Source organism: Cibotium barometz, chromosome 39 (assembly GCF_041138505.1).
Source record: "Cibotium barometz isolate CiBa-2024 chromosome 39, ASM4113850v1, whole genome shotgun sequence".
Lineage (NCBI taxonomy): Eukaryota > Viridiplantae > Streptophyta > Polypodiopsida > Cyatheales > Cibotiaceae > Cibotium > Cibotium barometz.
Genome location: NC_141084.1, coordinates 36,807,894 through 36,879,982, shown reverse-complemented (window position 1 = coordinate 36,879,982; position 72,089 = coordinate 36,807,894). Strand labels below are relative to the sequence as shown.

The 72,089-nt window shown below is 45.9% G+C and overlaps 1 protein-coding gene across 1 annotated transcript; it reads right to left on the bottom strand.

The window, feature by feature from the left end:
- Window positions 1–22,709: 22,709 nt before the first annotated feature.
- On the bottom strand, window positions 22,710–68,511 carry LOC147616039 (squalene epoxidase 3-like). Its single transcript, XM_086778688.1, has 8 exons — window positions 67,710–68,511; window positions 67,082–67,193; window positions 39,608–39,782; window positions 39,280–39,448; window positions 38,915–39,133; window positions 23,664–23,939; window positions 23,238–23,516; window positions 22,710–23,104 (listed from the first exon to the last, which is right to left on the bottom strand). Exons 1-8 carry the CDS (start codon window positions 67,965–67,967, stop codon window positions 22,994–22,996), a joined length of 1,599 nt encoding a protein of 532 aa, XP_086634814.1. The 5' UTR covers window positions 67,968–68,511; the 3' UTR covers window positions 22,710–22,993.
- Window positions 68,512–72,089: the final 3,578 nt, after the last annotated feature.

The following is a 72,089-nucleotide window of genomic DNA, read 5'->3' as shown; positions in this document are numbered from 1 at the left end:
ACCTCCACCCACACAGGGCAAGACTCAAACAAACTTCTATTAACATCAAAGAAGAGATCAAAAGGAATCACATGCATCAGCCTGTGGTCCATGAAAAGGGGAGCTCTCATCGTCTCAAACAGTTTCAAAACTACTTGCGCTTTGATAAACAAAATGTTAAAGAACCCTTTGCCTAAATAAAAAACCTACTCTACCATGAAAAACGTCATCCTACAGCCATCTCGCTACATCATCTTTGGACAGGATTGTTGAGATATCGAGCTCGTCTAGTGAGGCGATGGACACTGATGACCCGCGTGGGGGATAGGCCCCACACTTACACCACTGGCATGGTTGGTGAGATCTTGGGTGATATGCGGCCAGTGGGATGACAGGCTGTGTGACAGCCATTCTAGAGACTGGCATAGTTATAGCGCCAGTTCATTTAGTTGGGTTCACACTATAGAGAACCTTTGTATGTATTGGTTGAGTACCTTTTATATTATGAGTACTCTTATCTTTGTATATGGTGTGTTGAGTGTTGAGTGAAGAAGAAGATTTTCAGCCTCTCACCTTGTGTGTTCTCTATTAGGGTTTTGTGAGTGTGTGTGTGCTTGCTAGAGCTCAAGCTCTCTTCTCTCCTGCATCTTTTCATGGTATCAGAGCCTGGTTCGTGCTAAGGGCTAAGCTGCAAGTAAGAGAACCACAAGAAGCGGTACGAGGGTAAGAGCTTCAACTACTCTTCCCTATTTGTGTTGGTGACTACACCTTGTCGGGAGCTCTACGGGAGGCACCGACAAACAATCTCTGATTGAGGAGCTTTCTTCGCGGAAGTAAAGCTATAGGGCAACTATACTATCCTATCAGATATCATACAACATTTTTTGGGCCGAAAACGCATTTCGGGCGCGTCTGGACCTCCGTTTTTCAGAAAGCAGGTGATTTTGAGCGCTGCAGGTAAGTCATCGATTCTCTGCAGAACTCTGTTTTAAGAACTGCAGGAAGACAGATTGGCTGTGCAAACACTGTGGGTGCTGCAAAGAGGTCAACAGTTGCCATTGAGTGTATATATGCATATTGAAGTCACTGGTTGTGACATTTGAGAGTACTATAGTACCGCTACAGAAAATACAGCAGTTTGTGCAGGACAAACCAGAGTGTTGTTTCAAGTAAAATTGTGTGTCTGGCAAGATGTCAAATGATGGGATAACCCAGATTGTGGCTGAGAAGCTTGATAAGAACAACTTCCATGCTTGGAGGTTCAGGTTGACGAATTTCCTGATGGGAAAGGGCTATTGGGACTACATAGAAGGTGAGCATCAAGAGGCACCGGAGATACCGGACATAAATCTGACTGCTGCAGATGTGAAAGAGTTTAAAGACTAGAACCAAGGAGCCAGGAAAGTTATGTATTGGCTCTCCATTAGTATACAAGACACCATGATTGGGCACATTCAAGATGCCAAGTTCCCCAAGGAGGCGTGGGACACCTTGGTAAAACTCTATGAAACAAATACCAAGGCACGTAAGATACAATTGAAGAATGAACTTCATACTGTGGAGAAAAAGAGCATGTCTATGAATGACTATGCATTGAAGATAAAGGGTATTGTGGAATCCCTTGCATCTATTGGTGTGTCAGTAGATGATGATGATAAGGTGGAAGTCTGTCTACGTGGTCTCGGGCCACAATACAAGGCGTTCAAGACGTCTATTCAGACTCGAAAAAACATTCCCAACTTTACAGATTTGGTGTCTATGCTGATTATAGAAGAGAAGAGCTTGGGTGAAGACCAACAGTCTTCACAAAACAAAAACAGTTCAGAGCAACAGGCCTTCTACACAAGTTCAGGAAGAGGATGAGGTAGAGGAGGCCGTGGACGCGGTCAAGGAGGTGGCCGAACAGGTAATCAGAATTATGGCCAGCAACAACAACAATTGTCCCAGAATACACAACAACAACATCAACAACTGTGTGAGCAATGAGTTAGCGCTTGATGCCATTCTCCTTACAGTAGCTATCAAATTCTGAAAGGAATTCTCCTCCTCGATCTGTACGAAACTTCTTCACCTTCTTTCCTATCTCATTTTCCACAAGCTTATGCCACTGTTTGAACTTGCCAAAAGCTTCAGCCTTATCCCAAAGGAAATAAACCCACATCTTCTTACTATAATCATCGACTAACAACATAAAGTAAGAAGATCCCCCTAATGCAGTAGTAGACATTTTACCACAAAGATCAGCATGTACCAGCTCTAGAGGAGTTTTTCCCGATTGCTACTTTCCTATGGAAATGCCTTGCGTTGTTGCTTGCCCGTCATACAACATTCACATGTAGGCAAATTAGCTACCATACCCTTTTTTTACATCTCCTTTAGCACAACAAATCCAATGTGACCAAATCACTCGTGCCAAAGCTTGCTTGTGCTCTTCTCTACAGACACTGTAAGGGCATCAGGTCGTAGAGATTGTTGCGCCTTACTCCTTTGCCGACTACCTTGCCAACAGCATCTAGAATTTATGCTTCAGTTTTCTTGAAGCGTACTTCAAGTCCACGATCTTCTCTTTATTTGGGGTACATAGAGCACATTTGACAGCTTCTTCTCTTCACCTACTATAGCTACCACAAAATACATGGTTCGAGACCCTTTAGCTGGACATTTAGCATTATTCCCAACAACAACATTGATGGGTTCCTATAGAGGCTTCCAGGAACTATACCAGCCCTTCTTACTGGTCATGTGTCGGGATGCTCCACTATCTAAAATCCATAAATCATCAACTGGAGCCTGAGCAGATGAACGTACCTCTTCAATGGCGACCCAAAGTTCAAGCTTGGTCTCAACATTGTTGACTGACTCCTTTCCCTTCCATGAATTCAAGGTGCCATTCTTCTCGTCAGCCTGCTTCTTTCTACTGTCTTTGACAATGTGACCCTTTTTGTCACAGTAATAACAGCTCCCTTGAAACTTCTTCTTCTTTGGCTTCTTCTTCTTCTCATCAAAAGATGTCACGTCTTTGCCTTTAGCATTGGCCGAAAATGCAGCATCACTACTATCGCGGGCGTGGGTCTTCAGCCGTGCATCTCCTCCTCAAGTAGTATAGCACTAAATTCTTTAAATGATAAAGATGGTACTCTCACCTGAGTGTTAATAAGTGATGGTACTCTCACCTCCTGAGTGTTAATAAGTGATGTAGCCAAGCCATCATACTTCTATGGAAGTATGATGTAACCAAGCCATCATACTTCTTTAAATGATAAAGATGGTACTCTCACCTGAGTGTTAATAAGTGACGTAGCCAAGCCATCATACTTCTATGGAAGAATTTGGATGCACCTCCGGGGGCTAACTCCTCACTAGTGGCAGTAATCCCTATAGCAGCCATTTGATCTCGCAGATTTTTGATCCGCAAGATAAATGCTTCAGCAGCTTCTCCTTCAGCAAACTTTTTAGTAGTAAGCTGATTCTCCAGGTTCAAAATCCTGATCTGATTACGAGTCTCATACTGATTTCTCAGTGATCACTGTAGTAGCCTTGGTAGTATGTTAAATTAGAGTGAGAATAGAATCACTTGCACTGGTGACGATGGCACAAAGTGCATCAGCATTGCGCCTTCTCTATGCCCGAAGAAGTGTAGCATCTTGCGGACGCATGTTTGCAGGGTTGTTGGGGTCAGGACTTCCCACCACCATTGGTTCTACATCCATTCCCAAAAAAGTTTCTAGGAGCTTATAAGAGTCTAGAATGGCATTGATTTTAAATTTCCAAAGAGTATAGTTTGTCCCATCAAGCTTGCCTTCCGTGAAGGCAAGTGGACAAATGCGCAAGAATGGTGCAGCAGTAGAGCTAGAAGCCATCACTCCTAGGGTTCTATGCAAAGAAAGACTAAACTTTATGCACTATTCCTACTAAGAGCACCTAAGCTCTAATACCATATAAGAATATGGCACAACAGAAATAGATAGCAAGACAAAACACAATAGACAGTGCAATAGATGCACAATGGAGAGAATTTAAAATTTTGATTATACCAAAGAGGTACAAGTGATGGTGCTGTCCACCCGTGTGGTCTCAAGTAGAGCTTAGATGGTGATCTAGACAGACTCTGAATGGAGTATGTACGAAGTGTAGAAGGGGGTGGATACTCACAAGCATTGGATACCTTAGCTCATGGGGCAACCATGTCCATGTAGGCAGTGTGGTAGACGCGTATATAATGAGGGTAATTACACTGCATAGACATGGTCACCGCTTACCTGCATACCAAGAACGCGCCCATCGACCACCACCCACTAATGATGGACCTGGTATTCAAGGAAATATTCTAGGGAATATTCCTCATACCTTGCGAGGGGGCTGCTAGCCCCCCTGGGATGCCCCAGCGCCGCCAGGGCGATGCCCCGGACCCCAGCTAACACTCGTACCCCACCCCTGACCATCTCCTAACCATCATCAATGGTCCCAATAATGACCCCATCAGCGTCTAAGCCAGGGTTTCCACTAAATACATATGCACCATGACTACTCCTCTCATAATGGGGCTAACAAATGTGCATTATACATCAAAGTGAGATACATGCTGAGAGGCGAGCATTGAGTGTATACTAACAACTCATGCTGATTTTGGACACACTAACTTCATTCCACTTTCGTGAACATTATGTTTTGGGTGTAAACACACTATACTTTGAGATGAAAGATTTGTGCATTTGGCTGCTTACACTAGTTCAATACCCATTGCTACAAGTTGCTACTTTCATGGAGCGCACTCATATTCATGAATTTCTTTTGTTTGCGAGCTCCCCATGCACAAGGATGCATGTACTAAATTTCTCACATCCACCATGGATACACATGGTGTCATCCATCACCTTGGATGAATGCAGTTTAGGAGAAGCATTGCACTTTCCTCAAGGGGGCGGTGGCATTATTATGCATCAATCCCTTTTACTAATTTGGCTATGATAAAGATTCTTCGCCTTAACGTAAAGATAACCACAACAGTTATCAAATCTAGTGGCATCCAAATCCAGGACATACGTTATCCCATATTAAGGGAGCTTTTCTCTTTTCTTCACCATAGGTTCATGATCGGAGACCAAGCCACCTATATCTCAAAGGAATTATTTAATGCATCATTGCATGTTCGTGATGGAAAAGTGTTCAATTGGACTTCTTTCTAATAATTTAAGAAGTTGAGAATGGGGACATCTTCTCATTTTTATTATGTCACATGTCTTAACTGAAGCAGTTCCTAAATCTGTCTAACCCATTCCAATTGATGGACATGAAGAGATGCAAGCTGTATATCTCATCCCTCACCCCATCACGATCCACCCCCTCCCCCAATTGGATGGACATGAAGAGATTCAGGTTGATATATCTCATCCCTCACCATCATGATCCACCCCTACCCCAATTCATGGACATGAAGAGATGCAGGCTAATATATCTCATCCACCACCATCACGATCCATCCACCCCTCATTGAATGCTATAGTGATTGATTTAGATATTTCTCTAGAGGTATTAAGTCCAATTCGTACTTCCTTTACACCAAAGGCCTCCTTAGACACAAAGATCCACTTCCTCTTTGGGCAAGATGATCATGATATTACTTCCCAATCTATGGTCCCTGCATCTGCTGCTCTAATGCCACCTCCAATAGCTCATGTTAACTTCTTCAACAAATGAATAAGCGATACCCTCGGGACATCTTTCAGAGGTGCATGAGTTTATAAGAATTTTTTTAATTTTAAACCTTTGCAACCAATATTCCACTCATCTACAACAATTGGTGTCCATCGTTCTGCTGCTACAAGCTTATGATATTTTCATGCTTAACACACTAAAGGGCGGGATGCTTATTTTAAAGCTCTTCAATAGGATCATTTTACTTTGCAAGAATATTCTCAATAACAAACCCAAGAACTCTCAAGTTTACTTGCTTTAAAAGAGACATGGGTACTTCACATCAAAGCACAAGTTTCTAGTCAACGACGACGGGAGCAAATTAATCAATTGATGGCCCAAATTTCCAACGTGGAGAATGCACATTCCTTGGCTTCAATGAAATATCATGTGGCGGTCACAAAGTTAAAAGAGAAAGTGGAGGAAGGATTTACTTGGAAGCATTATTTGGATGCCAAAAAACATGAGTTGCTCTCTTTAGTTACAAACTTCTCATGCAACTACCATGATCGAACTTTTGGATTTGCAAAACCAAATTTTTGACCTCCACCAGGCCACTGCTAAATTGGAGAATATAGTAGCTACTTTAAGGGCACCTGCAATAGAAACAAATAAATTAGCATGTAAATTATTAGAGGATCTATTTGGCACTTATACTTTACATGGTGCTAAAAGCTCATAGAGTACTCATGTCTCTAATCCCAAGGCTCGATTCAGTTCTTTAATTCATCAAGTTGCTTTGGGGGACTCTTTATTGACAAAGGCAAATGCATTTGAGGCTAAAGTTCTAGACTTCATCTCCACATTTAATAATTTTGTGGATCTCTCACCACCAGATTCTTATTTGGTCCTCCCATACCAAAGAGACAGATTAGCCTTTATCATTCAATTATATGCTTCAAAGATACCTCTTTCATCATCTGGGAATTGGTATGCTCAACGCTCTCATTGGAAGATTTATCCAAGGTTTATTACACCTTTTTGTCACCTCTTTGTTTTGAATCACAATTATCAGGTTACATGTACCTTTGTGGTGATCTTATCATTGCAAATTGAGGTAGTTTTTTCTTGGTTTATTGGAGATCCTATGGTTCGAGCTTTTCTTTATTTTGGATCACTTGAGGCCAACATTCAAAGTGGAATCTCCAATTTTGCTACACATATTGGTTCTTTGCATGGAGACACTTGGCATGATCAGATCTCCCCCATGAGAGTGTTGACCTTCATCAAACTATGAGCCAAGAATATTCTATTTGCAAATCCTATGCTTCAAAGTGTCTATTTTTTATCCAAGAGGATTCCTTCATAGAAACCTTGTTTCAAAACTTCACTTAGAGAAAGTCCCATTACCCTTGGAGACAGTAGAAAACCTTGCCTATTACACACAATACATTCATCACTTTTTCATCTATTTTGCCAAGCTCAAAACTAAACCTCATTATATTCCACTACTAATGTTTACTCATGTGATGAAGATGTGTGTGTTCTAGTTTTTAATTTATCTCCTCTCATTCCAAATCCCACTTCCATTTTATCTCCGTTCATCTCATATTCCTAGTTCATTTCCTTTACTCTCGTCCACAGTACCATTTTATGAATTTTCCTTACCTTCTTACCAGTGATATTGAGTTGAATGCTTTTAGTGATTCCGACTGGGCAAAATGTTATGACACACATACATCCGGCGTCCTCGATGGTGGAAAAACTTTGCAAGCGGAGGGATAGCAACCCCATGGACTTTCTTGCAAAGTTTCACCCACATAGGACACCGTATGATAATGATGCCCCACCCAAACCTATTATTTTTTGCATAGGGGATCCCTTGGGCACTATGCAAAAAATAGCGGGTGTGGCAGCACATCGTCCCGCCCATCCCGACATCCGATGGTGGTGAAACTTTGCGAGAGTGGAGGGGTAGCAGCCCCATGGACCCGCTCGTAAAGTTTCACCCGCATCGGACGTCGGATGTCCCACTCACTTGCAAAGTTTCACCCCAAACCATTAATAGAGAGATACAAAATATATGGACACAACTGAAAAGCCAAATCATAATATATATGGGTAGAAGATATAAACTGAGAGAAACATACAAAATGAAGGGTAGTAGATACAACAAATTATATGGACACAACTGAAAAGCCAAATCATAATATATATGGGTAGAAGATACAAAATGAGAGAAATATACAAAATGAAGGGTAGTAGATACAACAAATAAGAGGGATGAGGCTACAATATCAATCCGCAAACTCTCTAGCTCTAAGGATCTCCAAGATGCTCACATGCTCGTGCTGGGCTAAGGTCCACCATGGGGGGCCTCCCTTCTTGTTTTTACTCGCCAAAACGTGAGTTTCACAACAAGAACTAATGATCGCCTCCTTGCTCCACTCATACTACTACACAAACTCAATGCTACCCTTGCGCGTCTAACCCTGCACATAGTAGTGACATGCAACTATCATGTTGTGGGCATCAAATGAGAATCCATAATGATCAATCATATCACACTCAAGGGTACACTTGGGCCTAGTGTACCTCATAATGTAATAGTCGACCTCCTCCTCATTTCCCTTCTAGGCAATGACTGCAAAAACATCACCCACTGTCAAAATATTTATCAAAGAATCATGATCTGTCCCCTCAGGTAGTGTGAGAGAATCAAAAGTGGTGGGGAGTAATACTCTTTGCTCTAGCCTCAACACCTACAATCAAGGATCAACCCACTCTCTCATCTCGCATATAGTGAGTAGTCACCATCAATGCATGGCCCACAAAAGCATAAACAGCACTATGTGAAGATGGTGGGATCATCATAGGATGTTCTCCTAATGGAGTGTAGCCTAAGTATGCCATCCAATGTCGCACAATCTAAAGAAGCACCATCGAGGACACTATTGTCAACACACCAAAAGAACCTCCTAACAATCTCGGCATCTCCGCCGAGGGAAGAAGAGGTAACACTAGTTGTCAAATGCACATTGCACCAATCCACTACATGTCGTGCATCTCAAAAGCGCTCACAGTTGGTGGAGCTGGTGAGACACGTACTCGCACCATCATGCTCCCCCTTTCCATGCCCTATCTTGAAGAAGCTTTAAATCACCTGATAGCCTGTCATGCGATGCCAAGAATATAGCCGCCCAACATCCATCAGACCATATCCACCACCCTGTCCATGTGACTCCATCCTCTCTCAAAAAGTCATTCATGATGATGACGATGGAAGCAATGCTACACAAACTGGGCGTTGTGAGAGCAATCATCACTAATGTAAAAGTGATACTCTCTAATTATGACTCGCTCCTCTGGGGTGCTCGCTATGCCATCTACTACTGCCGCTTCTGCATGCCGATAACTAATATACACCATGATGGCCACCTAGATGGAAATTGTTAGATTCATAGACAACATCAATATAAAATATCTTACAGACCTTAAATTGAAAATACTCAAAAAAACGGTACTGTGCTTGGATCTCTTGTTATGGTGCGAATGTGTAATTCTTTGTAAAGTCAACCACAAAGACAACTGCACCAATGGGAAACAATTTGCAGGCCAGCACAAAACTAACGGTCCTGCCACTTGGCACCGTGAGCATGATGTATGTAGGCATTGACGGAATTTGTAAATGTGCTCATAAACTCACCATGTGCCGAATGGTGCTCCACTAGCTGTAATCTCCTCGACTACCCATGTGTCACATACTCATACTGTCCATGTGTCACATAATCCACTAGTTGTAACGTCCTCGACTACCCACATGTCACATACTCATATTGTCGCCATGTCACCACCTCAGCCCACCGAGGAAACCTCCTCACACAAGTGAAGCATGGCCAAGCTGCCACACGAGGTGCAAGTCCCCATGACACAAGCCATCCAACGGTAGACGGCATCCTCCGCCCGTCCTCCGCAAGCATAATAGCGAGTGAATAAAATCCCTCAGGCTATAAGGCACCACCCCCCGATGGCCAAACAAGCCACGAAAGACATCATACAAAAGCTTAAATCCAACGTGGTACCTATAAAGACATGAGTCACGCTCCCTCAAGTAGCGCATAAACCAAGGCTTGCAAGCCTCAAATGATCGTTGGTTAATGGTGGTGATTCTAGGGTGTGCAGACCTAAACTCAATGTACACCTCTGTCTGTGTCAACTCAAGAAAACAAGCCCCATGCACTATGTACTCCCCACGACGAACCCTATGTCGCAATGCCTTCTTGTACTCTGGTGATGCACGACAATGCTCCTCCCAAAACCTCTCTATCATTGCCCTCATCTCAGGGTCCAATAAATGATTGCATCTAGGTGCATGACCACTACTAGCCCATAGAGCACACTCAATCTCACTGTCCTCAAAAACCCTACATGAAGTGCTCAATGTGACGAATCTCAAGTATGCAAGAAGTGGCGCGATGTGTACCTGTTTGCTGATAGGATACTAGTGAAAGCAAACATTGTAAGGGCACATCTTGCAGCCAATCCATCTGGATGTATCTTACGCTTGACTATGTTGTAGGACTACCAATAGACCGGCCCTCCTCAAATGTGGGATGCAAATTACAGAAGCGGCGGTACACTGTGCCATGCGTGAGTGCCGTATATAGCAGTGCACCTAGCGCACTAGACTATGATGCCACATCAAGGTCAACAAAGTACTTGTTGAAGATAGCATTGGCACAGTTTCGTGCACCAGACCTGGAAAGGGATTTCCCATGAGAAGATGCCTCTCATGAGCAACACTGGAGGGTGGAGTGGCAAGCACATGGTCAATAGTGTCATCGGCATCGCCGAATTGAGGAGTGTCATCGGCATCGCCGAATTGAGGAGTGTCAAACAGGCGGCGCGAATGGCATGTGCACCACATCGAGGAGTGGCATCAAGGTCATGGGCCGCACTAGATGGAGGAGTGCCAAGCTCATAGGTGTCACCCAAGAGAGGTGAGGCAAACTCGTGGGCCGTGCTTGAGGCTGGGTAGTGTCATCGGCATCGCCGAATTGAGGAGTGTCGACAGGCGGCACTCCTCAGTTTGGAGGGTGGAGTGTCAAGCACATGGTCAATAGTGTCATTGGCATCTCCAAATTGAGGAGTGTCGACAGGCAGCACTCCTCAATTTGGAGGGTGCAATGGCGAGCACATGGTCAATAGTGTCATCGACATCGCCGAATTGAGGAGTGTGACAGGCGGGCATGAAGAGCATGTACAACACTGGAGGGTGGAGTGGTAAGCACATGGTCAATAGTGTCATGGGCATCGCCGAATTGAGGAGTGTCGACGACGACGACAGGCGGCACGAAGGGCATGTGCACCACATCAAGGAGTGCCATCAAGGTCATGGGCTGCACTAGATGGAGGAGTACCAAGTTCATAGGTGTCACCTAAGAGAGGTGAGGCAAACTCGTGGGCCGTTCCTACAGGTAGAGGAGTGGCAAGCTCATGGGAGGCACCCGACAAAGGAGTGGCAAGCTCGGATGGTGCACCCAAAGATGGAGAGGCTCCCAATGGAGGAGTGGCTAGCTCATGGTGGGCAACACCCAAGAGAGAAGTGCCAAACTTGGAGGGCATACCAAAAGGTGGAGAGGCACCAAAGATAGGAGTGTCCACGTCATGAACGGCGTCTGAGGGTGGACCGCATGGGCAAGGTGTAAGGGAGGAGTGGCAAAGGGCTCAAAATAGTGTGGAGACACAATTGTGAGAGAATGAGGAGGAGGAGGTGGAGTGGGGTCATGGAGGAGAATGGGTGGGGGGAGGAGATGATGCCTCATCAATCGAACCCGTCGTGCATTGCAATACTCGAGCCCTGCACTTAGGATCTCTTCTTCTACTATCTTCCATGTGAACCCTTGCTTGCTCCTTACATGAATAAGGTGGATCGGGGGATCCTGTTGCCTTTTTTTTTGCACTCTACGACTTTGTTAACCCATGCTAAGAAGTAGGAAAAAAGAGATTAAGCAGAAAATTAAAGTAATACTAGAACAAGATTAACATATGCTTGGAATGGAGCTATCTCTAAAGCTCTAAGAATGAGGGAGACTCCAAAAATTGGACTAAGCTAGTGAGCATTTCATTGGTTAAATTAGATTATGGATAAAATCTAGATTTTTACAGATAATGATACTTTTTTGTAAAATACTAAAAAATATTAAAAGATAATTATAATTTTTAGAAATGATTAATAAATGAATTCTTTTAAGTAATGAATATTATTTTTTATTTATTTAATAAATAAAATTTATTTATATAATACATAAAATTTATTTGATTAATAAATAATATTAAAATTTATTTAGACATTTCAAGTTTTCTCCCAAAAACATATTTTAAAAAAATATAAATTTTTAAATAGTAAGAATTTAATTAATTATATCATAATATTCACTTGATTGAAAAATAAAAAATATATTTTTAATAATATATTTTGTTCAATAAATAATATTTATTTGATAAAAATGTATATCATTTTTTTCTTTTTTTGGAGGAGAGCCTTAAAATTATATTACATAATTTTATTTCGAAAATTTTATCAAAAAATTTATTTTAAAAATGATTTTTTTTTTAATTTTTCCTTATTAATCAAATCACGAAATATAATGGGATGTGACTAGCATTTTGCCATGTGGTAAAATTTTGCTGACATGGAACCCCCACGTGGGCATTCCTCATGCTCAAGTGTGAGGTGGCAATGCCATGCGTGTATATGTGATGTGTCATGCCATGTAAGTACAGAAAGTCAACCAAGTTGGTTGTGCTAAGGTGGCAAGATGACATGGACGTTCTTGATTACGTGGAAATGCCATATATGCATTTGATGTGGCATGCCATGTAGGCTTTACAGAGTCAACCTTGTTGACTAAGTTGAAGTGGCATGATGAGATGGCAAGATGCTTATGTGGAGTCTCCTCCATATATGATGTGGACTAAGCCTACGTTACCATACCTCATTTACTTGACAAATGGCATAATATCTAGGTTTGGTGAAGCACCAAGCCTAATAGGCATCCTTTGTTTTAGACTTTGGGCAAACAACCAGTGAAAATTTGATTAAGATGAGTGAAAAATGGGCTTTCCTTACTCAAATTCACTCCAATTTTTTTGTTAAATTCATTCATGACAAGTACTTTAATCCACAAGAGATTGAAATGCAATGAGGGTCGTATAAAATTTATATAATTAAATTATTAAACTTTTGCGGACCCTCTTAGAGACTAAGTGAATTTTCTACAGAAGATCGGAAGAAATTCAACCATTAAAATTGCAATTTGACAATATGACCACATTCTATACATATTTGTCTAACTTCTCACAGTTGGCTCTTCAATGATGAGCTTCGCATTTGCCAAGATCTTGAATAGAAAATCACATGTTGCTGTACAATATAAAGCAGCAAAAAAATATTTATAAAAAATAGTTGAATGCCGAAAAAAAAAATCAATAAATCAAGTGAAGCTCTCTGCAATGTGTTACATTCATGAATGAATTGGCATGATCATTGGACTTGGGATGCAGAAGTACTAAGCATTATATGTGTGACATATACTGCAGTAAGGAAAGTTAGAAAATGCAAATGCCAAAACTTCCGTGTAATGAAATAATCACTAAAATAAATTGGATTTCCGATCAGGGAGTGCCCACTATATGTATAATGTGTCCCAAACACGATGCCACTAAATTCCAAACATAACTACGAGAGATTGGACCTTTGAGTTACGAATATGCCTATTTTCAAGCTACCTTCAGGGCACCCAACTGTCAAAAGTGGTGCCCCTTATCTTGCAACCACCCGTGTCCACACTAGTAGCTTTTTTCTTTCATCTTTGTGATTCGCGTATATCATGGCCCAATAAGAAGCATCTCTGACGGTGGCCACTTCGAGCTATGAAGCTGAGTGCATGTTATCTTTCATAGCGACTCTGGAGTGTGTATAGCTTAGATGCCTTTTGGCAAACCTTGGTTTTAGGAATAGAAGTCCCCCATCTCCATCTTCACTAACAACCATTGGTCATTTGCGAGGAACCCAGTGTCTCATGCTTACACAAAGCACATTAAGGTGCATTATCATTATGTCAGGGATCTACACACAACAATGTGGCAGATATGTTCACGAAGGCTCTCTCATGTGAGAAGTTCAAAGCTTTAAGCTAATTTTTATTTGGGGATTGATCAGCCACATGATCCCTATTCATGTTCACATCACTAAGTGGGAGATTTTATATGGTAGTGATATAAGGATGTAAGCTAGTAATGGACCGTGGCACTTTTTCCCTCCTTATGAGTATTTTTACCCCAAGCATATATACAATCTTACACACACTCTTATGAGTGATTGTGTGAGTGACGTTATCATGTCACTTCACTACTAGTACTTCACTTATTCTCATCAATCTATTTTAAGTGTTGTGCTTCTCTCTATCTCTACTTGTTTGATGCATCTCTGTGTGTGGTGTCACTACCTTTGTCTCCGCTCTAACAGAAGTAAAGCATACACATAAATGTCAAAGAAAGCGGAGTGGTAGCCAAAAGGATCTTCTATGTGGGTGCATCTTCAACAGTAGCCCATGTCCCATGCACGACATCTGTAAATATATACACACAAGCTCTGCATTTACTGGACACGTCTAGTAGGAATAGGCATCGCCCACCTCATACACTACATGTGAGTGATGTAGGGTTCGTGCTCTTGTGCAAAGCAATTTCTTGTGGTGCTTCACCTTTTATGGAAAAGATTCTTATGCACTTGCTTGTTGTAGAGACACATGATAAATGTGGGTGGTGGCATGTTCTCAAGTGGTTCAACCTATGTTTTCACTCGCACGTGCCACAAGTAGGTTCTTGTGGCTTCCACATTCTATCCCATCCACTCACCTCTTAGTTGCCTTACTTTATATTGCACCCTAGTTTTTATTAGCACACAATCTCTTATGTCAATATCCTCTCGTAAGAGCACATAGAGGGGGGCTTAGCCATTCACTTTGTTACATCAGTAACATATCGTTGTTTTCTATCTCTATTATTATTCAACTTGAGTTTCATTTTTGTGTTGTGAAGCATTCTACTTCTTGTAAATATTCCCTACATACATCAAATGTTGTATCCTTTTATAGAAAGATAATGAGTGAACAAAAAGTCCTATTTCACAACAACATAGTAGAGCCCCCAAGAACCAACAACTCAAGAACTTTTAGAGGAGACTTATCATTCAATCCCACCATACGATAATCATCATAGTGGACGACAATCTCAACCCTAGCATCACGAATAAGGAGACCATAAGAATTCACACACTTCAATTTAAGTTTAGACCACCCAAGACCACAATCATTTATTTAATCATAGGATTAATAAACAATTTGAGGAAAACCTCACATCATCAGGATTATCATTAAAACAACAAAATCCTAATCTCAAAGTTATGTTAAGTTACACAAATCATTGAAATGCCTGAATAACATGATGAGACTAAAAGATTTCATTAGCTGCAAAATTGGACAATAACCCAAGCGTAAACACTTACAATGCAACTATTGAACTCGCAAGCTTGGGTCAGAAAAAAGTTTCTAATAAAGCGTGTTCTTCAAGGTATTACACACATATCCTTAGAAAAGTTTGTAACATGCCCAACGCATGATTTCAGACTGTTATGTGCATTCTTTAAAAAAAGGATTGGTCATATATATATATATATATATATGAGAGAGAGACAGAGAGTGCAGGGAGCGACTCTTGAAAAGGCATAGCTGCACGCGAGAAGGAACAACCAATCACCAGTCCTTTCTTTCAAGAGCTTGATTTATATAGATTGAAATGTAACCAACCCATAGACATTACACTATAGAGCTTGGATTGAGGCCTATACTCAAGGGTTTTGCCTAGTCTCATCTCAAATTCTTGCAACCTCCTACATGAAGCCACATCAGTCCTAAGGTGAAGTCATGGACACACAAAGGGTTCACCATCTAGGCCCTAGAAAGATTGTTAGTCCTGGGAGAGGAGTATAAAGCTCTCATTGACATTGCTTCAGAAGCATTTTTACTGACGACCTTTGCATCTATACGACGTGGATGCAACCTCACATGCTCCATCTAGAATGAGATTATATAGAGACAAATTCTCACATTGATAGGTGGTCGTTTGTCGAGACACGGAGATACCCGTCACATGCATTGGGGATTTTTAGGGGCATCTCTAGGTTTCATTGTAGAGTTACCATGCAGATTCGTACATAGAGGTGAGCTCGCGTGCAGACATGCATTGAGGATTCTTATGGGGCAGCTCCATTCATCATATATATTCGTACAAAGAGGTGCCCGCTAAGGGGGGTCATCAATTATAAGGACTAGAGATGTGCGGCTCTCAATATGCATGACAATCATAGTAACAGTGAGCAACTCTTGAAAAGGCATAGCTGCACATGACAAGGAAGAAACCAAAACACTCCTTTCTTCCTTTGAAGATCTCAATCAAAACAGATTTGAGGATCAAACCATAAGATCACACAATAGAGCTTGCATTGATGCCCATGCTTTGACTCATCTCTTTTCAGGTACTTGCAACGTCCTACATACTAAGGATTCATGGAGCAACATCTAAAACACAGCCCAATGGCAACAAAGGCAGCTATCCAAGGCTGGTGAGTTATTTTACTATGGACACATGGAGGGTTCTTAGCATCTAGGAACTCAAGAGATAAGATTGTCTGCGGACTTTGCAATCCTCTTCCTTTGACATTGAGGGCGGCCCCAGCCTTGGCAGAGGAGTATACAACCAGAACCTACTAGTCAATCACGCTCCCAACCTAATAGTCCTTTGATAGTTCCTTTGTTAGCTGCAATAGCATTTAGTAGACAAGCAAGGACATTGCAACATGACTGTATTATGTGCAGCCTACATCACAACCACAAGACATAGGAGCAGGGAAAACAAAACCCATTGTTGGTAATTCTGCGAGTGTTGGGCATAGGCCTTGCACAGATATAGATTGTGTGTGTTGAGGGTAAGATGCACATGACATGTGACATGGATAGGCAATACATGAACATAGAACCTCACTCCCTTATAATGGACCTCATACCTGCACCTCACTCTTCTATAAGCAAGCTCATCCCCAAGCTTGATTCAGGCAGCCATGACAAGCGTACAAGTGAAGTGAGGACGAGAGAGAATTACAGATAGTAAGAGAGAGAGAAGAGTTAGAGAGAGTTAGAGAAAGGTAAAGAGAATGAGAGAGAGAGTGAGTGAGTGAGGTAGAGAGAGTTATAGAGAGAGAGAGAGAGAGAGAGAGAGAGAGAGGGTGTTATCGAGAGAGTGAGTGAGTGAGGTAGAAATAAAATGATATATTAACTTCTCTAAGAGGCCATAATGGCCTATGAGACCAAAACTGAGAGTACATCTGAAGTTGGTGTCTCATCAAAGAGAACAACTAAATGAGACTAAAAAGTACAATAAACTGATTGTCTTACAGTTATAAGAACAGGATTGTAAGACTCCGAAATGATACTGAGTAGAAAATACTGGAAAATACTGGAAAATGTATATCAGGTAGATCCATGTATGCTGATCAGTTGAAGTCCTCCCCTCTCCTTAGATCAAGTATCTCCGCCATGGGGCTGTCTAGAATGGAGAGGTCGTAGAAGCGAGGTAGGCGCCTCCGATGCCGAGCAATAATGGCTCTGATCTGGCGATGGAGAGGATGCCGTGGTCGGGATCCTGGTGGGCGTGGCCGACGAGCACGACATAAGATGATTGCTTTATCAGTGGTGACTCCCTGGGAGCGTGGTCGGTGCCCTATGGCCCAATGGAGGAGGTATCAAGAGGTGTGTGGGCTCGGTTGTTGGAGCTGGTGCCGAAGAAATCTGTCAGGGTCCTCTGTCTAGGTACATCATGGCTCAGTCTCCTGTCTGCCAAGAGGGTCTCTCTATGTCTCCTGAGCTCAAGTAGGTACAATCCCAGGCATCTCTGATCCTCAAACTCCATGACCTTGCGTAATGGCCCAAAACCCTCTCGGAAGAGGCAGTGATATCTCCCTCGGATCTCATAATAGTCTGTACATCGGCAAATGTAGTGCTCCTCTATCTCTGCCTCCTGGTAGCATAGCTGACAAATGCAATCATCCAAGATCTGATGAACATATCGCCCTGTCTCAATCCGTAGCTGGTGTGATGAGGTCCAGATCTATCCAATGGCACAACGTATCCCATGTGATAGGTGTACATCCATGTACGCCGGGCAGGTGATAAAATCATCTAGTGAGAGGTGTAGAAAATGGCTCTTGTAATGAGCCATTTTTGTGCCTAAAGGCTCAAGGGGGCTTGTCCATGTCCTCTCTGTGTCCACTCTAATGATATCCATCCTGATCACCCGGTTTTTCTCTGAGCGGGTGAGATCCAAAAATGGACAATCCAGACTGTACTGAAAGGGCAGTAGTGCCTCTATCTGCAAACCATGTAGGTCAAACCATGTAGGTCAAACCATGATCTCATCTGAGCGTACCAACAATGAGTATCTCCATCCTCTGCCAATTGTATGGATGAGGTCAATGCCAATCGGGAGTACCTCTGCTGACGGAGCTCCCATAGCCGCTGTAAAAAGGTGACTGCCTAGAATAGGGCCACGGTTACTACTAGTGCGGCCCCGAGCTCAGCCCGAACAATCTCATGTGGTATTGACGATTTGCTCCGAATCATGCAGGCAATCATCATAATCAGTGGTCTCTCCATTTGCCTCCATCCCTCATCCGTCCCTCTCTGAGATCTGTGATGTATGTTGGGCCCCCAAATTGGAGCTCCGTACAGGAGGGTCGGTGTGACAAGCGTATCAAATAGCCACAATTTGGTGCACGGCTCCTGAAACTGTATGTGTGCACACTACCTCTCAAGTGCCCCCAAGGCTGCATGTCCTCGAGCTAATCTAGCTGCTGCTGCCTCCTTCAGGGAGAAACAGGGTCTTGTGAAAGTAACTCCCAAGTAGACATATGACCTGACGTACTCAACCGGCTCCCCTCGGAAAGTGAACTAAGGCTCTGATCTCATCACCCATGCCTGTGTGGTGTTAAACACCATAACCTTGGTTTTCCCAAGGTTCACTATCAGATCTCTATCTGCACAAAAAGCCTGTAATGCATTCCGGTGTCTCTGTAATCCCTCCGGAGAGTCTGAGATTAGAACAATATCATCAACATATAACAAGATGGGCTTGCCAGGCATGCCCCTGGGCCTCCCAATCTGTCCACATAATCAAAGACCGCATCAATGTACAGTCCAAAGAGGGTGGACGATAGCGGGCATCCCTGCTTCACCCCTATTGTGCTGGTCACCATATCGGATAGCCCGCCTGGAGCTCAGACTCTGCCTGTCACAGATTGATACACAGCATACATCCCCCACTGCATATCCTCGGGTACCTCAATGTCATGCAAAGCCTGGCACGTGGTACGGTATCGAAGGCTTTGTGGAAGTCCACAAAGCAACAGTATATCCTTCGCTTCTACGCCCTGCCCTCTTCAATAAGTGCCCGAAGTGTCAGTATGTGATCCAAGGTAGTAAATCCTCTCCTGAAGCCGGCCTGTCCATGTGCTCGATGACCATGCCTCTCTGCCCAGCGGCTCAGCTCCGACTCCAATATAGAGCCATATAGTTTGGCCAAGTAATGACCAATCATGATCGTCCTGTAGTTGCCTGGTAACATGGCGTCCCCACTCTTAAAGAGTGGTACAATGATATGCTCTGTCCAGCTTGCCGGGAAACCCTCACAAATGGCACGATTAAACACGTGTACGATGAGCGGAGCCAAAGTGTCGCGCGCATATGAGAAGTGCTCTCCAACTAGCCCATCATGATCATGTGCCTTTCCATTCTGTAACCTATCTATCACATCTAGCACCATCCGCATAGTAAAAAAGGTGTTGCTAACCGGTCTAGCTCCCAGTTGAGGGGGGGTGGGGGGCTATCCTGGTGCATCATATAGCTCTCTAGCATAAGTATGCCATGCCTTAGGTGCAGTAATCGGAGTACCAGGCTCTCTCTCCTGAAACATCTTGCATGCCCTCTTGTTGTCCTTCCCTAGGAAGAGTTGGTAGATCTCCTCCTCTAGCTTAGCCAAATAGGCTCGTTTCTTCCTCTGCACAAGGCGCCGAAAGATCATCCTGGCCTGTCTATGCGTGAGTCCCAATGGCAATCTCACACTGTAGCTGTGCTCGTGTCTCACGACACTTATCATCATACCAACTGTTCTGTGGGGCAGTGCTGCGGGGGGGTGGAAGGGATCATAGTGCAGAGAAACGCATATGAGGCAGATGCATGTAGTACACCGGCCAATCCTCTCGTGATCTCGTCCAGAGGGCTATGCGGGTCTAAAGCGAACAAGCCATCAGATACTGCATGTCGGTAAACCCCAACTGTCTCACGTGTAAACTGATATCTCGGGTATGAGTGGCTGGCCCATCTCTCGGGGATCTACCTACTAGTGTGAAACTCAGGTATGCATGATCCGCTGCTATACCAATGGGCCGACTGAAAATCGTGAAACCCCGCACATCAAGTATCAATGAAGGAGATCCCATCAAGTAGTCTGCTGTGCTCGCTCCCCCTTTAAAGTTCCAGTGTGTGAGAGCATCTGATCCTTGCCATCTCGATAAGCCATTGTATATGACCAACCCATGTGCACTTCGGAGTGTGAGAAAATGCCTGCCATAATCTGTAATCTCCCCCTCATCCTATGCTGATCTCTGCAACCCTACATCCTCTGTCGTGATCTCTCAGTACATAGCCTCTTGAGTATCATACAGCTCTGTCTGCTCTGTGCCTGTACGTGCATTAAAGTCTCCCAATAGTAATATGTCTCCCATGCTGGCAAACCTCATGATATCATCATATAGTGGCGTATAGGGCGACTCTCCTGATGGTGCAAACCTGGAGTGGGCTGGGGGAAAGTAGCATACCGCCACATATAGCTCGCGGAGGCCCTCTCTGCATATTCGGACCCACATGTACCTTGCGTCTGCATCTTTATGTACCACATGTATTTTGTCACGAAGCTCGTCCCTGAAAAGTATTGCCACTCCTCCAGATCCTCTGGTACCTCCCATTGTGCGTGGCTGAGGGCGGAAAACTGATTCCCATCTATAACCCCGCACGTCACGAAGCCTCTTGTTTGTGCACTGATGGGTCTCTGTATACATAGCAATATCACTGTGTCTGAAAGTATCCTCAAAGTATCATGCATATGTTCTAAGGGCTCCGTTGCAATTCCACACCGTGAATCGCAAGGTCTCATATGCCGCGCACCGTCAAGCGGGCCTCCTCTCCGTAATGATGACTCGGCCATCTCTGTATACCACCCATTTCCCCTCTTTCCTTGACTCAAGCACACGCGGCATGTGTTTCTTCCTGTGTGCTATCTGTGCTGGTGTAAGGTCCCCCTTTAGGGCCATCCTTTTGGAGAGGTAGGCCTTCTTCTTCTCCAAGTCACCAAACCTGATGATCAATATCTTCGCCCTAGTTTCATCTCTGCCTACTCGCCATGCTCCGGTAATGGGTACATCAGTGGCTCCAATTTTTGTTGCAAGAGCTTTTGCATCCTCTTGGGGATTTCCCTTATCTTCCCACCCAACTACGCGTACATGTAGGGCACGTGCCCGTCTCTTGGCTTCCTCTTCTAATGTAGCATTCATCACCTCTACTTTAGTGACTGGTGTATCCTTTTGCTTTTTACTACTTCAACCCATGGGTTGACTTCCTCAATTTGTTTCTTTGTGGCACTGGCAATTTCAGCCCATGAATGCATTTCCTTCTCACTTGCAACGACTTTTGCCTTACATGATTCCAAAGTGTTTTGCATTTCTATGATGTCTTTTTCGCGGTCAGTGTCTTCAAAGTGCCTTCGTACGATGCAACTGCTGTGCCAATCTCCCGGAGCATGTCATCCTTCCATTTCTGCATCTCTTTTTTCATTTCCGTGTGCATCAAGGCTTGGGCTAATTCCATCTCAACCCGTACTTGGGCTTGCATTTCTCCCTTCAATTGGGCATATATCTCTTCCTTCAGCGTTTTGTATATCATTTTCCTTTGGGCATGCATCTCCTCGGTCCATTCCTTTTCAAGCTCTTGTCGCATGGTTTTCATCTCTATCCTTATGTGCAACTGTATCTCCTCATAAAGGGCCTCATCTCGTCGGGCCATCTTCGCAAGCCTTCGTGAGCCAGGGGACATGATCCCTTCCCTTAGTCTTCTGCGGTAGGCATTTGGTGCCTTCGTGGGGGTGTGAAGGTTGTCTCACCATCCTGTTCTCCCTCTAGGGATTGAGACATTTTTCCCCTAGTTGCTGCCTTGGGGGCCTGAGCAAGGGTGGGTGTGAAACGGGAGGCAGCTGCCTGCACACAAATCAAAGCAGAGAGGCGGGCAGAGGTGCGTAGGTGGGTGCGCACAGAGCAGCGAGGCGGGCTGCTGAGGTGCGCACAGAGTAGAGCAGAGGGGCGGGCAGAGGTGCGCAGGTGGGTGCGCACAGAGCAGCGAGGCGGGCTACAGAGGTGTGCACAGAGTAGAGCAGAGAGGCGGGCAGAGGCGTGCAGGTGGGTGCGCATAGAGCAGAGGCGTGCAGGTCATCTCAGCAGGCGCATATCAGAGAGAGGCGCACATCTCAGCAGGCGCACATGAGAGAGAGAGAAAGAAAGAGAGAGTTATAGAGTTGGAGAGAGAGAGAGAGAGAGAGAGAGAGAGAGAGAGAGAGAGAGAGAGAGAGAGATTAGGTGTACAGAAAACAGAACTCTGTGTTGGTGCTTTTGCAACTGTTGGGCATTAGTCGTGCAAGGACATGCGCTGTACATGTTTAGGGTAAGACCCACATGACGGCGTGTGATGTGGATAGGTAAGATAAGGACGACAATCTCACTCTGATGATCAACCTCACCCCTGCACCTCACACTCTTATAATCAAACCTCAGAAATTACATATGTATAACATGCCACAAAGAAGACCAGTTCTACAAAAAGGAACCACCACACGCGTGATGAGGACGTGAAGTAACAGGGAACTCCTCTGGATAATGTACAACTGAAAAAGAGAGTAGGGATGACCTCTAAAAATACAAATAATTCTCCTATCCTAGTTGTTGTATGCCCCATCAAGCACAGTTACAATAATGAAAATTTATGGCAGCAAACACAACTGTATATATATACCTAGATGAATCCAAGAACATGCCCAAATTCACCTTTTAGGAACGTGCATGTTATATACTCATGGTAGTCAACCCACAAGACTATATAACTATCAACTCCATTATGCATAGTATGTCGTAAATTCAATCATGACAGATTTGATCAGCAGATTACATTGATTTCGAAGGTGGTGTTTTATAATACGCGAGAACTGTGTTGGGCAAGAACATCTGCCTAACGCCCTCAGCCCTGATAATTGGATATATGATATTCGCAGCTCCCTGGAGAGAATTTCCCACCACCCCCCCCCCCCAAAGGAAAAAAAAAGAAGTTAGTCCAACCATACCTCAGAAATCAATCACTAAATGAATCTGTAAATTCTTACTTCTAGAATGCCAAGCTGCAAAAACAAACCATGAGCAGTCGCGTTCCAAGCCACAACTTGTTTGGTGAAGGAAATGGCACCAATAGGCGACCCACACCAAAGATTGCCACAGCGAAAAAATGTGCTACCAAGCTCATTGGACGTGGATTTAGGCCTGATAAAAGAGCCACTGGTCCAGTTGAAAATACTCCTCCTAAACTCAGGTAGTCGAAGCAGGCCTGCCTCATCTCTATCATGGCCAAATCAGGTGACGCACAGAAAACCTTGTAAAGAGCACCAGCTAAAGTATTTATGGTTGAAGCCACCGGCTACAGGAAAAAGCAAGACAAAATTTGTTAGGGGTAAAGATACACAACCCATTCCAACCTGCATCTCATGCATGTGTATGTAAAGAAAAAATGGTAGCAATCTCAAAGCACCAGGAGTCCACTGAAAATAAAATTAGAGCCCCATACCTTGCGCAATGTGTAGAACTTTTCAAGATAGTCACATAATGCCAAAGTGTCATGCAAGCTACTCAATGGCCGTAGCAAATTTCTAAGAAGTACGATGTCTGACAAGGCAACTGTCATTCCCCCTCCTGTTAAAGGGTGTCGCATGTTAAAAGCATCTCCCATAAGAAGTGCCCCGGGCCTTGGAACAGGAAAAGCAGGCATGCTTTTGTTCGGCATTGACCGTATGTTGCCTTTTTCCACTGCAGCCAAAAATGCTGTTTGCAACTGCTCTGGTACCTGTCAGAGCCAACAATGTGCTTCTTTAAAAAAATTACGAACTGTCCAGACTCCAATCACCCCAGACTCAATGCTTACTACAATGAAGAAAAAATGCAAGTTCTCTTCGAAACATTTCAGTGATCACAATAAATCGAAGTGCGGAGGTCAAATTTGGTGGTTTCCAGCGGACTTCGTAAAACTAGTTTGTGGTCTCCATTTACACTGATATGAAGGCTAGCTTGCACAACTCTCTCTCTCTCTCTCTCTCTCTCTCTCTCTCTCTCTCTCGTCATCATTACGGAGAGGAGGCCCGGCCTATGAGACCTTGCGATTCACGGTGTGGAATTGCAATGGAGCCCTTAGAACAGATGCAGGATACTTTGAGGATACTTTCAGACACAGTGATATTGCCATGTATACGGAGACCCATCAGCGCACAAACAAGAGGCTTCCTGACGTACAAGGTTATAGATGGGAATCAGTGTTCCGCCCTAAGAAACGCACAGTGGGAGGTACCAGAGGATCTGGAGGAGTGGCAATCATAGTCACATGGGATGCGTAACGGGGACGGGGAACGGGGACGGAAAAGATTGAGAATGGCCATTCCATGTGACTATAGAGTGACACGGGACGGGAATGGGAACGGGAAGATGCTGCCATCCCCCACATTCCCGAGTCTAAAAATGCCCATTCCCTATGACTATGGTGGCAATACTTTTCAGGGAGGAGCTTCGTGACAAAATATATGTGGTACATAGAGGTGCAGATGCGACGTACATGTGGGTCCGAGTATGCAGAGAGGGGCTCCGCGAGCTATATGTGGCGGTATGCTACTTCCCCCCAGCCCACTCCAAGTTTGCACCATCAGGAGAGTCGCCCTATACGCCACTATATGATGATATCATGAGGTTTGCCAACATGGGAGACATACTACTATTGGGAGACTCTATTGCACGTACAAGCACAGAGCAGACAGAGCTGTATGATACTCAAGAGGCTATGTACCGGCAAATCACGGCAGAGGATGTAGGGTTGCAGAGATCAGCACAGGAATCAGGATGAGGGGGAGATTACAGATTATGGCACGCATTTTCTCACACTCGGGAGTGCACATGGATTGGTCATATACAATGGCCTATCAAGATGGCAGGGATCAGATGCTCTCACACACTGGAACTCCAAAAGGGGGAGCGAGCACAGTGGACTACTTGATGGGATCTCCTTCATTGATAACTGATGTGCGGGGTTTCACGATTTCCAGTCAGCCCATTGGCATAGCAACCAATCATGCATACCTGAGTTTCACACTAGTAGGTAGACCCCTAAGAGAGGGGCCAATCACTCATCTACCTAGGTACCCGAGATATCAATTTACACGTGAGACAGTTGGGGTTTACCGAGATGCAGTAGCTGATGGCTTGTTTGCTTTAGACCCGCATAGCGCCCTCTGGACGAGATTACGAGAGGATTGGCAGGTGTACTACATGCATCCGCCTCATATGTGTTTCCCTGCACTATGATCCCTTCTACTAACCCCCGCCCCCTCCCCCCCTCCCAAGCACTGCCCCACAGAACACTTGGTATGATGATGAGTGTTGCGAGACACGGGCACAGCTACAGCGTGAGATTGCCATTGGGACTCACACGCATAGACAGGCCAAGATGATCTTTCGGCGCCTTATGCGTAGGAAGAAACGAGCCTACCTGGCTAGTCTCTGATTACTACACCCGAGGCATGGCATGCTTATGCTGGAGAGCTGTATGATGCACCAAGACACCCCCCACCCCCCCTCCACTGGGAGCTAGACCAACTAGCAGCACCTTTTTTATTATGTGGATGGTGCTAGATGCAATAGACAGGTTACAGAATGGAAAGGCACAGGATCATGATGGGCTGGTTGGAAAGCAGTTCTCATATGCGCGCGATACTTTGGCTCCACTAATCGTACATGTGTTTAATCATGCCATTTGTGAGGTTTCTCGACAAGTTGGACAAAGCATATCATTGTACCACTCTTTAAGAGTGGGGACCCCATGGTACCGGGCAACTATAGGACGATCATGATTGGTCATTACTTGGCCAAACTATATGGCTCTATATTGGAGTTAGAGCTGAGCCGCTGGGCAGAGAGGCATGGTCATCGAGCACAACGACAGGCCGGCTTCAAGAGAGGATTTACTACATTGGATCACATACTGACACTTCGGGCACTTACTGAAGAGGGCAAGGCACAGAAGAGAAGGATATATTGCTGCTTTGTGGACTTCCACAAAGCCTTTGATACCGTACCACATGCCAAGCTTATGCACAGATTGCATGACATTGAGGTACCTGAGGATATGTAGTGGGGGATATATGCTTTGTATGAGTCTGTGATGACAGGTAAAGTCTGAGCTCCAGGCGGACTATCCGATAAGGTGCCCACCACGATAGGGGTGAAGCAGGGATGCCCGCTATCACCCACCCTCTTTGGATTGTACATTGATGTGGTCTCCAATTATGTAGACAGATTGGGAGGCCCAGGGGCATGCTTGGCAGGGGTGTTGAAACCGGCCTTCAGAAATCTGACGGCCGGTGAAACAAACACTCGCACATAAAACACTTCATCACCCATGGGAACCTAGAAAAGGGAAACAAACAAGGAGAGCTAGAGTGCTCCTGCAAATAGTACAAGGACACCGATTGGCCCCAAAACGCAATGGCGCCCCTTGCGGTATTTCTTTACTTGATCAAATATGAGTACATAGTACAACTCGTAGAATCCTCTACCAATAGGATCCCTCGAAGCTTTCACCCAAGACTTCCAAATAAGAACTCTCGTTATTACAGCAAAGCATTCCATAGAGAAGGCACACCTGTACAACACCTCCCTGCTTGAAAAAGGTCTTCTCCATCGCTACCATGGATCTCTCAAACCCTTTCCCAAATAGCAGTAGGGCTGAACCAAACCATATGTCCTTCCTATAGTCACAGCTTGCATGTAACCTCGAGAAAACTAGAACCTGTCCACATGAATCCAAAGACATGCTTTCCACATGAAACCAAAGACCTGTATCCGATAAACTATAGACCTGTATTCATAAACCATAGGCCTGTTTCCTCGATACCAAAGTCGTGTTTCCTCTTGGGAAAACCAATGTCCTATTTCCATGATAGATATACCATCAAAACACGGTTGCCAAAACCTAGAAAGATAGAGGACGTGTCAAGAAATCCCTGAATACACATAGGTCCAAGACGAAGAGCAACACACATCTCTTCCAAGAACATCATCCTGTGCATATGTAGCTTGATCCTCTGCATCCTATTCTCATCAACAAAACCTGCTTGCGGAGAGACAGAGAGAGAGAGACCCCTTGAGGCTGTTAGCCCCTCCGCGCCTCCTTCAGCTCACCACCTTCCAAGAGAGAGATAGAGTCAAGCGTGTTGTTCAGCCCTTGCGCCTCTATGGCCGCCTGCAGTCCCTCTGGCTGCCCGACTGGCTGTAGAGAGTCTCCCGCCTTGCGCCCGTAGCTGGCTGAAGCCCTTACATGTCCATTCGTGCAACTACCTGGCGTAGAGAGCCTCCACCTGATACCCGCCTGGCTGCCCTGATTGGCTGCAGCCCACCTGGCCCCCGTTAACTGACTGTAGCCCGCCTGCCTGTAGCCTATGCATGCAGCAGCACCCTGTAGCCCATGCGCGCAGCAGCCGGCCTGGCCATGTGTGCAGCAGCCGCCTGGCCTCCCTGTGTGCAGCAGCCGCCTGACCCATGTGTGCAGCAGCCACCTGGCCTCCCTGAGGCCCTTGCGCAGCAGCACCCTGCTGTAGTTCATGCGCAGCTGCACCTGCCTGGAACCCATGAGCAGCAGCAACACCCGCCGCCTGTAGCTCATGCGCAGCTCGCCCTGCTGTAGCCCTTGCACAACAGCCTGGTAGCCGCCTGGTAGCCCATGCGTAGCAGTGCTGACTCCACACGGCGACCACCTCAAGGGGATGCCCGCTGCTCCATGCACCACCCTCCACCTTTATAAAGAGGCGATCGCTTTTCAAAAACGCCAAAAGCAATCAGCAAAACGCATGCTTAAAAATATAATAATATTTTAAGCCTTCAAAGGTTTATTAAACCTTACAAACTTTAAAAATCCTTTTTGTCCCCTTTCACACTTGGGCTAGCCACCATATATGGGTTTCCTTTTCATATCCAAACTGATGCCTTTCACACTGTCCATCCCGTGCCCGTGCCCGTGCCCGTGCCCACCTGCTTGTTGTCCAGAGGGAAAAACACAGGGTCGTAACAAGTGTTGATAACCCATCTTGTTATATGCGGATGATATTGTTCTAATCTCAAACTCTCCGGAGGGATTACAGAGACACCTGGATGCATTACAGGCATTCTGTGCGAAAAGAGATCTAACAGTGAACCTTGGGAAAACCAAGGTTATGGTGTTTAACACCACACAGGCATGGGTGACGATATCAGAGCCTCAGTTCACTTTCCAAGGGGAGCCGGTTGAGTACAGCAAGTCATATGTCTACTTGGGAGTTACTTTCACAGGACCGCGTTTCTCCCTGAAGGAGGCAACAAAAGCTAGATTAGCTGGAGGGCATGCAGCCTTGGGGGCACTTGAGAGGCAGGTGTGCACACATACAGTTTCAGGAGCCGCGCACCAAATTGTGGCTATTTGATACACTTGTCACACCGACCCTCCTGTACGGAGCTCCTATTTGGGGGCCGAGCATACATCACAGATCTCAGAGAGGGACGGATGAGGGATGGAGGCAAATACCACTGATTATGATGATTGCCCGCATGATTTAGAGCAAATCATTAGTACCACATGAGATTGTTTGGGCTGAGCTGGGTGCCGCACCAGTAGTGACCGAGGCCCTACTCCAGGCAGTTACCTTTTTACATCGGCTATGGGAGCTCCCTCAGCAGAGGTACTCCCAATTGGCATTGACCTCAACCATACAGTTGGCAAAGGATGGAGATACTCATTGCTGGTATGCTCAAATGAGATCATGGTTTGACCTACATGGTTGGCAGATAGAGGCACTACCACCCTTTCAGTACAGTCTGGATTGTCCATTTTTGGATCTCACCCGCTCAGAGCAGAACCGTGTGATTAGGATGGGATATCATTAGAGTGGACACAGAGAGGACATGGACTAGTCCCCTCGAGCCCTTGGGCACGAAAATGGCTCATTACAAGAGCCATTTTCTACACCTCTCACCAGATGATTTTATCACCCGCCCGGCGTTCATGGATGTACACCTATCACATGGGATACGTTGTGCAATACAGATCCGGACCTCATCACACCAGCTGCGGATTGAGACACGGCGATATGTACATCATATCTCGGATGACCGCATTTGTCAATTATGCTACCAGGAGGCAGAGACAGAGGAGCACTACATTTGCCGATGTACAATCTATTATGAGATCCGAGAGAGATATCACTGACTCTTCCAAGAGAATTTTGGGCCGTTACGCAGGGTCATGGAGGATCAGAGATGCCTGGGATTGTTCCTACTTTAGCTCAGGAGACAGAGAGAAACTCTTGGCAGACAGGAGACTGAGCCATGATGTACCTAGATAGAGGATCTTGACATATTTCTTTGGCATCAGCACAAGCACTAGCAGCCCAGCCCACACACCTCCTGATACCTCCTCCATTAGGCCATCAAGGCACCAGCCACGCTCCCAAGGAGTCACCACTGATAGAGCAGTTGTCTTATGTCGTGCTCGTCGACCACGCCCACCAAGATCCCGACTACGGCATCCTCACCATCGCCAGATCAGAGCCATTATTGCTCAGTATCGGAGGCGCCTACCTCGCTTCTACGACCTCTCCATTCTAGACAGCCCCATGGCGGAGATACTTGATCTGAGGAGAGGGCAGCACTTCAACTAATCCGCATACATGGACCTACTTGATATACATTTTCCAGTATTTTCTACTTAGTATCATCTAGGAGTCTTACTTATTACTAGGAGACACCAACTTCAGATGTACTCTCAGTTTTGGTCTCATAGGCCATTATGGCCTCTTAGAGACATTAATATATCATTTCATTTCTCTCTCTCTCTCTCTCGGATGGCTTTAAGGCCTTTTGTGCAACATAGTATGTAGCATATTTTGTTCTTCTCTTTCTTTACACAGTCTAACTTTCAGCATCTCAAGGGTTACAGATCATAGACAATTTGGGACAGGGGGGAGGGGTCAAATCATATGTTCACTTGGGGGATCGCATTTTCTGGCCTGACCTTTTACCATGTGACTCACAGTCCACTCACGCCTAGTGAGAGGATATGCAGCCCTCGCCCAACCAAAGAGGCAGTGCTTCCAAGCCCATTTACAAGAACCGAGTGCTAAATGTTAGATATTTGGTTTGCCCCGCAGTTATGCACACGGCTGCTTTCTGGGGGATGATCCATCTTCAACATAGATAAGATCATGGGCCAATAGACTGCTAAACTAAGGTTACAATCAAAAAAACTAAGATCAACAACTAAGATTAAGAAAGGAAATAACTATAACTATGTAGAAGTAGTAGTCTCTGTCACGTTCGCAGCCTTACCCTCGGTCATAATCACCTTTTTGAGGACAACTTTTGAAGATGACCCTTCTAGTTACAATTGAAGCACCTACTGTTACGACCCTGTGTTTTTCCCTCTGGACAGTGAGCAGGTGGGTACGGGCACGGGCACGGGCACGGGATGGACAATGTGAATGGCATCCGTATGGATATGAAAAGGAAACCCATATGTGTGTGGCCAGCCCAAGTGTGAAAGGGGACAAAAGGGAGTTTTGAGTTTATAAGGTTTTAAAACCTTAGATGACTTAAAATATATATATATATATATGTATATATATATATATGTATATATATATATATATGTATATGTATATATATATATATATACATATATTTTATTTATTTATTTATTTTAAAGCATGCGTTTTTGATATTTTGCTTTTGGCGTTTTTGAGAAAGCGAATCGGATCTTTATAAAAAGGCGAAGGGTGGTGCATGGAGTATGGCGCATCCCCTTGAGCGCGATCTGGCACGTGGTATATACGGGCACATCACCTTGGACCTGGTGGCTGTGCGTACGGGTGACCAGGCGGCTGTGCGTACGGGTGACCAGGCGCTGCTGCGTACATAGGCTATAGCCAGTCGGGCGCTGCTGTGCACATGGGCTGCAGTCAGGCGGGAGTCAGCTGGGACAAGCGCCAAGCGGAATGCGAGCAGCAAGGCTGCTTCGCATATGGAAACAGCCAGGTGGGCTGCGAGCGCCAAAGGGGTTGCGTTGGGCTGCATATGTGGACATCAGCCAGGCGAGCACCAGAACCATACGCCATGCTGCCACGTGGGCTGGATGGTGTGGCTACGCAAGTTTGCAGGAGTCACATCCAGGTTATCGCAAAAGCACACGTGGGCTGTTGTTGGGCGCACCTCTGTGCTATGGGCGTTCGTGCTTTTGTGTGGCGCATCTGTTGGGCTGCGTGTGTGGAAGTAGCCAAGCAGGCGAACTTTGGTATCATGGATTACAGGCCCTGGTGCCTGGATATTGCTCTCTCATCATGGATTGAAGGCCTTGTTTATGAGATTGGGATACAGAGGATCAAGCTAAGATGCACAGGATGATGTTCTTGGAAGAGATGTGTTGTTGCTCTTCGTCTTGGACCTATGTGTATTCAAGGATTGCTTGACACTTCCTCTATCTTTCTCTCTCTAGGTTTTGGCAACCATGATTTGATTGTATATCTGTCATGGAAACAGGACATTGGTTTTCGAGAGGAAACAGGATTTTGGTATCGAGGAAACAGGCCTATGGTTATGGGATACAAGTCTTTGGTTTATCGGATACAGGTCTGTGGTTTCATGTGGAAAGCATGTCTCTGGATTCATGTGAACAGGTTGTAGTTTTCTCGAGGTTACATGCAACCTGAGACTATAGGAAGGACATATGGTTTGGTACAGCCCTACTGCTGTTTGGGAAAGGGTTTGAGGGATCCATGGTAGCGATGGAGAAGACCTTTTCAAGCAGGGAGGTGTTGTACAGGTGTGCCTTCTCTATGAAATGCTTTGCTGTAATAAAGAGAGTTCTTATTTGGAAGTCCTGGGTGAAAGCTTCGAGGGATCCTATTGGTAGAGGATTCTACAAGTTGTACTTTGTACTCACTAGCTCCACCTGTTTGTTTCCTTTCGCAGGTCCCCATGGGTGATGAAGTGTTTTGTGTGCAAATGTTTGTTTCACTGCCCGTCAGATTTCTAAAGGCCGGTTTCACCTACCCTCACGAATGTTCTTCAGGTTCTTTGGTAGTGGCTTCTATGGATTGGTCTTTGGGTTGTGGATGGTCCTCTCAGGAGAAAACTTGTGTTTATCCTTTGTTGGTAGTGGTAGTCTTCGAGATGTTCTGATTGGAACTGGCCATTGTGTCATCAAAAAACTTGCAAATAAGATGGCTTCCTACAAAGTCTTACTATGATTCCATCTAACTTCCAGCTTATAATCTGGAGCTAAGCCTTGCACCAAAAACCCACACAGTGTGAGGATCCATGTGTGTAGCACGAGCAAATAGGTGTTGCAAGTCATGTTCCTTCATCTCTGATTCCATGAACTTGGCAATGATGTCAAACCCATCCTCCGACTTGACAAAATTAGCCCCGAATTTTCCCTCCAAATCGGTTCATCTGCTTCAAATTCCTCCAAGTCGAGGCCTTTCCTTTGGAGAAACCTTGTGCCATCTAGATCTTCTACTTATTTGGAAAAGGATGGAATTCAAAGTGAATATTTCATTGGCTCAACCAAAAGTCGACTCACTCTTGGGTCTTCTCCTCATCGCCCCCAAGCATATCAGGGGTAAAAGAAGGTCCTATCGAACTAAGGATCGCCCGAAGAGTTGGATTTGCCATAGCTCGTTGGCAAGAGCATAAGCTGATCCTTCAAAAGTTGCATCTCCTCATGAAGCTTAACCAATTGGGTATCTGATTGAACCTTTTCCACACACTCCATTGCCCCTTCATACTCCAGGACATTCTCATGTCCTCATTCTAAGCACACAAGAGTCGCCATGGAAGAGGAAAGAAGCAGAAATAGAGGTAGGTCTGTATTCTCACGACAGAAAGTGGAAATCTAGGGTCTTGCATCACAAAACGAGAAGGGGTGTCGGTTCATACTCCCAAGCTCCAACGCTTCAAGTCTTCAAAGTCTTCACACAAATATGAAGGGAGAGGGGCTTGGTTTTTATTTATAGGAACGGCCGGAAATAAAACAGACAAAAAGCATGCTTTTACTTTAATTCATATGCTAATTTTTTCTGAAATCGTGTTTTCAAAAAAATATATGCTTTTTTATCTAAAACACCAACCTGAGGTTTTTAAAAATAACCTTAGGCTTCAATGAAACAATAACATGGCACTTCTATCCTCTATATGTGCTTTTCTGGGCGCAACTGCGTTTTCCACATGCATCGCATCCCTGTGTGTGCCTACCAGCCATCGCCGTCCATGCTCTTGCCCGTCGATCACCTTACACTGTCGTCTCTCCTCGAGACACGTACGACCACACCTATGTACTGCATGGGCGGCCCAGGCTTCCTTTCGACCTATGCACATCAAATTATAGCTGCTTTGAAGGCCATTCTTCTGCCCAAGGCTTGTGGTTTTGCTCATGCGCATGCTTCTGCCTTTGTGCGCACAACCCCCCTACAGCCTATGGATATGCAGTCCCATCAGCTTGCCAACAATAACCTGCATTCGAGCTCTTGCATCTGTGCATACACCTATATGCTCAAAACCCCCCCTTCCACGTTTTTCGCTATAAGTCCTGAACAGTGATCTCAACTTTCAAGCATGACTACATGCAACAGCTAATGTGCACAGCGCATATACACCAAAAAAACATAAAAACCACAATACTTCTCTCTTCTGCTCCTTCAATGAACCACAACCTTTTCCATGCAACAACATCAAAACCCTAGCTATCTCTAGAGTATGCATCAAAACCCTAGCAAAAGCGATTCAACGGAATACCTTCTTTTCACACAAAACCTTAATAAAAGCGATGAAGATGTTAGCAGTCATCTCCTGTCTGTAGATTTACACGGGCCTCTGTTGTGGGTGTGCCTGCCCGATTTAGGTGTTTTCTCATTTTTCCCCCCTCTCCATATTTTTCCCTATTTTTCCTTGGTGTGGGAGGTTGTCCTGTGCCTATTGGCTGGTCCAGATGCTGGCCGACTGACCCTGCTGCCCCCAACTTTCCCCAGTGTGCTGGCCGACTTGATCTGCTGCTGGTCGTGGGCTGTACAAATGGCTGTCGGCTGTTTTTCAGCAAGCCGACTGGCTTCTTGGGGGCATATAAAATGGCCCCTTGCCCCCCCCACACTTGTTCTTGTATCCGGGATCTCGTGTATATAGCAGAGTTATACGCTTCTCTCTCTCTCTCTTCTCTGCGTTTATCTGCTGTGCACTTGCTCTAGTGTTTTCAGATCTTGTCTTCATCTCCGCTGCATATTCTGACATGGTATTAGAGCTCTAGGCTCTTGGAAGATCTTGGGAATTGTGTGAGAAAGAGGGGGGCTGTTTGTGTTGCTGATTTAAGGACGAGACACAAGCGGAAGGCGGGCTGATTTGCTGGACAGCCACTTGCAGGTTTAGTTCTTCATTTTTTCCCACCCACCCTCCCTTTTCAGTTACACCCCCGCAACGGCAGATTTACTTGAGATGGCTGAGAAGCACGTCCCCACGTTCCCAGTGGACCATCAAGTGGAAGGGAACAACTACGGCATATGGAAGGTAATGATGGAATCTGTTTTTGAGTCTTATGACCTTGTTGATTTCATTGTTGTTGGGGTTCCACGGCCGGAGTTAGAGGAAGGGGAGTTACCCTCTATTCAGAAGGAACGAGAGGCACAGGCGCAATTATGGGATCGTGTCGATGCCAGAGTCCGTTCTTTCATCTTCCTCAATTGCACACCACAGGTAATCAATCATATCAAGCATATGACGCTGGCCAGAGGTATTTGGCAACATTTGGCTTCTCTCTACAACAGGGTATCGCCCATGAAGAGGATCTCCTTGGAAGTTCAGATGCGGGTGATGAATCCTACAAAATCGTCGACAATGTGGGAGCACATCAATACGCTGCAAGCTCTTCAGCAGGAAGTTCTCCAGGCAGGGAAAGAGATATCATCGGAGGATATGGCCATAACGTTGCTGCCACATTTGCCCTCTCAATACTCAATCTTTTACTCTTCGTTGATTACCAGTGACAGGCTCAACACCATCACATGGGAGGAGCTTGTGCCCATGGTCTTGGACCAAGAGGAAAGATTCACGAACCCTTCACAGGACGGCGGTTCTGAGGCCTTAACTGGCCAACAGTCGAAGGGCCGTAACAACAAGGGCAAAGGGAAGGCTTCATCGGAGAAGTCTTCTAAGAAGAAGCCCGACTCAGACCGAGAGAAACTGAAGGTAGAGAGGACCTGTAATGATTGTGGCGAGAAAGGCCACTATTACAGGCAGTGTCCTAAGCGGATCACCAAGAAGGGTGCAGAATCCTCATCAGCGACCATGAAGACTCCAGCTTTTGTGCACCTAGAGATTATGGACACCGGTGTTTCATCTTCTTCGTGCAGGGAGGAGGGTGGAGGACTCTCCGCTATGGATACTCGGGAGTGGATTCTAGACAGTGATGCTTCCAAGCACATGACTCCTTCCCGCATGGCTTTACAGCATAGTCACAAGGGACGGGGGACGGGGACGGGGACGGGGGAGGTAGGAACGGCACTTAAAAATTACTTTGTCAGTACCACCCACTCGCCTATACAGGCAAAGCTTGCATGTCCATGGCTGTGCACCACCTCCATGAGGGGATGGGGTGTGATTGACCTCATCCCACCATGTCCATCCCGTCGTCCTTCTACGGGTAGTTGGAACTTGAAGAGCCACTGCCACCACGAGGAGGATGCCATGGATGATGGATGCCTCCTTGTCACTTGATAGCTTGAGAGAGAGAGAGAGAGAGAGTGAGGCTTGAGCCTTGAAAGTTGAGGGAGAACTTGAGTGTGAGGATGGGTGGGTGTGTGTGTGTGTGTTGAGAGGCTACATAGTACAGCTTGCTTGTGTGAGAGCTTGAAACTTGAGACCTTGGCCCTTGAGGCTTGCCGCTTGAGGGAGAGAGAGTGTGTGTGTGTGTGTGAAGATAAAGCTTGAAATGTGAGAGGAAGTGTGTGTGTGTGTGTCTTCTTATAGGGAGGGCTCAGGGAGGCAAGCAAGAGGCCAAGGCCCAAAGCCTCAAAGCCTCAAGGCCTATGGGCCAAGGCTAAAGGCCCATGACTAGAATGGCTCCCTGTCATCCCCATTCCTACTGTCGTCCCCCACAGCCGTCCCCGTTCCTATTGCCATCCCCTTCACCGTCCCTTGTGAGAGACGCCTCCAGGGGGGACGTCCGACCGTCCCCTGCCGTCCCCGTTCCTGAACCGTCCCGACTCGACGCCCCTCCGTTCCAACAGTCCGTCCCTTCCGTCCCCTATGACTATGCTTTACAGGATCATTGCAGGTATTCCGGTCACATCCTTATTGGGGATACATCCACTATCCCACTTCATAGTGAGGGCAGGTTGGAGATAGTTCCCGATGGCAGGGGGGAAGCATTCCTCCCAAGTGTTGTATGTTCCATCACTTGGTTTTCATCTGTTGTCAGTGCATCAGGTTTGCAAGGCTAGCATACGGGTGGAGTTTGATGAGCATTTTGTTGCTCTCTAGGACAAAGCAACAGGCCAGGTAGTTTGGAAAGGCGGAGTGGAGAATGGAGTTTACAAACTTTCAGCACTCTCTCTCCCAGGTCCTCAGTTTTGTGAAGAGTGGCAGTCTCGTAATGGCCACTTAAGTAGCGATTGGGACAAAGAAACTCCTGTAGTTGAGGAAGCTCTTTCCATGGGGACCTATTGGAAGGCCAAGCGGGTGGCAGTTGATTACTTGCAGGAGGAGATGGATGTTGCACATTCTCCAAGCTTTGTGGTTCCGGATTCAAAGGGGGTGGTTTACAGGTTTTCGAAGGCCTTGAGTGGTCTGTAGCAGGTTTCCAGGACTTGGCATCCCACCGTAACAGTTGTTGATCCTTGTGAGCTGTATGATGCCTCCTTGACTCGGAAGCAAAATGGTTCATTGCCTTGGTTGATGCATACCAGATTGGACGGGAGCTTCCTGATGAGGCTGTTGAGCTCATGTTTGCAAAGGACTCTTTGGGAGACAGGATTGCGTATCTTGTGGTTTCTGTAGCATGCTAAGGATGTTGCCAGTTGGACTCTTTTACACAAGAGGGGAATTGATGGATGGAGTCAGACTCCGAAGTTGGAGTGACTCAGATTGGGGAGGAGAGCAAGACACAAGGACCTTGACATCAGGCCACAGTTTTTCCCTTGGCTCAGGAGCGGTTTCATGGAGCAGTAAGAGGCAGCCAACTATTGCCTTCTCATCGACAGAGGCAGAGTACCAGGCTGCTTGTGGTGCTGCTTGCGAGGTGGTGAGGTTGCAGAACTTGGCGGGATTGGGTTTCCACTGGTGGAACCCGCGGTCATCAAGAGGCATTTTGTTCGTGAAAAGATTGTTGTTGATGACATCTTGCTAGAGTTTTGTTCAACGGAGGACAGTGCGGTGGACCTCTTCACGAAGTCTCTACCTCAGGCTATGCTCCGGCGGCACTCCAACTCACTGGGGTTGGTTCCACATCCAGGAGCTGAAGGGGTGTTAGCAGTCATCTCTTGTCTGTATATTTACACCAGGGCCTCTGTTATGGGTGTGCCGCCCGATTTAGGTGTTCTCGTTTTTCCCCACTCTCCATATTTTTCCCTATTTTTCCTTGGTGTGGGAGGCTGTCCTGTGCCTGTTGGCTGGTCCAGATGCTGGCCAACTGACCCTGCTGCCCCCAACTTTCCCCTGTGTGCTGGCCGACTTGATCTGCTGCTGGCCGACTGGGAGTTGCTGGCCGACTGGAGGAGGAGCAGGTCGTGGGCTGTACAGATGGCTGCTGTCGGCTGTTTTTCAGCAGGCCGACTGGCTTCTTGAGGCCATATAAAATGGCCCCTTGCCCCCCCCACACTTATTCTTGTATCCGGGATCTCTTGTGTATATAGCAGAGTTATACGCTTCTCTCTCTCTCTCTCTCTCTCTCTCTCTCTCTCTCTCTCTCTTCTCTGCATTTTCTGCTGTGCACTTTCTCTAGTGTTTTCAGATCTTGTCTTCATCTCCGCTGCATATTCTGACAGAAGAACCCTACAAAAAGCTTGCTCCGTGCTTCACCTTCACCCCCAAGCATAGGGCTAAGGCTACCGTCCATCACAAATCCATGCCTGTCAACCTTGGTGTCCCATACCACCATGGTTTGAAAATAGAGAAAGAGGGAGAGGAGAATGTGCTCAAGCTACTTTGTGTGAACTAACCCAACAGCAGTCTTCTGCGATCTGTCACCTGGGTGGTGTGAATCAACAGCAAATCTGCACGGGTAGTTGCGGCTGCGGACTCTGCCGTTATCATGAGCTGCAGGCAACAACTTTTTCTTTCAGCTCAACCTTGGCCTTAGTTTGGCAAGATTATGGATACAGTTGTTTGCTACCAGTTAATGTAATAGAGTAGAATTAGTTATCTGTCTGTACAAGGATCTTCTCTAAAGTCTTCTGTTGCTACCTTGCTTCGGTTATTCACCTGCACTTTAGACAGAGGTCTTACAAAGCTTGTCCACTAAAAGTGAGGATCACAACAAGCTAAGCTTTTTCACTGTGCAGTTATTATGGACCTACTTGTGCCCCCTTCCCAAACCCCACTCGCTCTTCTTCAGCTGTTTTGGACAGCAGCCCAGTGCAAAGGGGTGATCAATCTATCTTGTTCTCCTGTCCCCTTTTTCCAAGTTGCATAAGCACCAAAATTTTCAGAGTGACTCATAAAACAAACATTCTGCAGCCTAACATTTAGCAGCTAGAGATTAAATATATTTACCTGAGGAGCAACCACAGACTTCAAGTATTTGGCCATCTCTCCGCTAGCTATAGAGGGTACTTTTTCTCCAGGAATGTCAACCAAGCAACGCACTTCTGTACTGCTGATTGGATAAAACAAGATAGGAGATGGATCGGCAAGGATGACATGCCCATGGTTTGTATGAGGAAGTTCACAGTTTTCTAACACCAGTCCAACAAAGCATGAAGGCACTTCTGGCTGCATTCCCAATACAACCACACATGAAAACCTTTATAAGCCTTGAAATCAATCTCTCTCTCTCTCTCTCTCTCTCTCTCTCTCTCTCTCTCTCTCTCACACACACACACAACAGAACACAACACAACATAACGCAACGCACAGACCTTGGATGTACACAGCGTGCGCCTGAGGTTTGAAAAGCATCCATCACAAACTACTGTTAGGGGAGCATACACCTCCAATTCACTTCCACCAGCAATCCTATACTTGACACCCTTTACAACACCATCCACTTCAATCAGGGAAAGAGCTGTTCCCTGTTGGAGTTTGACCCTAACAAGGCACAATTATGAGCTGTTAGCAAGACATAGAAGTGGGCATTTATGCTGTTGTAAAGCTCAAGACAAAACCAAAATGATTGGTGAAATGTTATCTTCCCTAATCTACATTATTACTGCTACTTGTATGGAAGTCCAAGGACAAATTCCTTACGTTGGAAGCTTGGCAGCCTTGTTTCGCATCCTTTGAATGAAGCGACCGTTATGGAAACTCCGTCCGGCAACATCAACTCCGTAACCTTCTAGAGGATAACCCACTTTTGTATCCTTGCCCCCTTTGAAAAGAGCATATCCAAGCACTCGTTGGGCATCAATAGTTTCCACACAATCTGCACACATGGCAAGCATATAGTTTAAAAAGCCACACAACGCGGTGGAACCATACATTGCGTAGGGCACATATGGTTTGTGTATGGTACAAGTGCAGTACAGAACATTGTGGTTCCGCATGATGTTAGGTACCTTAGAGGTTAGCTTATATAAGCTTAAATAGTCGAGCTTTATCTAAATTCATTTCCAAAACAACATGTCAAAAAAACTTGCTAGAAATAAGGGGAATTTGGGAATATTTGAGGAGCCTCCACAAAATTAGGAGTTGAAAATTTGGGGGAGATGGATGATGTTGAGGGAAATTGGGCAATTTGGGGGAATAGAGGAATTCAGGAGAATTGGCCCAATTTGGGCAAATTGGATAGGGCACTTTGAGCAGCCCAAGCACGCTCAACGTCCTCGTATACACACGGGAAGGTGGCCTAGGAGGCTAGATGGTTTAGAGACGAAATGCTTTTACTGTAACAAGAAAGGATACAATGCCAAAGAATGCAGAAAAATACAAATGGATGCCAAGACTGTTATGCTGCAGAAATAGAGTTGTTTGTTGCCATTGAATAAGTGTGCAATGAGGCATGTCACGTGCATCCCGCACTTGGATGCCATGTGGCCATACCAGTGCAGTAGGTGCAAGACCGACACTGGTAACTGGCCCCTTATGAGCCCTAGTGTCATGTGCATAAAATGCCATGGACATTCTCAGATGCTAGTCCAGAAGAGGCAGCCAAAAAAAGAATGATAAGAACCAGAAGATGGAGCACAAAGTGCACATATGGCAATAGGTCCTCCCTGCCTGTGGGAAGGACTGCAGAGTGATCTGGAGGAATGGCCCCGAGTCTCCAAGAGAAACTCGAGGCCCTCGAGACGGCAATGAAGGCACTAATCAAGGAGAACAAGAAGACATCCGATTCCAACCTCAATGAGGTGGAGAACAAACTACACCGGCACATCATGGCTCTCGAAGCACGGGTCACGAACCTCGAACAAGAGAACATGGCACTCAAGGAGGAGGTGAGTGCATTGAAAGTGGAAATGGTAGCCATCAAGAAGACTGAGAAGGAAGAAGGGGAGATCAATGACAACACTCCCACGGCCATCAAAGAAGAGATCTCCAAGAAGATCACAAAGGACATGGAGGGAAAGATCAAAGCGAAGCAATCAGGATGGGTTGAGGTGGTGAAGAAGAACATCCGTAAAGAAGTGAGGGAGGAGACTCAAAGGGAAGAACACCAAATCATTCACACCACCATTGAGGAGGAGAAGATGAGGCATGCCCGCCGCCTCAACATTCGAGTCACAGGTATAGCCGAGACACCCGACTCCAATCCCGAGAAAGATGGACAGCTTCTATGCATGAAGCTCGGCTACAAGGAAGAGCACCCTCTCCCCTTCACCAAAGCATGGAGAGCCGGGAAAGACTCAACACGCAAGCGAGCCCTCATCCTACAGTTTGCAGGACAGACGGAGAGGATCACCTTCATGAGGAAGAGGGTCATACTACGGGGTTTAGACGGAGCTCCTATTTTCTTGGATGATGATCTCACGAGGATGCAGCTTGAGCATAGGAGAACTTGCATGCTACGAGTCTTACACGCGAGGAGAGAAGGCAAGAAGGCCTTCTATCGAGATGGTCGGGTCATCATTGATGGCCGGCCCATGGATTAGCGGTTTGGGGCCTATGGGACACAGACCAAGCCACTGACAGAGATACACATGGCAGTACGAAACTGTAATGGTTCACTATGGGTGCAGCCTCGACGACTCGACGACTGGAGCATGTTATGGTGGGGAGAGACATCATACTTCTGACAGAGACACATCAAAGCCCAGAGAGAGGGCTAGTGTGAGTCAGCATACAGGAGGACCACACGCCAGGGCACCTCGAGAGGGTCGGGGGGAGTAGCAGTTCTATTCAGACGGGAGCTACAGGGGAGACTGAGAGTGGTAGCACAGGATCTAGAGGCCAAATACATGTGGATCAGCTTACAGCTCTCACAGGACAGGGTTATATACATAGCTCTATGTTACTTTTCTCCATCAGGATCCTCTTATGTCATTACAGAGGACATGCCACAGGAGGAGGAGACAGGAGCCTCGCCATACACTTGTCTGTCAGAGGAGATTATGCATTATTCTACACTAGGGGAAGTATTTCTTACGGGCGACTTCAATGCCCACACACAGAGCAGACAGTGTGAGATGTATGACTATGATGACATGGAGATCCTCCACCCTGTGGATCCAGAGGAGATAGGAGCTAGTCGGGCATCAGAGGACACTGGACCAAATAGAGGACATTATGGGGACCACTTATTAGAGTTGGGAGCCAGGCATCGTCTCGTTATTTATAACGGGATGCTAGTTATTTATAACGGGATGCTACAGTGGCCGGGATCAGGAGGGCTGACATGCTTCCCACATGGGGGTCATACACGGACCGGAGGCACGGTGGTAGACTACATTATGGGGTCTTTGGAGGCATCACAGCTTGTCACCTGATTCTCCATTCCACCTCGTCCTATTGGGGCAGATCATACATACTTGGCATTTTCACTAGCTGGATCACCAGCATCACCAGCCCCCCACATACCGACGCCACACACTACCATCTACTTCACACATGACATGGCAGACATATACATTGGCAGAGTAGAGGATGGGCTCCTACTCATGGATCCCCTGGCACCTATGGATACCATTACAGCTCAGCTGGCATCACTCCTACACACGGCTGCATTACAGAGCTTCCCACATCGTGTACACTCAGGAAAGCCTGCGAGATCTGGGACTATGCCCCAGAACAGATGGTATGATGACGAGTGCAGAGCCCTATACTCACGGCTCCGCATACAGAGAGCCTTGGGAGCCATCACAGAGCAAGAGTCGAGAAGAGAGATGAGGAGACTTACTCGCCGCAAAAGGCGGGCCTTTGCAGAGCTACAGGAGCTAGAGATCTTTCATTTCTTCATGAGTAGAGAGAGCCTTGTCTCATGGCGGCACTTCAGAGAGCCCCGGACACCGACACCTATTGCAGACCCACAGACATGGCACACATATGCAGAGGGCCTATACCACGCCCCACAGCAGCCACCTATACCTCAGCCACAGGAGCCTCGACCTACCACAGCTAGCTTCTTTACCCACTCGATGGTACAGGAAGCTATCCGCCGCCTACAGCATGGACGGGCCGCCGACCATATGGGCCTGCAGGGTGAGCATCTCATATATGCAGTAGATTCTTTGGCTCCTTTTCTTGCACACCTGTTTAAAAAGGCACTAGCAGAGGGTTTGCCTGCGGAGTGGACGATGCACACCATTGTGCCGATTCACAAAACAGGGGATATGCTCGATCCGAGCAACTACAGGACGGTTATGGTTGGCCACGTGCTGGCCAAACTCTATGGTGCAGTGCTGGAGCAAGAGCTTAGCTTATATGCTCGCGAGCAGGTTTACGCTCATCAGGGCAGGCAGGCTTCAGGAGAGCTTTCTCTACCACTGACCATGTATTTACTTTGAGATGTATGATTGATCAAGCCAGAGTGAGGAAGAGAAAGCTCTATTGCTGCTTTGTGGATTTCCGCAAGGCATTTGACACAGTACCACGAGAGAGGCTCTTTCAGCGCCTGCAGTCTCTTGGCATACCAGCAGATATGACATGGGGCATCTATGCATTATATGAGCAGGTTTTTGGGCGAGTCAGATGTCCAGGAAGTATGTCCGAGACTATTGCTAGCACCATTGGTGTGAAGCAAGGATGCCCACTTTCCCCCATGCTATTTGGGTTATACATTGATGAGATGGCTGACTTCATTACACGGGGAGGCGGAGATGGAGTTGATTTAGCAAGTACCTCAGTACATATTATGCTCTATGCTGATGATATTGTATTAGTGTCTGAGTCTCTAGGTGGTCTGCAGCAGCATCTACATGCACTCGATGATTTCTGCACACAGAGGGGTCTTACTATGAACCTTGGGAAAACCAAGGTTATGGTCTTTCATACATCGAGACAGGGCAGGAGTCAGCTGACATTCACTCTCGCAGGACGCCATGTGGAGGTGGTGACATCATACGTGTACCTAGGGGTTACCTTCTCTGCAGCAGCCACACGCTTCACCATGGGTTCAGCAGCCAAAGCTAGATTGACACGGGGATATGCAACATTGGCTATGCTAGAGAGACAGTGCCACCAAGCGCATTTTCAGGAGCCCCGGACGAAGGGGTGGCTATTTGATACATTAGTCACACCAGCATTGATGTATGGAGCAGCGGTATGGGCGCCAGGCCTTGCTACCCATTGGTGGACACAGATAGAGAGACCACAGGCCCTCATGATGGCACACATGATACGCAGCAAACCGTCAGTACCTCATGACATTATCCGAGCAGAGTTTGTTGCGTCTCCTATGATGGTAGAGGCCATATTTCAGACTATATGCCTGCTAGACAGATTCAGAGAGATGCCACGGGACAGATTGTCATACAGAGCTTTTGAGGCATCTAGACAGCTGGCTGAGGCAGGCGACAGAGGATCATGGTATGCACAGGTCACACATTGGTTCTCACAGCATGGTCTAGACATGGATCATCTACCACCATTCCAGTATGACAGGGATGCACCACATATCCGTCTCTCTCATAGTGAGAGGAACAGAGTATTGAGACAGGATCTATGGCAGCTCTATACACGAGAGACATGGATATCGCCTACACAGCCTCTTCCACCGAAGATGCTATACTACAGAGATCACTTCATGAGTATCACTGATGATGGATTTATAGAGAGGCCTAGATACATGGAGGGCTTTTTACCACACGGCTCCCGAGTGGCTATTGGTCAGCTTAGAGTTTCATCACACCGATTGGAGATTGAGACTGGCAGAGCAGCACGAATCCCCCGAGAGGAGAGGGTATGCAGATTGTGCAGAGAGGAGGTGGAGAGTGAGGAGCATTATGTATGCAGATGCAGAGCATATACAGCCATGAGAGAGAGAGATCCCATTTTATTCAGAGAGCCACATTCCCTACGCCAGATCTTTGAGGCAGCAGACCAACGCATACTGGGGAGATTCATTCTAGACATACAGTGCCACAGAGAGACATCATTATAGGCTCAGACAGCTCCAAAGGGGGGACGACAAACACAGATTACTACATTTTTTTAGAGATCCATCCCCCTCCCAACCCCTACACGGCAGGGAATTACTCTCCAGAGAGCACAGACACTTAGAGCCCGCAGGAGACAGAGGACACCTGGCTTTCGGACACCACGCCTATACCAGAGAGAGATGACAGAGATCAGAGCTCAGTTTCACAGAGAGGGTGCGGAGCGACTGGCTCGCTTCAGAGCACACCCAGGCATGTTCTTTAGGGAGCTGTGGACACCCCCTTCATTGATGTATACCATTTTATACCCCCAGTATGATACAGGATGGAGCTAGCTAGGTTGCATATCATGATTGTATACTCCATGCATATAGCTTTGCATTCTCCTAGTAGTAGAGCTCCACCCCCTTCACCACTCATTGTACTTATTGCACACCCAGATTCAGCTTTTTAGTTCAGTACTTTTTCATTTTGTTGGGATGACAGAGGATACCCCATACAGGTACTCCAATTTGTCTCATAGGCCGAGTTCGGTCTTTTGGAAGACATTAATAAAATCTTTCTTTCTTTCTTTCTTTCTTTCTAAAGGGCCCCCACCAAGGATGGTGCATTAGCTTCCTGTGTATGTCTCCTCTCTCTCTCTCTCTCTCTCTCTCTCTCTCTCATTATCATTACATTGTGCTATTGTCAAGAACCAAGGGCTGAAGGTATTTATCAAAGTATAATCCTAGTTTGTAAACTTCCGCATGTTAGAAGATAGCCAATGCTATACACATGATGATTCTTAGATCATCAATAGTGTGGCTTTAAGGCATGTGACCACTGCAAGGATTGGTATTCCTCCCTCAAGCCTGTAAATTTCAGAAATTTACTAGCAAGGAAAAAATTTACAAAAGCTAAGATATGTTAGGCTAGAGTTAAAAAATAGTAATAATAAATTAGATAGCTTATAAGAAAGCTTTGTAAGTTAAGCTTTTAAGCTTTAAGCTTTAAGAGCTTAAGATATTAAAAGAGGCATTATCGGCCGCCTGTGGGAGGATTACATCATGGTGGCAGTGGGCAATGATGCAAAGTGCACAATCAAAGATTCAGCTACTTCGTCACTTATGTCTAAAGAAGGTTGTGCAAAAAGTCTTTCAAATGTTCTGAAGGTTCCAGATATGAAGAGGAACCTTCTTGCTGTCTCAGCCATCACAACCGTGACTTGCAAATTCACTTTGACAAGAATGGTACACCCATTCTTTACTTCTCCCAATCAAATGGTCGCTTGGAGACGTACGCACGAAGCATATCTTTCAAAACCTGATTCACCCCCTCAGTTTGCCCATCAGACTAAGAATAACCAAAGGAACTTATACTCAACAAAGTCACCAACTTCTAAAAAACTAGTTGCCAGAAGTGTCTAGAGTCTTTATCGCTCACTATGTCACAAGGTAGACCATACAATCTGAAAAGCTACTCAACAAACAGTTGTGTCAATTTAGTCGCTTTCACAATCATCCTCGTAGGTAAAAATCTTACCATCTTTGTCAACCTATCTACCCCACCCAGATAGCATCATGACCTCCGATGGTCTGTGGCAATCCGGCAATAAATCCATGGAAATACATTCCTATTTGTTAAAAGGAATCTCTAGAGGATGTAACAACCCTCCACTCCTAAGGCATTCAACCTTGTTCACCTGACACTGATGACATTTCACCGCATACTCCTCGACATACGCCTTCATTTTACGCCAATAGAACATCCGTTTTACTAAATCATAAGTCCGTCATGGCATTCCAATAGGATCCTTCTCCTAATCTTAGGACAATCCGGTGCACAAACTCTATAATTGACTGCCAGCCACCTTGACATGTGGTATGACCCTTGAGTCCTGGTCTAAAACTATGGAGCCGGCATGGTGCCAATACCGACTCGCGGGCTAGGTTCACACGATACACAAGATCACTTAACCACGTCTCCACTCTCAAAACTTCTGCACAAGTTTTGCATTAATGAAGTTGTGAGTACTTCCAAGGTCAAAAAGAACTAAATGCTTACTATGTGCTGAATATGATGATGATGATGCTGAATGTTGATCTGTTGACTCCCTTTTCTCCCTAGAAGGGAAACGCTGAGAAGAAAGCAAGATAATCTGAATGAATGATGCGCTTTGCTTATATATGATATACTGATGCTGGTCGAGAAGAAAACTGATGTCGGTTAGATCACCATAACCCATAAATGCTAGAAAAGTCCTATAAATGCCATCGGTTGGTTCTGAGTTGTTGTCGGCTGGATTAACAAGTCTTGACCTGATGTTTACATGCCCTAAATGCTCATGAATGTCGTATATACCTGCTGTAGGTGCTGTGAAAGCCCCAAACACATGCTCATGCTGTGATATATGCTATAAATGCCTTGGATAATACTTGATGATCATGAATACTACCTGATTAATGCTTATGGATGTAAGAATGCCATGTCACTTGTACACCTACTCGGTGTGCACATGACGTTCCCCTCTGTTAAACTATTGCTGGTGGTACACCTAGCAACCTTTCGACTCCTCTGCTGATCCTCCTCCACTGAAACCACTGCCTTCTTCTGACTTCTTCTGTCGGGACTGAGGTCGAATGCAGGAGTTGAATCCTTTGAGCCAAAGACTTCTCCACTACAAGAACTACATGGCAAATGCTGCTAAATCTGCTTGGAAATACCTAAGTCACCACTGACCTGGCTGTGGAATCCTTTCACACACCATCTCCATCGTTCTTGAACCTCTAAACCTCTTGAGGCGATGTTGGAGCAAACTTTTGTCTTCTTATGTGGAATAGAACCCCCTGCTGCCAGTTGAAGACCAAAAATCCATTTACTCCTTTGATGATGGATGTCATTCTTCCCCATAAAACTCATGGATAAAACCTGTATGCCTTGCAGATGCAAGATGCTAGTCTGACTGCTACTATGCTGATGCAAGCCATGTGCAACCCTATATGCTATGCAAGAATGCAGATGGATGGGTTACTGATGCATGCCTAAGGGGAAAACCCTAAGGATGGCCCGCAAGATCTTGAGAACTAGATTTATTTGAGCAGAGGCGACTAATATTCTGACTTACTGAATGACCTTTGGAATGAACATGAACTAAGGTTGCTTACCCTTAAAGCTCTGTTACCAATGTGACATGTGGGGAATTGATCGTAGTAAAACAACCTTAGGCTTAACTAAAGTTCACTTAATAATACTTAAGAGATAGACAATGGTGTCAATGCAATGCAATGCAGCTATATTAAACAGATGAGTTACAATGAAGATCTATAAATAGATCTATGCTGGTCCTAGATGAGTATCTATCTTGGTAAGAGAGAGAGAAGCTGAATGCTAATGATGAATGATTGTTCCCTTCTCCAATGTTGAGGTCCACCCTTGGAATGCTATCTTTCCTCTATGTAAGAGGTAGGAGCTAACTGAACTGAATGCTTACTGTGTGCTAAATATGTTGATGATGATGCTAAATGCTGATTTATTGACTCCCTTTGCAACCTAGGAGGGAAACGCTGAGAAGAATGCAAGATAATCTGAATGAATGATGCACTTTGCTTATATATGATATGCTAATGCTGGTCAGGCAGAAGGCTGTTGTCGGCCAGATCAACATGACCCATAAAATGCTAGAGAAGCCCTATAAATGTTGTCGGCTGGTTCTCAGTTGCTGTCGGCTGGATTAACAGGTCCCAACCTGATGTTTACATGTCCTAAATGCTCATGAATGTCTTATATACCTGCTGTGGGTGCTGTTAAAGCCCCAAACCCATGCTCATGCCATGATATATGCTGTAAATGCCCTGGATACTACCTGATTAATGCTTATGGATGCTAAGAATGCTGTCACTTGTACACCTATTGGGTTTGCACGTAACGCATCAAATTGGAGATCTTTTGCCATGAAATAGGAGGAAAATCGTGCTTTAACACACGAGAACTAAAGAGAAGACGCAAAAAAAAAAAAAGATGACCTACATGTGCTCCACGCATGAGAGATGGAAACCTTGATGAGTATCCACATGGCAAACTGTCTCCTTTTTCTTTCATCATGCATTGAGCGAAATAGGTCGGGGATGCCCTTGTTTTATAAGCTTGAAAAGCTTCTATGTTTTTTTACTCAAAAAAAAAACTAGACTTTCTTTCTAGACATGCGCAAGGAAAAAACAGTCCCCCTTGTCTCTGAGGACAAAAGCACGAAAGGACCAGATGTATGAGAGATCAGAGCAAAACAACACAGCATGAAATATGTGAGTGAGTCTATATATAATGGTGAGTGAACATATGTACAAGAGCCCTCTGATGTGAGGTGACTCTAAGTAGAAAGACCAGTGCAAAAGCAGAGATGATGTCGGAGCTGAAGCACAGTCGGTGACGAAGGTTCATGTCGATGTGAAGCAAAGCACTCCGTAAGGTGGTCGGTGTCGAAGGCTAGCGTTGGTGGATGCAGAGGCACTCCGAGGTGGTAGTGGCAGCAGAAGATGAGGTGATGTAGGCTCTAGTGACAAGAATGCTGCTGTACCTAAGGTGGTAGATGAAGAGCAGAGAGATCTTCCGTCCCGACTGGTGTAGTGGTGCAAGCTCTAGTGATGACAAGGGTGCTGCAAGACCTGAAGGGTGTGGGTGTAGGCTTTGATGACAAGGGTGCTGCGTACCTGAGGGGTGGTGAGGAGCAGAGAGGACTGTCGTCCCAAGTGGTGCAAGCTCTGGTGACACGGGTGCTGCGTACCTGAGGTGATGTCGATGGTGAAGATGAGCAGAGAATGGGCTGCCATCCCATGTAGCAGAGAGTGGGCTGCTGTCCCGATGGTGAGAGCTAAGGAAAAACGCTGAAGCACTCTATGAATAGCAAAGAGGGCTGCTGTCCCATGAGCTGTGGATAAAACGCTGATATGCTGATGTAAGCGCTAATGTAAACACATGATGATGTGCTGATGTATGCTGATGTAAAGCGCTGATGTATGCTGATGTATGCTGATGTGAAACGCTGATGAAGTGCTGATGTAAGCACAAATGTATGCTGAGGTAAAATGTTGATGTAAGCACTGATGATATGCCGAAGTACTGAATGTAAACACTAACTATAGAAGAGAGGGCTGCTGTCCCACTGTGTGGCCTGTAGCAGAGAGTGGGATGCTGTCCCGTGATGTGTGGCCAGATATAAAATGCTGATGTGCTGACCTGAAGAGCCGATGAAGATGAGGCAGATGATGTGCAGTCCCTGGCAGCAGCAACAGCAGAAAAAGTGGTACCGGATATGACAATGAAGTGGTACGCCATGGTGAATAATGAGGCAAGGCTATATATACAGTGGGGGACTGCTGGTCGGTCAGCCTAAAGGCTGTCAGCCAGCAGTAAAGAGTCAAGACATAAGATCCCTAAATAAAACCAAAAATCCTAGAAAAAATCCCCTTTTTAGGGCTGGGTAAAATGCTGTTTTCCCACACCCCCTCTCAGGCCAAAAAGGGGACCATGAGAGAAGATGAGAGAAGACGAAGGATGCTAGGGTCCCACACTGACACACTGGCAGAAGGAATCTATCCCCCTCTAGAAAGGCCGACTCAGGACAGCTGGCCGACTGAGTGTATTTGCTGATCGTGGAGGTTCAGGGCCAGTCGGCTGCCTTTAGCACAGGCCGACTAGGTATTTGGGGCCATATAAAATGGCCCCATGGCCCCCATTCCATTTTGTATCATTCTCGGGATCTTCTTGTGTATATAGAGCAGAGTTACACGCCTCTATCTCTCTCTCTCTTGTGCTGTGATTTTCTGCACTACATTTTGCTCGTGTTCCCAGATCTGGGTCATCATCTCCGCTGCGCATTCTGACAACTGCATGTGTACTAGAGAAGCACACCATCTAGGGTCTCCCGAGCCGGAAGCGCCCTCAGAGCCCTAGAAGTGGTACTAGAATCTATATCACTATCTTGTGTCATGTCTTTGCCTTTTCTCTGAGATGACGCCTTGCCCTTGGACTTGTCCTTCTTGGACAGATGTCCTCTTATTCCGCAAGAGAAGCAACGACTCTGACCTTTCTTTTGAACTCAGGAAAGTGCCTGGTCAAAACTGTTGACTGACACCTTCAACTTAGCCTGTGAGATGAGAACGGACGACTCCTCCAAAAGTAGAGAGCTAAGATCATCAAAATCCAACTGAGTGGATGTGACCTAGCACCGCAAAGATCGAGAAATCACAACATAGTCCGGAGGAAGCTTGGTGAGGATAAGAGCAGCCAGCTAAGAAGAGGACAAAACAGCACCCATAGCCAGTAAACTGGTCATGGATAACCTTGGCCTTCATGAGAAAAGACGGCATGGAATTGCCTTCAAGAAATAACAAGCCGTAGAGTCACCCCTGCAAGGTAACTGTCCTCATCAATGAATCTCATGCAAAGAGATCCTCCCACTTTGACCATACCTGATGAGCACTAGAGAGAGTTTGCACTGCCGGTGAGACCTCCTCTCGGGGATGGTCCGCACAAGCACAGAATGCGCCTTCGAGTCCCGATTCTCCCAGTCTTGTAATTCCACAGCAAATTCATCCTCTTGATCTTGAGTCCACTTCCTGGAGTTTTGAGGACGCTCGGGCTTCCTTTCAGTACCCTGAACAATGTCTCACAAACCCTTGTGGATGAACCAGACCCGCATCTGAAGCTTCCAATGAGCGTAGTTGGGTCCTTTCAACTTGTCATCTTTGTTCGTACAGGGGGGAGCCATATCCACAGCAGCAAAGAACAAATCTCAACTCTCAAACACTTCTCTCAAGTGCTTTCCAACGAAGCGAGGCACCAGGAACAATCAGCCCCCTCTCAAACCGTAGAGAGAAAGAGGCAGGACAGTAGCAAAACAATCCAAGATCCACCGAGAACCTCCTACCGGAAGGGTATGTGATGAAAATGGATGTGAATATAAAAGTGAAGAATGGATGTGAATGTATATGTGAAGAATAGATGCGAATGTATATGTGAAAGAATGGATGCGAATGTATGTGAAAGAATGGATGTGGATATGTATGTGAAAGAATGGATGTGGATGTATGTGAAAGAATGGATGTGGATGTGTATGTGAAAGAATGTGATGTGATGTAAAGAGATGTAATGTGACATGAATATATGTGGATGTGAAGAGCATCGAAAGCACTTGGATATGGTATTTCAGGAATTGCGGAAGCACAAGTTGTATGGAATGGCAAGAAGAGTGAGTTCTTTTTGTCAGAGATTCACTACTTGGGCCAAATAGTGTCCTAAGAAGGGGTCAAGATGGACTCAGATACTGTCCCCCCAAAAAATGCGGCCCCTGATTCAGTATGCAATCTGCGCATGATTTTTGTTCTCTATCGGTTGCTTTGCACACACCCGCACCTCTCTGCCATATGTTCTCCCTGCCATAGGCCCCCCCTGCAACCCTACTGTACGGCCAGCATTCGAGGCACCCCTACTGCCCCTATTTGGCATGTACAAGCGGTTGTACATCCTGCTGCTGTATGGCCTGGCTGGATATGTGCACCTGCTCTACAGCAGCCCGACCTGCCTAAAGCATCCCCTACAAGTCGTAGCCTACACACACCCTCCCTTCCGTACAACCCTAGCAAGCGGCCATAACTTTTGGTGCGGCTTCCAACAAAGGCTAGGAAATTAGGGGGTAAGGGGATCTTAACACTTGATTAGGTTTAATCAAGGTCAATGTCTTAGCCCTTGTACAAAATGATTTGATAACACATTTTGTGACACGACTACGAGTATGCAAAGCACAGTCGACAGTCAATTGGCAGAATCGAACAGCACGAGTGACACGTGGCACTACCACATGGTGGTGTGGCATGGCATTGATGACATGGCAATCGGGTACATGTGGCTGACAGCAAAATTACTAGCCGACTAGGAGCATTGGTACATATACAATCGTCATATTCATTGCCTTTCCTTATTGTTGGTCTTCACAAAGCGTTTCTCTGTAGGAAAAGTGCTAGCCAGGGGTGTCCAGTAGTACATCACAGGCCTATGATTTAACATCTTCATTATCACTCACATCTTGTACTTGAATTTCAGTTTTATTACTTCTTTCTTTGTTGGGTATTTCGCAACCTCTGTGTCACGTAGGCTGTAATGCTTGTGACCGACGGCAGACCGGATGGCCATATCCGGGGTTCAGTGGGAGAGGACGCCCATGCGGAGTCATGGGCGGCCAGGCTAGTGTGGACGGCAGGCCACACTCTATATAGCCTGGGGGATGAGGGGCAATCCTCATTCTTCCTCTATGGCTGGAGCCAGAGGCCGTCCCCTCTCGTGGTAACGCCTGTAGTGGCGTTACGGATATCTAACACTGGTATCAGAGCGTGGTTCGAGGGGATCGTGAGAGTCCGCGTGCGAACGGGGGACCGGAGCCCACTCGATGGTTTTCATCCACAATCTTCTCACCCTTATCTCCACAAGGGAATGTGTGGAGGGAGGGGGGCCAAGATTTTTTGAAGGGAAGAACTCTTTCTCTCTCTCTCTCTCACTCTCTCTCCCCGGCACACACAGGAAGCAGCATCGCAGGTAAGCAAATTTTTGTTTGTTTTTTTTTTTTTGTTTTCTGCGTAAAATGGCTGCGAACAAATGGTTCAATTTGTGTGGAAGGGGGGGCGCAAGCCTGGGAAACACGCTGTGTGTGAAGGTGCGCAAGCCTGGAAAACACGTAGCTAAAACTCTGCGTGGGGGGGCGAAGCAACAGCCCCACCGGGACGACCTTTCCCCACAAGAGCCTGAGGGGGGCTTGTCACGTGCATCCCGCACTTGGATGCCACGTAGACATTTCTGTACAGAAGGTGCAGGACCTGGGATGGTGAACTGGTCCCATGTGAGCCCAGTCCGGGACGAGTCAGCCAGGGATCCATCTCAGTCGTCCGAGGTCAGGTGTGCATTGTCCTGCACATGAGTCCAAGGTCAGGTGTGCAATGTCCTGCACAAGAAGCAGTGCCAGTCCGCGCTGTGAGTCTCCCTCTGGAATGATGTCAGATGTGCTGTGTATCTGGTTTGCAACTGGATGCCAGACATCTGTAGGCATGTAGGTTTGCATGTAGAGATGGGGCCAGCCCATAGGGCTACCCCAGTGCAAGGATTTGCATTTGCATACTTAGTATGGGCATGGGGGAGGTATAGAACCACCCCCAAGGGGCCAGGAGAGCCCAAGATTTGCCCACCAGCCAAGGCAAGGGCTGGAGGGGCTGTCGGCCAGCTGTACTACTGCTGGACAGGCAGCCGACTGAGTCCAAAGCCCTAATCTGCAAGTCGGCCAGGTGTAGGGGCAGTCCCCACACCCATGCGCAGCATGCCCAGCAGCCAGGGGCTGTCCCAGAAGCATGCGCAGGCTGGACAGCAGGGTTGCCTAGTGTGGATGCATTTATATTTAGTGTGCAAGCATTTTATGGGAATAAACTCAGTCGTGAGGCTGTCCTGAAGCCAGCCGACTGGATGAGATAAGTAGTATAAAAGCCCAGCCCATAATTCATTGTAGTCATCTCATAATTCACCAAGAGCATCAAGCATTCAAGGGCCAGGACAGCCAAGGGTTTGCTAAAGCTAAGGGGTGAAGGACTGAAGGTCAAGGGCAGGTTTTCCAGCCAAGAAAAGGTCAAGTACTTTGTATTTGTATCAGATTTACATCATTCTAATAAAGCAAATACACCATCCGTGGTGGGGGCCCTACAGAGGGTAATTGGGACCCAATACTGTGTCCTTCTCCATCTCCCCCTTCTCTCTCTATTTTCTGCACATCGTCTTTCAGTTTTGTGCGTTAATTCCGTCGCGAAAAGAGTGCTGTTTTCTGAGTTTTGAAGTACCGATCCTTCTCCGAAGCTTCCGCATATTACAGTGGTATCAGAGCTCACTTCAAAGACAAAGATTCAGCAAAGAAAACCAGAAAATTTTTTCGCTCGTGTGGTTGGTTTTTAGACGCCGGTGGACTACCCTTTTCGGAGTGACTCCTGTCCCTCGAAGGACGGTTGGTTTTTAGCCTCCGGAAGCCTCCGGAAGTCTCCCACACAGATAGTGGATGGTCAGATTGCGTTCCGGAAAGGAACTGCATTTTCCCGCTATGGCGAACTTCGGCGACGAGAGAGAACCAGAACCATGGGACCAGAGTGCACCAGGCAGCCCAGCTAGGGCACCCGGCTTGAGTGTACAAGACATGTTCCAGCAGATGATGCGAGCAATCGCAGACCAGACAACCAAGTTGGATAGGAAATCAGATATTGACAAAGTGATCTTAGCCAGTTGGTATTTGGAAGGTGAGGCCATTCCTTGGTGGACTCAGTGGGCTCATGCCCACACCAAATCAGGTATGGCAGCTTATGGGTGGGACGAGTTCGTCCGTGACCTTAAGCAGCGGTTTTTACCGCCCCACTACCTTGAGCGACTCGAAGACGAGTTCAGGGGTGCGCGTCAGAATGCGCAACCAGTCCTTCAGTTTGCCAATAGAATTTCGACCTTGTGTCTACAGTTAGGCTTATCTGATGCGGACAAGAAAGGGTAGTTTTTGTATGGCTTGGACACGCAAATCCAATGGGAGGTGCGTATGTTTAGGCCAGCCACCTTTGAGGACGCACTCTCGCTTGCGCAGAGTGCAGAAATGAAACACAATGGTGGCAAGCCCAAGACTTCCCAGCCGGCTTCTCCCAAGGCTAACGCCTCGGGGGGCAAAAGCCTGAACCAGACGGGGTCTTCCCCAGGACAGAGCCCGAGAGCCTCTGGCTCCAAGAACTCGAACAATGCATCTAAGCTTACTCCAGACCAAAAAGCGGAGGCAAGCAAGACGGGTGGCAAGTTGAGTGCTGAGGAGCTTTCTCAGTACAGGAAGGAGGGTAGATGTTACTTTTGTCACACAAAAGGACATACTTCTCGGGATTGTCCGAAGAAGCCTCCAAAGGCCGCCGCCGCCTCCACAGCTTCCGTGGTGAGCACAGCTCTGCCACAGATCCCAGCGGTTACCCCTACTTCTTCAACCCCCGGTGCTTCAGTTGGAGCAATTATTAGCCGGGAGCTCGAAGATAAGCAGAAGGGCGCCCATGACCAGGAGTATGAGCGCAACGAATTGCTCAAGTCCTTTGGCTACATAGGTGGCCAGAGAGTCGTTGTCTTGTTTGACAGTGGCAGCACGGAGGATGTGATCATGGAAGAGGCCGCTAGGCGTGCCCGTTTCGAGCTGACTCCGGTGGACAAACAGGTTGAGGGTTTTAGCACGGGTATGACAACGAGCGTCAAGTATGAAGCTCTAGGTGCTAAGTTAGTGATTCAGGGCATAGAGTTTGTGCGTGATGGTTGCCCCTCTTGTAGGAGCAGACATAATTTTGGGTATCCAGTGGTTTCACAAGTTTCTTCCTGATGTCAAGTGGGACAAGCACACGTTCCAGATTGATCGGAATGTGTCAAACACCCCGGTGACCATTAAGTGTGAGCCAGGTATTCCAAACTTTCCGCTCATAAGCCACTTTTGCAGGCTAAGCGAGCAGTCAGGAAAGGCGCACAGTGTGCGATGATTTACATCCAGACAGCCCAGACGGTGGCCAGTGCTTCCGAGAAGTACTCGGTTCTCCATGAAAAGTTCCAGAAGATTTTTCTTCGGGACAGTCTCCCTCCCCAGCTTCCCCCGTCCAGACCGGAGGATCACAAGATTGACCTCCTCCCAGGCTCGGAACCCCCGAGCAAGTTTCCGTATCGCCTTTCGAAGGCAATGGAATCGGAGTTGGACCGCCAACTCCAAGAATTGTTGCAAGCTGGCTTCATCCGCCCCAGCGTGTCGCCATTTGCAGCACCGATCTTATTTGTCAAGAAGAAAGATGGGTCTTCTCGGTTGTGTGTCGATTATCGTGCACTCAACAAGCTGACTATCAAGAGCAGATTCCCGATGCCTCGAATTGACTATATCCTCGAGAGGCTAAATGGAGCTAAGGTGTTCTCTAAATTGGATTTAAAGAGTGGGTACCACTAGGTGCGGATTGTTGAGGGGGACATCCCCAAGACAGCTTTCCGTACAGAACGGGCCCACTATGAATTTGTGGTCATGCCATTTGGTTTGACGAACGCCCCAGCTACATTTAACCGCATGATGATGCGTATTTTCCGGGAGTTGATTGGAGTGTGTGTGTTCATATTTTTGGACGACATACTCATATTTTCAGCTACAGTTGAGCAGCATGACATTGATGTGGAGAAAGTCCTTAAGTTGCTGGAAAGCAACGAGCTCTATGTCAATGAAAAGAAGTCAGAATTTTATCTGTTCCAGGTACATTACTTGGGATATATAATCAGTGCCGAAGGCATTCGACTTGATCCGGCTAAAGTGGCCGAGATTGTTAACTGGGAAGTACCTCAGACTGCTTATGACATTAGATCATTTGTGGGTATATGCCAGGCATATTCCACCCACATTGACAAGTTTTCTGATCTCTCGGCAGACCTCACCGATCTGCTAAAGGGAGTGAAAACAAGGAGGCAAAAGATTCGAATGACTCCACGAGCGTTGGAGGCATTCCAGAACCTCAAGGTGGCTTTGTCAGAAGCGCCTTGTTTAGCCCTTGCCTCGTGGGACGAACCATTTCAGGTGATCACCGATGCGAGTAACATCGCAATTGGAGGTGTATTGCAACAGAATGGTCATCCAGTAGCTTACATGTCTCGTAAGTTACTGCCCGCCGAAAAGAATTACTCAGTCTATGATCGTGAACTCCTAGCAGTCATTCAGGCCTTGAAACATTGGAAACATTTCCTGTATGGCCGTGATTTCGAGGTCCGCACTGACCATCAGGCATTGCGCTCGTTCAGACGATGCCAAGTGGACAGTGGAGTGATCGACAACACCGCTGGAGTCAGATATTCCAGCAGTTCGGTGGCATGATTGAGTACCTTCCAGGAAAGGCCAATCCAGTGGCCGATGCTTTGAGCAGGAAGGGACAAGTATCTGCGATTCAGACCACTAGACTTGACCTTGTTGGTACAGGACTAGAAGACATGACGCACACGTACGCGGATTCCGAGGAATTCGGTACTCAGTGGGAACAGGCATTGGATGCCACAGGACCATGCCATTTTCTGATACGCGATGGTTGGCTTTACTACAAAGGCCGACTATGTGTCATGAAATCATTCCGGGCAGCTCTTCTCCATGATGCCCATGACGCCATTACCGGTGGTCATAGGGGCATGAATTCGACTCTGGAGAAATTAGAACGGCGATACTATTGGCCAAAGATGAGGCGTGATGTGTTTACATATATACAACGCTGTGACATTTGTCAAAAGGTGAAAGCTCCTCGTGGAAAGAAGATAGGGTTGTTACAACCTTTGCCAATTCCTGAGGGTCCTTTCCAAGACATTTCGATGGACTTTGTCACAAATCTGCCTCCCAGTCCGAGTAAGCGTAATACACAGTGTTTAACGATTGTTGATAGGTTCAGCAAATTTGTTATGCTTATTCCTTGCAGGGCCAATGTGACCGCCGAGGATGTTGCCCAGCTATTCATTCGGCATTGGTACCCGATTGGTGGGATTCCTAGGACCATAGTGTCAGACCGAGATGCCAAGTTTACCAGTCATTTTTGGAGGGCATTGTTTGATAATTTTGGTACTAAGTTGAATTTTTCCAGTGCATTCCACCCACAGACAGATGGCCAGACAGAGATATACAACCAGTTGGCCTTTGATGTGCTGAAGTACTATGTCCACGATCAGCAAGGTAAGTGGGAATCGTTTTTGCCTTTAGTTCAAGCTGTTTTGAATGACTCTTTTTCTTCAGCTATTGGCAGGACTCCATATGAGGCAGCGTTTGGAAGGCCTTTCCAGTCATTGTTAACCAGGACTTCGTCTTCAGTACCGGAGGCGAACAGAGTAACGGAGTCTTACCAGGAGATCCTAGAGTCCGTTAAAGACAGATTGGCTAAAGCGCAAGAGGCCTACACTCGACAGGCCAATAAAGACCGAAGGGACATGAAGTTTTCGGAAGGAGATTGGGTATATCTTCGGATTATGAAGCAAAGATTGAAGCAGGTGGGCAAGCGATGCCCAAAGTTGTCTTTCAGGAGCTTCGGACCATTCCCCATCCGGAAAAAGATTAATGAGGTGTCTATGCAGTTAAAGCTACCTCCGAGTTGGACTATGCACGATGTATTTCATGTCAGTTGGTTAAAGCCATATGCAGGTCCACCCCCTTCAGAGGTCAAAGACGAAGCGGAACCAGACATCATTGATGAAGCAGAAGTAATGGTTCCAGAACAGATCCTTCTGCACCGTTTCAAGCATGGCTCAGGCCGAAGACTACGACAGTTTCTCACGAAGTTTCAGGACCGAGCAACTCATGAAGCGGTATGGCTCGACAAAGAATTTTTCGAAGACTATCCGGCTTTATTGACGGATTATTTGGAGGCTATGCAGCTTCCGTCAAGTTAAGCAGAAGGGGATGTCACGTGCATCCCGCACTTGGATGCCATGTAGACATTTCTGTACAGAAGGTGCAGGAGCTGGGATGGTGAACTGGTCCCATGTGAGCCCAGTCCGGGACGAGTCAGCCAGGGATCCATCTCAATCGTCCGAGGTCAGGTGTGCATTGTCCTGCACATGAGTCCAAGGTCAGGTGTGCAATGTCCTGCACAAGAAGCAGTGCCAGTCCGCGCTGTGAGTCTCCCTCTGGAATGATGTCAGATGTGCTGTGTATCTGGTTTGCAACTGGATGCCAGACATCTGTAGGCATGTAGGTTTGCATGTAGAGATGGGGCCAGCCCATAGGGCTACCCCAGTGCAAGGATTTGCATTTGCATACTTAGTATGGGCATGGGGGAGGTATAGAACCACCCCCAAGGGGCCAGGAGAGCCCAAGATTTGCCCACCAGCCAAGGCAAGGGCTGGAGGGGCTGTCGGCCAGCTGTACTACTGCTGGACAGGCAGCCGACTGAGTCCAAAGCCCTAATCTGCAAGTCGGCCAGGTGTAGGGGCAGTCCCCACACCCATGCGCAGCATGCCCAGCAGCCAGGGGCTGTCCCAGAAGCATGCGCAGGCTGGACAGCAGGGTGGCCTAGTGTGGATGCATTTATATTTAGTGTGCAAGCATTTTATGGGAATAAACTCAGTCGTGAGGCTGTCCTGAAGCCAGCCGACTGGATGAGATAAGTAGTATAAAAGCCCAGCCCATAATTCATTGTAGTCATCTCATAATTCACCAAGAGCATCAAGCATTCAAGGGCCAGGACAGCCAAGGGTTTGCTAAAGCTAAGGGGTGAAGGACTGAAGGTCAAGGGCAGGTTTTCCAGCCAAGAAAAGGTCAAGTACTTTGTATTTGTATCAGATTTACATCATTCTAATAAAGCAAATACACCATCCGTGGTGGGGGCCCTACAGAGGGTAATTGGGACCCAATACTGTGTCCTTCTCCATCTCCCCCTTCTCTCTCTATTTTCTGCACATCGTCTTTCAGTTTTGTGCGTTAATTCCGTCGCGAAAAGAGTGCTGTTTTCTGAGTTTTGAAGTACCGATCCTTCTCCGAAGCTTCCGCATATTACAGGGCTTGCCTTGCAAAAAACGAAGGCATAGATCAGCGAAGACCACTGTTCTAATCTACTTCTTAGCTCGCACCTCTCAAGCTTTCTTTGTCTGCTTTCGATGCGCCGTGGCTATGGCGTTTCAAAGCTTTGCTAGCAATTGAGCTGTAATCTTCTTCTAAGATTTCCCTGCATTAGTCGGTGCCTTGTGTGCGCGTGAGAGAGCGAAGAGAGAAATCTTAATTCGTCCCCGTTCTCAGTTCGCGCGCTTCCGTAGCCTCCAAAGCTCCCTCTAGTTTTCTTCCTTTCCTGCTTCCTCCGCAGCTCCGGCAGAATCCTTTTGAATCGATAAGCTAAGCCGAATGACCACGCATTGCCGCGCATAGAAATTTTGAATTGAATGGGAAATCCATTTCCAATCTTAAGGTTCAGCGATGGCTATGGCGGAAGCTTGTGTGCTTGTAGAGAGCGCTATATCCATGGCTACATGAAGTCTATGGCTTCTGAAGGGGTGTAATTTGTAAGGTTGTGCAGCCTTGCGGGGAGGAGGAGGCGGCCAGGGCCACGACCAGCCAGGCCAGCCGGTGGAGGAGGCGGCGGCCGGCCAGCCAGGCCAGCCAGGCTGGCCTGGCCTGGCTAGCCGGCGCCGCCGCCTGCTGGCCGCCCATGGCTGGCCTGGCTGGCCGGCCGCCGCCTCCTCCCGCAAGGCCAACCCACCAACGGCCAGAGACCCCAAAAAAATATATATATATATATTCATTATTCATTTCTTGGAAATTAAAAATCAAAAAATTCAAGGAAACCCTCTCTCTCAGCTGGGGAGGAGAATAATTCCCGCAAGAAATAATCCCGGCAAGGCACCTCTCGATCATTTAAATTCTTGTTATGAGTTGCAGGCATTTTTCTTGTGGATCGGAGCATCCCGGAAGCATCCTTGTAGAGGCCCGCAACGCACAACAATTCGACAGGCGACCGTAAAGGGGGGTGACTATTATTCTCTCTCCACCATTGCTCATTTTTATTAGCGTTTTTTTTAGTAATTTCTGAGTTCTCGCATTATTTTTTGCAAGAATTAAAAATGTCTGCTAGGCGTAGTGTGTCCCCACCGACTTCTACTTCTCTAGGTTTTTCCAGTCTCTTGTCCTCGGTCGCGGGTTTAACCCCGACCGAATTGTCAGGCCGTACACGCCCGACCGTTGTTCGGTCCGGAGTGCGCCCGTCGATCACGCGTGATCCGCCAGCGCCCTCCTCGTCTATTGACCCCGTCTTAGGACCCAGCGAGCCCGCAGCGGCCGCATTGGCTGATGACCCCTTTCTGGCCGATGAACCAGAGAACATGAACACTGACGTCGCCGAGGGGACTGAGGAGGACCTCTTGGATTATGAGGACGACGACTATGACCTATTGGACCCTGCTGATGTCCTGACAGAGACGGAGCTCTCTAGTGGACTATTTAAATATCTTAATGCCAAATTGAACACTATGGGTAAAGTCCAGGCTGATTTAGTCACGATGCTACAGAGCATCTCCACACGGTTAGATGCACTGACAGCCGCCTCGGCTAGTACTCCGACTCCTCGTGGTAGCCGAGCTCCTGCGGTACGGGTGAGCGTAGCCTCGCCAGTAATTGCAGGAGTACAGGCCGATGCGCCTGCGGGGCCGTCCGTAGCGACAGCTTCGTCGTTGTTAAAAGACTTAAAGCCGCCTAGTTTTGGTGGCGAGGAAAAGGAGAGAAACAAGGACTCAGTCAATATGTTTCTAGCGAAGTGGTCAGATTTGCACGCGCTGCAACAGCAGCCTAGCCGTATACAGCCCGTAGAGGCTAGCCTCTCATTAACCGGCAAAGCGTACAAGTGGTGGATGAGTTTGACAACTCGCGTAGAGTCTCAGTTTTTATTGATGATGGAGCTAGCCACAACTTCTTGAACTATTTGTTAGTCAAGAAGTTGGGGTTGATTGAGACCCGGAGTGATCATGAATATACTGTTGGCCTAGCCAACGGATATGACAAAACGGTATGGAATACCGTAGTATTGGGGGTCCCATTATCTATGCAGGACTACGAGGCTCCGCTTGACTTTCAGGTCATGCACTTAGCCAGAGCAGACGTATATCTAGGCAGGGAGTGGCTGTATGGCTTGGGCCCTAGTCTAGCTCGGAATTACTTACATAATACGCTATGTTTTGAGCATGGAGGTAGAGTCATCACCCTGCAGGGCGACCGTACTGTCCCTGCCACACCACTTATTTCCTCCATGGAGCTATGTACAGCGGTCCGCAGAGACCAGATAGCAGAGGTATATGCTTGTTACCCTCTTTTGAATTCTGTTTCCGTAGATGAAACGATAAATGATGTTTGCGTAGACAAACAAGAAAAACAAAATAACCTTGGACGAGACCCACTGTTTGAAAACCCTGTTTGGCATGCATGTGATTCAAACAAGAAAAAATCCAAGGTGAATGAGACATTAAAGAAAAAGTACGTAGATACTTTAACGAATTTATTAGAGGAATTTCAGGATGTTTTTCCTGATGATTTACCATATGGTTTACCACCATCTAGAGAAGTAGACCATGGCATCGAAGTTATGCCAGAATCAAAACCTATAAGCAAACCTGCTTATAGATTAAGCCACTCCGAGGCACAGGAGGTGGAAAAACAATTAACGGAATATTTGAACAAAGGCTTTAATCGGCCTAGTTCAAGTCCGTGGGCATCGCATATTCTTCTGGTAAAGAAGAAAGACGGATCTATGCGGATGTGCATAGACTATAGGGCTCTTAATCAGATAACGATTAAGAACAAGTATCCGATGCCACGCATGGATGAGTTGTTTGATCAACTCTATGGATCGAGATACTTCACAAAAATAGACCTGAGATCTGGGTATCATCAGGTTAGAATAAAAGCAGAAGATGTTGCGAAGACAGCATTTAGGACCCGTTTCGGGCATTTTGAGTTTTTGGTTATGCCATTTGGGCTAACCAATGCTCCAGCGACGTTTATGACGCTGATGGACAGTATTTTACGTCCATATCTGGGAAAATTCGTAGTAGTTTTCCTAGATGATATTCTTGTGTACAGTAAGACACAGAAAGAACACATAGAACATTTGCATCTAGTGTTCAAGTTGTTGCGAGAGCATAAATTATTTGCAAAGAAAAGCAAATGTGAATTTTTTGAAACAGAAATTCACTACCTTGGCCATATTATATCCGCCGATGGTATGCGGATGGAGCCAAAAAAAGTAGAGGCTATTCTTAAATGGCCAGCGCCGAAGAATCTCGAGGAACTGCAGATTTTTCTTGGCATGTCGGGGTTCTACCGGCAGTATGTGAAGGACTACGCGAAGATCGCAGTCCCGTTGACTGACCAGTTACGGTCAAAAACAAAAAACATTAGTTGGGGGGACGCCCAACAGAGAAGCTATGACAAGCTCAAGGTGACCGTAGCAGCTGCACCTGTTTTGACAATTGTCGATCCAAATGAGCCGTTTGTTTTGGAAACAAACGCTAGTAATGAGGCCATTGGGGCCGTACTAATGCAAAGGGGACGCCCAATTGCATTTGAAAGTAAAAAGTTAGATCGTGCGCAGCATAACTACTCGGCTTACGAGCGAGAGTTACTAGCGATAGTTCATGCACTGAAAAAGTGGAGACACTATTTATATGGTGCCACTTCTTTTGAGGTCCAGACGGACCATGAAAGTCTGAAATGGCTTTCAAGTCAAAATGAACTGAAGGGTAGAAAAGCTCGGTGGGCGGAGATTCTACAGGAGTTTGACCTTCAGATACGTTACCAGAAAGGTAAGTATAACGTGGTGGCAGATGCACTTAGTCGCATGCCACAGATAAATGAACTTAGTTTCACAGTCTTCAAGAATGATTTCTTGGAGTCCCTACGTGGTTTATGTGAGCACGATCCATCTTTTACAGAGGTCTGGCGCGCTGTACGCGTACGCACTTCTTCACAGACGCGACCACCTCCCTCGTTGGCACGTATTGCTAGTCCGGAGAGACTGGCCGAAGGTGCAACGAGAAGGGAAGCGAGAGCGAGTCCGGAGAGACTAGCCGTGTCTTCTGGGTATAGTTTGGAACCGGAGAGTTCTGACGTAGGCCCTTCATCACCTTTGACTGCCACACGGCTTCAAAGGGGAGTGATAAACTTCGTCGGGGGGAGAAATATGCTAATTACTCCATTGACGACGGGTACTTACTCTACAAGGGTAGAATATGTGTACCAACTATTGGTGACTTTCGGACCCAAATTCTTAAAGAAAGTCATGATAGTCCAAGTGCGGGTCATCCTGGGATTCAGAAGACCTATGCACTAGTAAAAAGACAGTTTTATTGGCCTAGTTTGTTTAAGGACGTCCAAACTTATGTGCTGAAATGCAATAAGTGCCAGGTCAATAAACATGAACGTCTTAAGGTTGGAGGACTACTCCATCCGCTGGAGATTCCTCAAGGAAAATGGAAAAGCATTTCCATGGACTTCATTACCGGTTTACCCAAGACGAGTCGAGGGAATGACTCGGTGTGGGTGGTAGTGGACAGGTTAACTAAAATGGCAAAGTTTATTGCCACGAAGAAAACTGTTAAAACGCCAGAGTTGGCAAAACTCTTTATTGAACATCTCTACAAGCTATATGGCCTGCCCGCAGATATAGTGTCGGATAGAGATAGAAAGTTCAACAATCATTTTTGGAGGGAAGTCTTCAAAAAGTTGGATACTACTCTGAGTATGAGTACGGCAGATCATCCGGAGTCTGATGGTCAAACTGAAAGAGTTAACCAAATTCTAGAGGATATGTTGCGTTCTTATGTTAGTAAGAAGCAATCTAATTGGGAAGAGTACTTGCCCTTATTGGAGTTTGCCTATAAGGGCTCCAAACACTCAGCGACTGGATTTACACCATTCATGTTAATGTATGGATTCCAGCCGAGATCTCCGATGGCTGGAGGCCTAGAAAAGGAGAAGATTCAATCTGTCAAGGATTTCCTTGAAGATATGAATGATATGCTCAGAGCCGCATGTGAGAGCATTCGTAGCGCCCAGGATCGCGCTAAAACTTATGCGGATAAAGGACGAAGAAAGGTGATCTTTGCAGAAGGTGACTTTGTATTCCTCAAGGTTCCTACGCAGTCAGAAACCATGAAAACGGGAAAGTGTAATAAACTTTCTCCGAGATATTGTGGTCCTTTTAAAATCCTTAAGAAGATTGGGGACGTAGCATATAAACTTGAGTTACCGAAGAGTTCTCAAGTCCATCCTGTCTTCCATGTCAGTAAACTGAAGAAATCAGTTCACGGGTTAGAGAACGCAGTTTCTCCAGAGATTTTGGTGGACTTGATAGAGCCACCAAAGATACCACATGAACCTGAAAAGATTCTATAGTATCGTGATAGACAGACCCGACATAAAGTGTACCAAGAGGTACTTGTTAAATGGACAGATAGGGATGAGGAGGTAGCTACCTGGGAACGCCGTAGTGCAATTTCCAAAAGGTTTCCCCAGTTTGTTTTCGAGGACGAAAACTCTTCTTAAGGGGGGGGGTATTGTCACGTAGGCTGTAATGCTTGTGACCGACGGCAGACCGGATGGCCATATCCGGGGTTCAGTGGGAGAGGACGCCCATGCGGAGTCATGGGCGGCCAGGCTAGTGTGGACGGCAGGCCACACACTATATAGCCTGGGGGATGAGGGGCAATCCTCATTCTTCCTCTATGGCTGGGTGTTGAGCCAGAGGCCGTCCCCTCTCGTGGTAACGCCCGTAGTGGCGTTACGGATATCTAACACTCTGTGTGTGTAGCCATCATGTACATGTTTGGAATAGTCCTACTGCTTTTTGGAAAAGGGTTTGTGGGATCCATTTTAGCAATGGAGAAGACCTTTTCAAGCAGAGAGATGTTGTAAAGGTGTGCCTTCTCTACGGAATGCTTTGTTGTAATAACGAGAGTTCTTATTTGGAAGTCCTGGGTGAAAGCTTCAAGGGATCCTATTGGAAGAGGATTCTACAAGTTGTACTATGTACTCAAATTTTGATCAAGTAAAGAAATACCGCAAGGGGCACCACTGCGTTTTGGGGCCAATCAGTGTCCTTGTACTATTTGCAGGAGCGCTCTAGCTCCCCCTGTTTGTTTCTTTTTCCAGGTCCCCATGGGTGATGAAGTGTTTTGTGTGCGAGTGTTTGTTTCACCGCCCGTCAGATTTCTGGAGGCCGGTTTCATCTTTTGTACAAGTATAGCACTGATGCTGAGCTAGTGTGTTACACTACAGCTCAATGCATGGGTGCATGTGACACCCTGGTTTTTATACAGAAAACAACCTGTTTTGGAGTGAGCAATTGGAGGCTCAAACCAAGAGGCAATTGCAAATTTCCATACACACAAAAGACGTTATGTGTGTTTTGTGCTAGTCTAGGGGGGTTTGTAGGTGTTCCAAACTAACCTTGCCACACAGAAAGTGGAGTCTCAAAAGTTAACAAGGTGACGAGGTGTAAGACAACATAAGTTTCGTAATCTTAAGCGTGAGGTAAACTCCAGCTTAGAAAGGAGTGCTACTTCGCCAGGAGTACAATGATGATGAGGATGGAGCGTGGATTTCCAACACATACAAACTAATTAAGACAATGTTGTTCGGGAGGATGAAAAGAAATACCTGTAAGACCCAATTCCACTAACTTCAAGTAGCCCCCGGGCTGCAGAAGCTCTCCCACAATTCGATCCGGCTCACTTAGATCTCTCTCAATCACAAAAACCTTCCTCCCATCCTGCCCCAAAAGACCAAGCACACGAAATTATACACAATTTTAACATTGCAAATCAATCAATAATTCGGTGGGATATGAACTTGAATGGGTGAAACTTGGGCTTCAAAATGAATTTATATAAGTGCAGTGAGGCAGCTTCTGCCCATGATTTGATTGCATATGGGCTTCCAGAAAGCATTGATTTAGGTTAATCTAAGAGAACCTATGTCAATGCATTTTTTAAGCCCAAGACTCGTAATTTCATGAGCAAAGAGAGGTATTCGTCAATGCATTTTTATGGACAGAATTGGAAGCCCAAATCTCATCAAAAATTATGGGCATAGGTTAAGATAAGGCAACTTATGCCATTAGTCTGGTTAATTTAGTGCCAATTTTGCCCTTAATTCGACAGGGATAAAGAGCTAAATTATGCCTTTAATTTGGCGCTGTAGCCTAATATTTCGGTATTAATAAGAAATAAATACCGTAATTACTCTTGATACATTGAGTGGTCTTGTTAAAAATTAGGGTTTTGACCTTTCCGAGCGTATGCGCAAGGGCAGACCCCGCAACACCCGCTCCAACAATGATTACATCAACGCCGTCCGCCGTCTCTGATTCCGACAAATTCTCGCCGGCAGGCGAATCCTGCAGACCATGACTTCCGCTCATCCTCGTGTCATCCGACGGTTTGCGGGCGCCACATTGCCTCCTCTTCCTCCGGTTGAAGGACCAGTTTCGGACGGAAAACATTATGGCGCACAGCAGGAAAGCCAGGCCAAGAGCCACCGCCATACGCTGGGGCAAGACGCTTCCTGCAGAAAGTCTGAGACCGGAAAAACGAAGGAGAGATCAACGCCTTCTGTTGCTAGCGATTGCGAGATCCCCAGTGGTTAGGGTCTCTGGCTCTGCTATGCTGCGGTCGAGAATCAAACGAAACCCACCCGATAACGAGCAAAAGGCGGAAAGCTATCACCAGAGGAGCAGGGTGTTGGGTCTCTGCCCAGAGACAATCAGAGTTTCCGGCTCATGCATGGAGGGAAAAACAGAAAGCAAGGAGAAAATTAGGGTTTCAGGATCTACAAAGGGAAGGTTATGGCTTGTGGTTGTGCACAGGGGGAAGGCTAGGGTTTCGGAACGGGCAAGGTGAGGGTTTGTGTGCTGTGCGCAATGGGGGTAGGGTTCTTTATTTGTGACTGTTATTTATTTATTTTTTTGTTTGATTTGGGAGGCTATGGCGAGCTCGCGAGGGTTGCGCAGAATACAGTAGAGTGTGTTGTTGCCCCTCAAATCCAGCTGTCACACGGGCATTCACACGCTCTCCAGACCTCCAAAAATTAATTAAAAACAACTTACTTAGCTAGTCATATTTGCAATTTTATCCAATTTGCTCCACCTACTTAGGTAGTCTTGTATTCATCCATCCATCCATGCCAGAATCATGGAAAAGTCCATAGTTGCATCATCATTACATGGTGATGATCCATGTGTGTATCAAACAACCAAGTCTTGTGATTCATCCAACCCTCAGTTTCCAAGACTCTGGAACCCCTCTTAGAGCTTTTTTTACCCCACAGATAAGGGCATCAGAAATTTTATCCTTCAAAAGAAATGCTTTGACTCTAAAAAATACTAAGAGTGCCCTTCCAAATTATGAGGGAAAAATGCTAGTCCAATTTTTACCCTTGAAATGAAATATTGGAGCTGCCCTTCAAAACCAAGGGCTAGATCATTCAACATGAAACTACTCTAGATAGATAAATGAAGCTACCATAGAGGGGATTCACGGATGATAAATCATAGATTCTCTCTCTCTCTCTCTCTCTCTCTCTCTCTCTCTCTCTCTCTCTCTCTCACACACACACACACACACACATGCATAATGTCTAATTCCTTGATAGTTTTTATATTTAGAGATATTGTGCTAGACATGAGTTACTTGTTCATGCCATATTAATTTCAAAGTCCCTTACATATTCTATTCTAGTAAAGTAAACGCTTCCTATTTATCTTACTTTTATAAATAGCTATACACTAATGTGAAAATGTCTACTTATTAGCAAAATGGTATGACCTGTGTACTAAAATAAAATGGTGGGTCACCCATATTCAAAGCATGATAATGCACATCACCCATGGATGGCATGTGATGAATAACATGGTGGGTCACCCATATTCAAAGCATGATAATGCACATCACCCACCATGAATAAAATGGTGGGTCACCCATATTCAAAGCATGATAATGCACATCACCCATGGATGGCATGTGAGTACTTGAATAACATGGTGGGTCACCCATATTCAAAGCAGCATAATGAACATCATATATTAAGGTGCCCCATGTGTGTTGTGAGCTTAGGAACATTCCACTAGCATACACTTCAGATATTCATTTTGTGTTGTTTTTCCTCCATAACATATCTATTTTATGTAACACATCAATAGATGCATCATGTCACTCCACATGCGTAAAAAGCATCTAATGTATTGTCATTTCCCATAAAACAACATTCTCCATCCATATAAGACCTCATGTACAAGCAAAAGAGAGGGGATGGCCTATAATTTAAAGTTTTTTGTACCCCTTCGAGATTTTTCCTTCAAGAGGAGGGTAATTCTTTAAACACCCTTTAAGACAAAGGTACGATAAAATTAAATGGTTGTATGCCCGTCCAATGTCTTTCATAAAAATGCAATTTGAATACCTAAGTGCCCATAAAATTTTGGGGTCACCCTTAAAAATTAAGGGCTGACACAAGGATGCTAGGTTGTGCATGAGCAAGTTCATAAAAACATCGTGATTACTCACAGTGGCACATGCATCTCTCTCTCTCTCTCTCTCTCTCTCTCTCTCTCTCTCTCTCTCTCTCTCTCTCTCTCTCTCTCTCTCTCTCTCTCTCTCTACAATAACCATTTTAACATAAATTTTTGTAGCTTTAAAATACTCCAATAGATTGCCACCATGTAGTGAGATACATTAAGACTCCAAAAATCCTACATTTTCTCAAGCCGAATTAAGAAATTTTGATTGTATTTAACCCAATCTTTTTTTTAAAGATAAAATATAATGTATTATTGTTATAAAGCAAATGTATTTAGAGGGATAAAATATAATGTATTATTATCATACTTCAACTCTATGGATTCTTTAATTTATTACATTGGAAAAATGGAATTTCCCAATGTCCTTAGAATCCCTTTGTGTTTGATATTTGAGTGTAGTTATATCGTGCACGTTACAAATTGCTTGTGTCAATTTAGCTTCTATTGATTTTAATGCAATGACATAGTCAATACAAGAAAGAGTACACGACAACATCTTAAGAAAATTTTCTAATTTATAAACTTAAAGAAAAGTATAGTTGGATCATTGTCCTTAATAATAACCACTTCTTTAAAAGATGCCCTTTTAGGTGTAGATAATGACATGACTGTCATAAAAAGTATTTTCATAACTCTAAAAAGTATGCATGACTAAGTCATAGCATGAAAAGCATTTTCATTTCTCTAAAAAGCACAATAATTTCACCTCGCATGCCACATAAGTGGCGGGATCATGTCCACTTCTCATAATAAATTCCATTCACAACTTTTAAATCTTCTTCACTCTTCTTCTACTCTTTTCTCTTTTACAAACTTTGAACACATGAACCATACCATAAATCAAAGGTGTGCAATCCCCCTCAATGACATAAAAAGATGTTTCTTCGAGGAAATCCATATAATTGAGTAAAGTTGTTTACTTCTTGAGTTTTTATCCTTAGGTTGTAAGGCCCAAACGGACACCCAAGTGACCTAGGATGGGCTTGGAAGCTGCGCCAAGGTAATAAGTCACTTGTTTAGCTTAATATGATCCTAGGCATGTGTGATGTGGTTGGTTCGGACTATCTGAACTAGTCGTAGGGTGATGACTTACATAACCAATCTTGGGTACTATATATAGAAGTTTGGCAAGCTCCTTAATCACATTAAGATAATTGATCATTGCACATACTCATCAATGGTCCAAAAGTAGAAAGTGTATCTTCCTAGGATATGGTAAGGAATCAATGGGAAACTGACTAAATGACCCTGAGGCAAGGAAGATTATTATTAGTATTAATAACCACATTGGTTAACGGTACATCGGATGCATGACTATATCCTTGTTGACATATCTTTTTTTATCACTGCAATGTGCTTCATGTAATAGACATTGGGAAAGCTCCGAGATTATAGCTTGCATAATGCAGTATATACTTAGCTAATTCTGGCTTTGGGCCTCTAGACATTCCTTGGGTGACCAAGCATTATAAACATGAGGATTGTAAGTCATTTTTACATAATGAGAAGGACATAATCCCATTATCACAATAGAGTCTAGCTTTATGCTATTGTGGTAATGCTTGCTTGTATGTTTACCTTCTCTCTTTTCATGCTTGCTTGCTAGTGGATTGTGTGTGAGTGTATAATTGATGATGCTTGCTCTTTTTTTCCCTCTCCCTCTCCTTCTCCTTCTCCTTCTCCTTCTCATGCTTGCTTGTATGTTTACCTTCTCTCTTTTCATGCTTGCTTGCTTGCTAGTGGATTGTGTGTGAGTGTATAATTGATGATGCTTGCTCTTTTTTCCCTCTCCTTCTCCTTCTCCTTCTCCTTCTCCTTCTTCTTCTCCATCTCTCACTCATTCTTACACTCACATTGGTATTGAGGTTGAGATATAGATTTCCATAGCTCTCTCCCTCTTTAGTCTCTACCTAAGTGCATAACTCATTTGTGGTGACACCAAAGGAGAGGCAAGATTGAGGACCATAGCTTCTCCACAAGAGAGGGTTATTCAACCAAAAATAACTAAGGGTGTAAATCGGCTATGGCCCTTGCATTCCTCACTTCTTCTCCCTCATGCAAGGCACTATTTTGGTGAACATCTTAAGTACC

Excerpts from the sequence above, each read along its gene's own strand:
- LOC147616039 (XM_086778688.1), bottom strand. The coding sequence starts at position 67,967 with ATGGCGGTGGCTCTTGGCCTGGCTTTCCTGCTGTGCGCCATAATGTTT. Across the intron at positions 39,134-39,279 it reads GCACGCTGTGTACATCCAAG|CCAGAAGTGCCTTCATGCTT; the intron begins GTCTGTGCGTTG and ends TTGGGAATGCAG. Across the intron at positions 23,517-23,663 it reads AGTTCTACACATTGCGCAAG|CCGGTGGCTTCAACCATAAA; the intron begins GTATGGGGCTCT and ends TTTTTCCTGTAG.